General features: G+C 39.4%; 2 protein-coding genes across 7 annotated transcripts; both read left to right on the plus strand.

Annotated features, from left to right (window-relative positions):
- Window positions 1-10639: 10639 nt before the first annotated feature.
- LOC107838751 (protein indeterminate-domain 6, chloroplastic) lies at window positions 10640-21865 on the plus strand. Its single transcript, XM_016681937.2, has 5 exons — window positions 10640-11120; window positions 12245-12641; window positions 16734-17743; window positions 18003-18357; window positions 21584-21865. The coding sequence occupies exons 1-4, from the start codon at window positions 10922-10924 to the stop codon at window positions 18257-18259; spliced, it is 1863 nt and encodes a 620-aa protein (XP_016537423.1). The 5' UTR covers window positions 10640-10921; the 3' UTR covers window positions 18260-18357; window positions 21584-21865.
- Window positions 21866-25517: 3652 nt separating this feature from the next.
- Window positions 25518-50804, plus strand: LOC107838752 (protein ACCUMULATION AND REPLICATION OF CHLOROPLASTS 3, chloroplastic). Of its 6 annotated transcripts, none has more exons than XM_016681940.2 (16): window positions 25518-25903; window positions 37328-37386; window positions 37838-37902; window positions 39403-39537; window positions 40808-40856; window positions 41789-41901; window positions 42065-42136; window positions 42794-42904; window positions 43226-43404; window positions 45243-45500; window positions 45599-45663; window positions 45822-46228; window positions 47409-47513; window positions 47929-48066; window positions 49402-49568; window positions 50049-50305. In XM_016681940.2, exons 1-16 carry the CDS (start codon window positions 25548-25550, stop codon window positions 50104-50106), a joined length of 2337 nt encoding a protein of 778 aa, XP_016537426.1. In that variant the 5' UTR covers window positions 25518-25547; the 3' UTR covers window positions 50107-50305. The 6 variants fall into 6 exon arrangements, with proteins under 6 accessions (XP_016537426.1, XP_047250226.1, XP_016537424.1 ...); XM_047394270.1 differs by lacking the exon at window positions 50049-50305 and adding an exon at window positions 50437-50804 and having other exon boundaries at window positions 25519-25903; window positions 41834-41901; XM_016681938.2 differs by lacking the exon at window positions 50049-50305 and adding an exon at window positions 50437-50804 and having other exon boundaries at window positions 25520-25903.
- Window positions 50805-72089: the final 21285 nt, after the last annotated feature.

Consider the following 72089-nt stretch of genomic DNA (forward strand, 5'->3'; position numbering starts at 1 on the left):
CTGAGTTCTCACGCGAAATCATAATTTCTTCAAGTTTCTTCAATTTTTAACTCTCTTTCGTGGTCTTCAGCTAAATGTCTCATTAACGTACCCGTACCCCCTTGCTTGCCTCCTCTTTTATGTTTATATATTTTTTGACAAATATTGCATTGTACCTCAGTATCTGATATACGTTCAAAAAATTTTCATGCAACACTAGTTTGTTTACGAGCTCTTGGGGCACGGGGAGGACGGGGAGGGAGATTAACCAATTCGGATCTAACGTTAGCATTTCCTACTTCGGGTTCTCACCAATATTTTCATCATCTTCATCTAAATCAACCGCATCTACTTCACTTTCTTCTTCTGTACCGTAATTTTTCTGAACTTCTAAATAATCTATATCGTGAGCACCTACACCTATTTCTTCCTCAAAAGGTTGACTAAGTGGTACCGGAGGCGAAGACATACGGGTATATCTAGTACTTGAAGTACCTCTACCACTAGTATTTTGCTTTTTGCTACCACTTTCATTTCCGGGACAAAATTTTTTGACACTTTTACCGAGGTTTCTTAATTTATCCATAGTATAAATCAAACTAAAAAATATTCAAAATACACAAAAAGTAATAAAAATAAATATCCAACAATTAATACACTAATTATAAATTAAAAGTAAGAGATGGAACGACAATACCAAATTTTGAAAGTATCCGAAGGTTGCGACTTTAGAAATTTCCACTCGTAATTAGTAATCACAAAATTAAAAAAATTAAAGTGAGCACTTTAGAAATTAAATATCTAGAATATTTGAGAATTGAGAAATGAGATTTGAGAGAGAATAAGATTTGAGACTTGGGAGGATGAAAAATTGTGTGGAAAATGATTTGAAAGTGTAGGATATTTATAGAATTTTTTTTGGAATTAAAAAATAATTTTAAATAAAAATAAAACTTTTTTTTTTATATTTGGGCCCAAACTAGCCGTTATAGCCGTTGGGCCAACGGCTAGTTTGGCCCAATTTTCCAAAATCTTAAAAAAAAAATAAAAATTAAATGGGCTTATTCGGGTCGGTCCAAGTCAGTTAACCGGCGGGCTCTAACCGGGTTGAGTTCGGTCGGGGTTAACCGAGCCCAAATTCAAAACCCAACCAGACCGGGAACCGAGCCCTTAAAGCCCTTGGGCTTACCGGGTCGGGTCAAACCGGTTCGGTTTCCTTTAGATGGCCGGTTCGGGCCGGTTAAAATCGGTCCGTTTGACACCCTTATTTCATATTAATAACTAAAGTTTTAAAAACAACATTCAAGTTAATGTATTGCAAATGAATGCCTAACATTTTGTTCACTGGTATTAATCCTTACTTTTATTAATAATCGTATTAATATGGCAAGTTAAATGTCACGTATCTTTTAAAAATACTACATCAAAAATAATTAATATGCAAGAACAACCAAAAAGACAACTTTAAATTATTACGGTATTATTTTTACATGTATGTGTATACATTTAAGGTCTTTTATTAAAATTTGGCTCTTTGATTGATCTCCTTGGACGAGTCACTTAACACATTACCGGATCATTTCGTAGTTCGTTAGATTTGCGCAATAAGTTTCGTAAATATTAGTTATGGAGGGTTTAGCGATTCTTGTATTAGTAATTTCATCGATCTTCTTGGACAAGTCACTTAACACATTAAGGATTTAGTTGATAGTTGGTTAGAGTTACGTAAGAAGTTTTGTGGATATTAGTTTTGGAGGGATTAATGATTCGTTTATTAGTAATTTCATCAAATTTCTATCCTACATAAAATATTGCAGAAATTTACTCACAACTTGTATTAGTTATACAAGGTTTCTAAATTGCAAATCGAGCACTATATATATTTAATTTTATAAAGAAATAACTTACCTCTTAATCAACTATCCAAACGTGATTGCCTGTGCAAAATTTAATCCCTTATATTACTCGCCTTCAAACTAGCTACCAAATAAGAATTATACTAATTAACATGTTTAAAAAATTAAAATTATTTTCACAATATAAATTTAATTAGATTATTGTATAGTGTAAAAATTTCAATTAAAAACAAAAGTTTATTTATGTCATAATCCAAACAAAAGGATGATGGCTAGACAAGACAAGGAATATGTCATAGCAAAGATATTATGTATACATAATATTATTTTCACATGTACACTAAGGTTTAATTACAATGTGATTAATAAATAATATGTATAAAATCAATCATGTCTAAGTATCATCCATATGAATATATGTATAAATATATTAAAAGTGTAGATTATTTGATCAAACACATGATAAAAACAAAATTAATTATAGTCAATTGACAAGTCAGATAGTGTCGATTAAATCAAAGACTTCTTAATTCGAAAAACAACTCTAAAACACATTTTATTCACACATAATTTTTCGCGCTTGGATAAGAGATGACTCAAACACCGATCAAATTAATTACTATATAATATTAGTAATTTAATTTAATTCAATTTAATTTCCATGATATTCATCATGTAATAATTAACTACATGTCTATTGCATGACTTCTTTATGAGTGTATAATAATAACTAAACTAAATAATTTTCAAAAACTATTAATTTAAAATTTTCTATCAATATCAAAAATAAAATTCATATCTTTAATTTTATCTTCAATTAAATATCATTGCATAAAATCATACGTGGAGAATATTATTCTTTGAATTTTTTTATTTTTTTTATTTTCACTTGCGGATCGATATTCATGTTATAGTCAATCGATTAAATTTTATTTTTCTTAAAAAAAACTTAAGGTAAAAAATTGACTTCATAATATATTCACGTTTATATCATTTTTTTTATACTAAGATATAAGACAAAAAGTTGGTCACTTTAATAAAGTTAGATAAATAGGATATTAATTCCAGAAACTTCATTTCAGAATCTTTAAGTGGTCCTTGACAACTAATTACTTATTTGGGAAATTAAAATCTTTAACTCTTTATAGATTTTTTACTTATTATTAATGTATATTCAAATATTTTAAATTTCATTATTTTGTACATAGTGGTGGTGTAAATTAGTAAAAATATTCCTAGTCAAGACTCAAAAATATTTGAAGAAACTTTTATCAAAATCTGAAGATTTCTCAATTATATTTCAAATGGTGACTAAATATTAACAAACATTAGTTTAAAATCTGACCATCTCAACTGATATCTGAAATTTACTATCGACTAATATAAATTTACTCCTGTGAAATTTATAAAGAGAAAAGCGCTCTTTGCCAAAAATTTCACGGTACTTATATATGCTACAGAGCCACCTATATATATCAAAGGTTGGTCAGATGTATATTTTTCACCGAAAAATTATGTTGTGTATATTGGCTAAATGTTAGCTATTATGAGTGTGTTTATTTTTGCACGTCCTTAACGCAACTAAAAAGAAATTGTATACTCGTTAAATTTCTGACTCCGCTACTAGTGTGTTTGACAATAATAATAAAGCCTGGATGACAATTGAGGTGTCAATTATACTTTTTTTTCTTCAAATATATAACCAATGCAAAGTTTTTGTCTTAATAAAAGCTGGAACTCAATTTGTTTTTTTCACTTTTTTTAGAATGGAGAGTCACAATCATATAGATTCAATTAAATCATATAAAAACTAGTAGCATGTTACAATAATTTAATTTACCTTGATCAATAAATACATGTAGGTAGAATATATAAACCCAAAAAGAAACATTAGTAAATAATTCATAAATATAATTATGTTAAAATTCATGGGCGTTAGATAATTTCAACTTGTTTGAGATTGAGAAATTTAAAAAGCGAAATCGGGGGAGAAAGGGGTTCTCAATATCTTTCTCGCTTTATCCTGCTAACAACCTATGAAATGTGCGGTTATCGGAAATCATCTTCAGTCTTCGATTCTTAGTGAGCTCAGAGGCGGAGCCAGCCTAGTAATGGGGGTTCATCTGAACCCGCTTCGACGAAAAATTATACTATTAAGACATGATTAAAATAATTTTTATGTATATATTATAGATGTTGAACCTACTTCGGTGAGTTTTTTCTTCGGATTTTGAACTCCCTCAAAAGAAATTTTGGCTTCGCATTTGAGTACGCTGATTCGAAAACAAGCTCACTTTCGTTCCCTTGTTGTTCCTGCTAATGCTATTGCTGCCTCCTCCTTTGCTCCTTCGATACGTGTCTGATCGAAATCTTGCTTTATTTATATTCTTCATGCTCGTTATCCGGGAGTTGTATGAGCAACAACGTCCACGTATGGCTCGATGAGAAGGGCGGTGGACATTTCGAAACCTTTTCGATGAAAAAAATTACAACGTGTATTCAAAATTAAAATTATATCTGTGACTTTTAACGACAATAAATATGACATTTACTTGCACTTGTGTGAATGACAACTAGAGACCTTAGCAAGGCAATAAAAAAAAACATATACTCCTCTATCCTAAATTACTTATCATATTTTATTTTTCGAAAGTTAAACTCTATAAATATTGATTAATATCTTAAAATGAATATTTTTTTATCATATTAATATTTTAAAATTGCATCTTATAGTACTATTCAATAACATATTCAATTGTGGGTCTGGAATGCTAGAGTGTATGTATCCGATAAATCCTCGGTACAAGTAAATTTCGGATGTCTAAATTTTTTTAAAAGAATATTGAATTAAATTCAAATCATTTTAACTTCTATCAAAAGTGATCAAATTAAATTTTGAAAATCAAAATATATATGACAAATATTTTGAAACAGACAGAATATAAATTATGAGACAATTGATTATTCTAATTAATTAACTTTCTTGCATGTCTTGACCATGCATGATATGATGATGATTATTTAATTTAATTGTCTTTACATTAAAAATTCAACCTATTTTCTTGCTAACTTTTGGTAACTTTATAGTAGTACCAATTATTTAATTTTGTATAAGATAAAGTGTGATTGTTATATATATTAATATTTTTTTTTTTATTCCAAGTGGTTGGATTAGGTCTTCAAGTGGGTCTATATGTGATTGTGATATCCACTTTAATTTATTTATTTATAACATTCTTTCCCTTTTTTATTATTTTGATGTGACTCTCCCACCATAACACAAGGTGCATGTTGGTTAATTTATATACATGAACTATTTCAAAATTCTATTTAATTTTTCCCTCCTCAAACAACTAACATTATAATATAATCTCACAATTAAAGTCTGAAAATTAATGAATATTATATGCAGATTTTATCATTACCTTTTGTTGGGATATAATTAAGCTTATTTGCGGTGTATGTGAACCTATGATCTTTCTATTAAACTAAAAGCCCGTTTGGATAAGGTTAAAATCTGATTAAATCAACTTTTAATCTCTTTTTTAGCTTTTTAAAATATTTGATAAAATTAAAAAGTGCTTAAGAAAAGCTAAAAATTGATTAAAAGAATCAAAATAATTTATTATTTTGCTTTTTAGATTAAAATTCTTTTAAGTTTGACCAAAACATTAACTTTTTATCCCTTATATTTTCCTCTAATTCCAACAATATCCTAAACTTGTAGCCCTTAAATATATACTGATTTTTTTTTTCTCTTTGTCGCTTCGCTTCATCTCTTCCCTCCAATTTCCTCTTCATCTTTCTTCTTTGTTTTTATCGAATCCATATTACATCGGAGGTTTGCTCAAAAATTTTATTTTAGAATTAAAAATTATAAATAACTCATCTTATTTATGGTGTTAACAACTTTAAGGACATTTAAGTCATTTTAACCAAAAAAATTGCTTAACATCACTTGTTTACCAAACACATCAACAACTTATTTTCAGTTTCAATACTTTTATCCAAACACTTATCTGCTTAATTTTATAAGCATTTATTTTAAGTTTTTAATCACTTAAGCTACAAAGATATTTTTTTAATCCTATCCAAACGGGCTCTAAATAGTTTGTGTACATATTTCTAGAATTGATCTAATTTAACATTAGAGATAAATATTCAATATCCCAAACTATGGTCAAAGTTGTTACGACACACTCCAACTTCACAGGGGTCCTATTATCCCCTTGAACTTAATTTTAGCGTATTTTTGTCACCCTTTTGTGCTGACGTATGTGACACCTATATTACATAAAATGAGTCTACATCAAAGATGCCACGTCAGCTAAAAAGGTTAACAAAACATGTCGCGTCAGCTAAAAAGGTTGTCAAAAATATGCTAAAATTTAGTTCAGGAGAGGTAATAGGATCCTCGTGAAGTTGAAGTGTGTCATAGCAAATTTGGTCATAGTTCGATCAGTAAGTGCTTTACTCTTAATATTATCTGATCGATAGCACTCGTGCTTTCAAAAGGCTAAATGATATACTTGATTAAAACCAACAAGGATTGTGGTGCAGTAGATGGGGCTGCTCCACCCTTAATCAGAGGTCGAGGGCTCGATCCTGGGTACGAAGAAAACTCTGTTAGGGAGCGCTTCTCCCCAAATGGGGCCCTAAGCGGCGCTAATCCGAATTAGTCGGGCTTTAATTTAAAATAATTAAAATTGTAATTTGTATTTTGAACATTTATTTCACTTGAAGGAAAAAGTTAATTTTTATTATTCTAACATGTAACCAAGCAATACTTCGAGAATAATTTGATCAAAAAGAAAAAAATTGCATGTCCAAACGAGCTCTTAATTTTTTACGTGAATAACTAAATATTTGAGTGGTAATTTTTTTTTTTTTAAAGGAAATTATGTTTTAAAGAAATTAAACTACTAAAAAATATAAACCACAATTATATGGTTTAAAATATTTAAATATTTTTTAAAAAATATCATTCTCAATTATTATTTTTAATTTGGGGTATGGTGTGGGGACTAGGAACTTCAGTAGACCCATTCTTATCCAACAATGGGAATGTCTTATTTTATGTGAAGGATTAATTTACAAATTAACCATGACATTTTGTTTTCTATTTTTTTAAAATATATAATATGAATTAAAATTTAAATAATTGGTGATGGTAAAATTCAAACTCTCTCTCTCTTTTTTTTCTTTTTTTTTTTAAAATTGTATTTCACAGTGAATATGCGATTATCTCATCTAAAAGCTCAAGTTTCTATAAGGAGCACATGACTTTTATTATTTACTTCGTTATATCTCCAATAGTGAAGAGACGATTTTTTTTTTTATTTAGTCCATCATTATATGGGGGTCCTATGACCCCCTAGACTATTTATTAGCGTATTTTACTGATATTTATTTGCACGATTTTTTTTTAGCATTTTTTATTTTTTTATTAACTTATAAATGTCACTAAAATACACTAATAAATAATTTAAGAGGGTTATAGGATCCACACAAAATTCAGACGTGTTACAATAAATTTTGTCAAAATTTTGATATATTTGAGACTATTTTTCCATAAATAAAATACACAAAAAATCTTTGTTTGAACATTTTTTGTCAATTCAAATTATAACATCATGGAAGATCATTTTTTTTTTTTTTCAATTTATGTCTAGTTGTAATGGCATATATATTTGCAACAAAATTACAAAAAGGGAACTAATGAAAACCAAAAAGTCATCCTTCTATCTTGGAGAATGAAATGTAATTTTGTAACGTATGAGATGTGACTCACATGATTTGTCATTTTTTTTGTTTATCATATATTGTTTTGATATCTGTTTTAGTTTTACGGTTTGACTAATTCGTATTCACAGTATCAGAAGTTCACTTTAGGATGTGTTATGTATGACGCGAATCTGAAACACTTGATTATGGATTGAGATTATTTTATCACTCGATCGTTGCTTTTAGTAATAAACATAATTTATTTCTTGCATTATTCACTCATACATAAAAAGAATAATATTTGAAGAATTCATTAAATTATATTCTTAACATTAATCTTCAAGAAATTAGAATCATATATGAATCATTACTTATTATATATATATATATATATGCAATCATTCATATATATTGCAATAGAACCAGAATTTGGAGTTTATGAGTTCGATATTGGCCTTTTTAAGTTACTAAATAAAAAATTAATATTTTTGTTACAATTAAGTTTTATTATTAGAGTGGTTAATGAAATCCGCTGAGCATAAATAAAGTAAAATGAATTTATTTATTTTCAAATTCTCCTCGAAAATATTTTTTCTTTTCGAAAAATAAAAAAAAGGAAAAGAAACATAAAATAGACAAGAATATTTCTAAGGCTCCACAAGAACATACATAAAAATAAATAAATAAATAAATAAAACTCATGTATGTTCACTGTTTAGTGACACAAAGTGGAAAAATGAAAATGGACAAGGACTTCACATATAATATGCATTTGGAATATTTATTTTTGACTATTAGCTAAATTAAAATATTATTGCTAGTGTACATATATACAAAAAAAAAAAGATATTAGTTACTTGTATTTGTAATTGTGACGAATTATTGTATTATGTTTTCTATAATGTTTTATTTTTTTCGTTGTTATTATTTTTACTCTGTCAAAAATAGCTTCGATACGAGACAGAAGTAAGATCTGTGATTGTATTGATCTATGTTAGTATTATTTTTATTGTCTCGAGTTTGAACTATGAGTATGAAAAACTTTATTAGAGAGGTTTTTTCTTAAACGAAATTCACCTGAAACGAATTTAAATTAATCAAGATTTCAACAATGGTGAAGCCAATATAATTGAGATTTTCACGAAGGGTTTAAATTAAAGAAGAAAACATACGAAGAAGTCGAAGGGTGTTCAACGCCTTCGTATATAAATAACTGGTAAAGTTGTTGCGGTGTAATCAGGAGGTCACGGATGTTCAAGCGGTGGAAACAGTTTCTAGCAAAGTGCAAGGAAAAATTGCGTACAGTAAATCCTTGTGGTCCGACCCTCCTCCAATCCAACGCATAGCGAAAATTTTAGCGCATTGAGTCTCCATAAATAATGTAATATTTTGTCGAAACAAATTCAAATGAACCCTTGCAACTCTCTCAACCATGTATCCTCCCGATCATATAGATGGCTATACATACATAAAAAATAATGTATCCTCACAATCATACATGACTCTGTGCCTGAACTCAATACGAATATCAGATATCGAACGAAAATTCAAAAAAAAGAGTTGAATATAGCTCAACATTATCTATTATATATACATAAAAAATAATCTATCCTAACGATCATACATGACTTTGTGTCCGAACTCAATACGAATATCACATACCGAACGAAAATTGAAAAAAAAAAAAAAAAGAAGTGATGAGGGAAGGATTTTGGAAGTAAGTGATTAGAAGGATGTGAGACAAGTTGGTGGACCCAATACGACGTCGCATATGGACACGTTAAGGGTTGTGGGCTCCAATGACAATACCATCATCTCCCTCTCCTCACTCTTCTTTCATCATACCGTATTCAAAATTTACTGATCCGACTTATTCAAATCGACACACATTTTCATAAAATAGTTTTTGATTTCTTTAACTCTTTTACTACTTATAAATCTTTTTATCCCTTTATACAATCTTAAGATTCAATACGAGAGAACGTCAGAGGATAAGTTAAGTTTTTGTGAGTAATATTGAGAAATATACGAGCAAGCGTTAGAGCTTTGAGTTTAATGTTATTTGATAGGGTAATTTTTCAAAAGCCAATTTGCAAAACTTAAAATAGGAACGAAATTAGAATATATTATTTTATTTAAAATAAAATGCGGGATAGAAATACATACATGTTATAAGATAATTTAATAACAATAAAAAATAACATCCAATTAAGGCGATCTCTACTTAACAACCTCTAAATCAATATTATTCACCATGTAATAATATTTATTTTTGCATAATTATTATTCACTGAATAAATAATTTAAGTGAATAGTTTATTATTTGAAACCAAAAGTTGTATTACTCACTCTTAATCGATACAAGAATATATTATTTTATTTGAAAAAGAATGCAAGATAAGAATACATACATATGATAAGATCATTTAATAATAATTAAAAATAACATCCGATTAAGGCGATCTCTACAATAACAATCGCTAAATCTATATTATTCCCACCATAATTATTATTCACTTACTAAATAATTTATTACATTTTACTCTCTGTATAGTTAGATCGTAAATCATATGATCCTCGAACTTACTCTTTGAAAGTTTTGATCCCCTCTCTTTTAATAATTACTTATCTATGATTATTTTTGCAATATCTACATAATAATCTCTCAATCGTTATTCACCACATAAAAATTATATCTGAATTATTATTCAAAATATAAATGATTTATTTCATCATACTTTCGTATGGTTAGATCGTAAATCATCCGATTTCTAAACTTACTCTTTAAAAGTTTTGATCCCCTCTTTTGATAATTAGTTATTTCTGCCTATATAAATAGTTTATTTCGTTATATTTTCCATATATATCGTAAAGTAGACAGTCCTTAAATTTACATTTTGAAAGTTTTGGTTCCCTTTTTTGACATTTATGTTATCTTTTTTCATTTTTTTTTTGTAATTTTGAGAAAAATAAGAATGTAAACTAGTGATAGAAAGAGAAGAAATTTCAAATAAAAAAAAATATATATTTTTTAAAAATGTTATAGATATGTGTTTGTGTACATACATGACACCTAGTACACACATAGAAGAAAAATCTCATTTGCATTTTTTGTGAAAATTTCATTTATAGCAAATAACTCTCTTACTATGGGATGATTCATTGCTATTTATCTATTTTCTTCTCTCACTCTCACTCACTCACTCATTCAATCTTTTCATAAACTCAAAAGTTTCGTTAATTCGAATAAAACTTTTTTTTTCTTTTGAGAAGATAAGGTCTGTGAGGGAAAAAATAGATTTTTTTTCATTTTTTTTTTTTTGGTGAATTTTGAAGAAAAAGATAGAACAAATTCAAGAAAGATGTCAGCAGGGTCATCATCCGCCGTGTTTCTTGCAATGAGAGAAGAAGAACAGATGAAACAACAACAACAGCAACAACAACAACGCGAACTTCTTTTTCTCCAACAACAACAACAGCATGGCGTACCGCCATCCTCATCAACAATTCAATCTCAACAAGTACCAACAAAAAAAAGAAGAAATCAGCCAGGAACACCAAGCAAGTATCTTATATATATGCCAAAAGTTTTTTTTTATATATATAAAAAAAAAAGATTTGAAAAAAAAAAAGTAAAACTAAAAAGGGGGTTTGAGTTCTCCTTGTTTTCATCAAAAAAGTAAAAAGAAAAAAGGTGATTTGATTGTAAATTCAACTTTACTAGAAAAAAAAAAAGAAAAGAAAACCAAGTCAATCTTGAAAGTGAATTCATGAATTTTATGCAAATAAAAAAAAATAAATCATTTTATTCACTTTTTCATCAAATCTTTGCAAGTAAAATTTACTTATGTTTTGCTCATACTCTTCAAAAGTACTAAGAACTAGTTATTTATCGAATCTTTTAAAAGCTATGTATTTTTTTTGAAAATTTGTTATAGTTCTGATATCATTTTTCAAGAATTCGAGCAACATAGATTTTCTTGACATATTGTTTGGAATCTTTAAAAAAAAAACAAAAAACAGTTGAGTGCTTGTTGAGTCCTCCAAAAACTATACATTTCTGGATGATTCGATACGCGTACAACAACATTTTTTAAAAAGGTTTCAAACAACGTAACAACGTAGAATTTTCTTGATATGCTGCTTGGAATCTTCAAAAAAATAAAAACGGTTGAGTGCTTGTCGAGTCCTTCAAAAACTATACATTTCTGGAGGATTCGATACGCGTACAACAACATTTTTTTTTAAAATGATTCAAACAACATAACAACATAGATTTTCTTGATATGTTGCTCGGAATCTTCAAAAGAGCTATACACTTCTTTTAAGGATTTTTAAAGGGTTTGAACAACGTAACAACATGGATTTTCTTGATATGTTGCTCGGACTCTTCAAAAGAACTATATATTTTATTTTATTTTTACGTTTAGAACATCATTTTTGAAGTGTCTGAACAACCTAGATTAATTAATTAATCTCTCTCATGAATGTTTATTTTTTTATTTATTTGATACATTTCTTGATATTTCGCTCGGAATCTTCAAAAGAACTATACATTTTTTTAAAGATTTGATACGTTTATGACAACATTTTTGAAGTATCCGAACAACGTAGATTAATTAATTAATCTCTCTCTTGGATGTTTATTTATTTATTTATTTTTGTTATTTTTTTTTTTTTTACAGATCCAGATGCAGAAATAATAGCATTATCACCAAAGACCCTAATGGCAACAAATAGGTTTGTATGTGAGGTATGCAACAAAGGTTTTCAAAGGGAACAAAACCTCCAACTACACAGAAGAGGACACAATTTGCCTTGGAAATTAAAGCAGAAAAGTACAAAAGAGTGTAAAAGAAAAGTTTATTTATGTCCAGAGCCAAGTTGTGTACATCATGAACCATCAAGAGCACTTGGTGATCTTACTGGGATTAAGAAACATTATTCAAGAAAACATGGTGAGAAGAAGTATAAGTGTGAGAAGTGTTCAAAGAAGTATGCTGTACAGTCTGATTGGAAAGCTCATACTAAGACTTGCGGTACGCGCGAATATCGATGTGATTGTGGCACCCTTTTCTCCAGGTATGTATGCAGCGTTAACCGTCTCGTCTAAAAATTTAAGTGCTTGGCTAGGTATATGCAGCATTATATTAATCGTCTTGTCTAAAAGTTTGAGTGCTGATAAGATGAATGGATGAAAATAAGCGAATATTAATATCGATTTTGATTGTGGCACCCTTTTATCTAGGTATGCACCATTAACCGTCTCGTCTAACCAACATGGGTTGTGGTGCAGTGGATGGGGCTGCTTCACCCTTAACCAAAGGTCGAGGGTTCGACCCTGGGTATGGAGAAAACTCTGTTTGGGAGCGCTGTCACCTTAATGGGCCCTGCAACGCGCGATCCGGATTAGTCGGGGCTCCAATGCGGGCACCGAACACCGGACGGAAAACAAAAAAAAAGCGTCTCGTCTAAAAGTTTAAGTGGTTATAGAAAGAATGGATGAAAATGAGGTTTTTTGAAACCCCATTTTGATACTAATGATTAATCATGTGACTATGGTACTTTTTGTCTTTTTAAGGTTTGTGTTATTAATCGTCTTGTCTAAAAGTTTAAGTGCTAGCTAGGTATGCAACATTAATCGTCTCATTTAAAAGTTTAAGTGCTGGCTAGGTATGCAGCATTAATCGTCTTGTCTAAAAGTTTAAGTGCTGAATAAGGTGAATGGATGAAAATAAGCGAATAATAATATCAATGTGATTGTGGCACCCTTTTCTCTAGGTAAGCAGCATTAATCGTCTCGTCTAAAAATTTAAGTTGTTTTAGAAAGAATAGATGAAAATGAGGTTGTTTGAACCCCCATTTTGGTACTAATGATCAATCATGTGATTGTGGAACTCTTTGTTTTTTTAAGGTTTGTGTTATTAATCGGCTTGTTTAAAAGTTTAAGTGCTAGCTAGGTATGCAGCATTAATCGTCTCGTCTAAAAGTTTAAGCGAATGTAGAAAGAATGAATGAAAATGGGGTTATTTGGACCCCATTTTATGGTACTAATTAACAATCATGTGATTGTGGCACTTTTTTTTTTTTCTTTTAAGGTTTATAATCAGTCGTCTTATCTAAAAGTTTAAGTGCTGATAAGAATTAGAATTAGGACGAATGAATTAAAAAAGATGTTTAATTTCTTCATGTTTAAAAAAAGAAAAAAATTAATTGATTTGTTATTTGAAAATCTATTTTGGTTCTAATTAACAATCATGTGGTTGTAGCATCTTTTTTTTCTTTTCAAGGTCTATGTGTATATAAACATTTGTCTGTCTTATCTGAAAGCTTAATTAAATCTAGATAGAGTGTAAGAAAGCATTATTACTACAAACATATGTATTTTTCTCGTGAAAAATATGACATTGATAATGTTCCGATAAAACGTCTGTGAAAAAATTTGCGAATTTCTAATAATAAAAGAGGGTTTTTTTTTGTTTCGTCTAAAAATTTAAATCGTTAGAGAGACTATTAAGAAGAAAGTTGATTTATTTTTTTGTTTTTTTTTCTTTTGATTTATTATAAATACACAACCCAATTTGGTACTAACAATCATGAGGATTATTTATAGGTCAAGTGATAAATCAAAAATAGTTATGACTATATATCTTTTTTGATTTTAGGGCTTTTACATTCCCCATGTATGATGAAAATATTAAAGAAATTAAAAATAATGGAAAAAGTAATTTCCAGCTTTTCCAATAACAGTTACAGTTCTTTTTGGACTATATCAAATTTTTCTTCTTCTACTTTACTTCTTTAAAATAAATATTAATAAATTAACTCTTTTTGTCTGTTTCTTTGTAGGTTTTGTTTTTGTCTTTGGATCTTTTATTTGCTAGTACTACTAATTAGGACCAAAAATAAAAGTAAAAAATTAAATGTAATACCTATTTAATTATTTTTTTTTGTTCTAATTTGTCTGTCTTCTTGAATCGAGGTTTATTGAAAATAACTTCTTTATATTATCTCCGAGGTAGAAAAACGAATTACGTATATTTTATCCTCCCCGTATCTAACTTTATGGGAATACATTGGATATATGATTGTTGTGTTGTCGTTGTTTATTATCGGTTTGTTTCAAAAAGAATATTTTTCTTTTTAGAATTTCTTTATTTTAACTTTATTGTGATATGATTAATTTTCTATGTTTACGTATCTTTAATTTAAAATCACAAGGTTCAGGAGTATATTTTACTTTCTAAAACTTGTATTAAGTTAATTAAATTAAAACGGAGAAAGTAACTCTTTAAAATAAATTATTTAATTTTTATTGTTCATATGATATATTTAAAAAGCTATGATTAAGGAATATTTTGCTACATTTATATACCCTTAATTTAGATAACAATTCAAGACTCGAAGACTTCTTTTAAATTTTTTAAAAACTATGTGCTTTAAGTTAAAAATTAGATAAATAAATAAAAATTAGAAAAAAAAAATTATAAAAGAAATTAAAAAAATTGTCTTTTCTAGGAACCATCGTCCTTTTATCTGTTTCTTCTTATTCACGTGTTGCTATGCCATGTTGTAAAATATTTTGTATTTTTGTAAAATATTTCTATTTTTATTTTTGTATTTTACTGAATTGGAAAGATGCTCAAATGTTCAAATTTCTTTCATCTACCTTTTTTTTATGATAATGTTTTACATTTTTAGACCAAATTATATATATCTGAAATTTTCTCTTTATTCATATGTAATCACTGCTGTTTTCTGAATGAACTTTATCATATGTGATATTTGAACATCCACATATAGCTAATAACAGGAAGGCGTCTTGAAATAACTGGTAAAGTTATACGTTGTCATGTGATTAAGAAATCACGAGTTCAAGTTGTGGAAATAACTTCTTACAAAGGTTGCATAAAATAAACCCTTATGGTTAATTCGACCCTTCTCTAGACCCCACAGATAGCGAAAGCTTTATTAGTTCATCGGATGACATATATATATATATAGAGAGAGAGATAGAGAGGGGGGGGGGGGGGGGGGGGGGGGGCGGACCTACACATAAATTTTGGGTGCTTCGGCACCCACTAAAATCGACGCGGAATAGGTATAATTACATAAAAAATATACGAAAGTGGGTATAAATTATATAAAAGCACCCACTAAACAAGAAGTTGGTTAGGTGCACTGACATTTAGGTTGATCTTAAAGCTCTCCATTGGTAGGTGTGCTCGGGTAGTTCAAACTTGGTTACGTTGAGGTGATTTTTTTTATTTTTTTTTTATAGTAAGCACCCACTCTCCGTAAATCTTGGGTCCGCCGCTGGATAGATATATATATAGAGAGAAAATGGCTTCAAATATCAACTCTTATAAATGTTGAAATTTTTTTTTTTTTGGAGCCGAGGTTTATCGAGAACAACTCCTTTATCACACAAAAGTAGGAATAAGGTTTACTGTCCCAATCTCACTTGTGAAAGTATACTGAACATGTTACTGTCCTCGAACCCCATGCATAACGAAAGTTTTTGTGCACCAAACTGTCCTTGTTGTTGCGTATTCACTCAGCTCGTAATCTCACTTAATGAGAATATACTAAATATGTTATTATTTTTTATTCGTTGTTAAAGGCAGTATAAAACCTTTTCATGATTTTCCTCTGCTATATATATTCAACATTTTCATATGTATTGTAATCTATTAAATGGGAGATCATAATAATTACTTAAATGAATGAGTTTAAGTTCTGTGCATCGTCAGTGCACAAAATATTCTATACCATCAGTTAATTTGACCTGCTATTGCAGGTTACCCAGTTATTTACATAAAAATTTTAAAAGAAAAAATAAGGTAACCTGCAATAGCAAGTGAAGTTTACCTGATAGTGTAGAATATTTTGTACACTAACGGTGCACAAAACTTAAATCCTTAATGAATTAGTATCATCCACATATATATATATATATTTTCTAAAAAAATATTAGTATTTGATTCTTAATTGTCATTATCATCTCTATTCAACTCATGTTCAAGTCCATATGTTTATTGTTGACGTTTTAGGTAGTCTAAAAAAATTCTACTAATTGACTAAAAACATTCTAATTCTAAGTCTATTGATTATTTTTCTTGTTGACTTTATAGTATGTAAAATAATAAGTTATACATATAACTTAATATGCAGACGTGACAGCTTCATCACTCATAGAGCTTTTTGTGATGCATTGGCACAAGAAAGTGCTAGAAATCCACCAAGTTTGAGCACCATTGGGAGTCATTTGTATGGCAACAACATGAGCTTAGGTGGCGGCGGCAGCCTCGCGAAATTCAACTCCCAAATGCCAGATCATCAGGACATGCTGCATTTCGGGAGTAGTAATAACAGTAACAAGACTATCACAAGTGGTGGGTCTCACCACCTCCACCATCATAATCATCAGTTTGACCACAACAACAACAACAACAATCTCATGGGCCCATCATCCGCCTTTCGCCCTTCTACCGCCTTCTTTCAGCTTCCAGCTGATCAAACAAGTCATCAAGATTACGCGGGGGGTAATAAGCATCATACATCATCATCGTCTATCCAGGGCTTAATGCAACTACCCGATCTCCACAACAACGCGAATGTTGTTGCTCCTAGCTCTTCGAGTATGTTCAACCTGAATTTCTTCCAGAACAACAACAGCAACAACAATAACAACAACAACAACAACAACGACGACGTCGTTGTTGATAATGACAACAACAATATTTCTGGTGGTCTTGGTGGATTATTACTTCCTAGTCCTCATCAATTTAGCAACAACAATAGTGGTGAAGGTTCAAACAATTCATCAAACATTTTCTCACCTAGTACCCTTCTAGGTCATAACATGAGTTCATCATTTCCCTCTCTTTATGTCTCATCATCGATACCCGCGCCACCTATGTCCGCCACCGCCCTCCTCCAGAAGGCGGCTCAGATGGGTTCTACTACTAGTTGCAACAATAGTAGTACTAGTGCTTCATTGCTCAAAGTCTTTGGCTCCGCGCCTGGCGCTGGTGCTAGTGTTGGTCTTGGTGGTTCGTCATCCAGTGGCACGAAATCCGATCTTCACCCTCCACCACCTGTCAATTTCGCTGGTGTTTACGGCCACGAAAACCCTATGAACACTGGGAATCATCTTCATGACCTAGTTGTCAATGCTTATGGTAAGTACTAATGTTGCATGCATGTTGATATATATAATATTCTTTATCTAAAAATTTATACTGTTCGACCGAACACACTTTTATCTACTTAATAATGTTTGGCAGTATAATTCGAAATTAAAATAATTGCATCCATCGATGCATGCTGTCGATACCATGTTAAACATATCTTCTCGAACATCTCAATTAAAAGTGTAAACTATTAAAAAATACATTCGTATTTTTTTTTACTTATTTATGTCTTCAACATACATGACAGGTGCACAAGAACAACACCAAGAATATGGTGGAGTGATTGGAGGAGGGTACAACAACAACAACAAGATGAATGGTTACAATGAGCAGCCACCACAGAAGAAGCAAATGATTAATAACAATAATTTTTCAATGGAAATTGGGATGAGTGAAGAAGCTAATAGGTTAACAAGAGATTTTCTTGGAGTTGGTGAAATTGTAAGAAGTATGAATGGTGGAGGATCCAATAATAATCCTTTTGGAGGTGGCAATTTTCAGTGAAAATATATCAAAGAGTATTTATAGTGTATACTACTACTACAAAGTTTAGTGAAGAAGAAGAAGAAGAAAAAAAGGGATATATGCATCAAAAAGTACAGGTAACATTTAAATTATTATTCATTTTATGTGTCTTAGTATAACTGGTTGCGTACTATTTTCTGTATTTCATTTTATGTGTCTTAATTTTTACTGATTGCATACTACTTTCTGTGTGTTATTTTATGTGTTGGTTGCATATTTTAAATATACAAAAATAGATTTAAAAATAGAATAAGAGAGAGAGATATGTACCAAAAAGTAAAGGTAAAATTTAAAATATTATTAGATTTATATTGTGTATTTCATTTCATGTGTCTTTAGTAATCTGTCATGAGTCAGGGGTTTATAGAAAACATTCCCTCAACTTCATCTGAGGTAGTGGTATGAGTTGCGTACACTTTATCCTCCTCAGACCCCACTTTGTGGAAATACACTGAGCATGTTGTTGTATTTTATGTGTCTTATTTTGACTAATTGCGTAGTTTAAAAATATAAAAATAGATTTGAAAATAGAAGAAGAAAGAGATATATGCACCAAAAAGTAGAGGTAAAATTTAAAATATTATTAGTACTTTTTTGTGTTTCATTTTATGTGTTTTAGTTTGATTGATTTACTAGTTTAAAAATAAAAAAATAGATTTGAAAATAGAAGAAGAAAGAGATATATGCACCAAAAGTAAAGGTAAAGTTTAAGATATTACTGTTCTCTACGTTTCATTTTATGTATCTTAATTTGACTGATCGCGTTGTTTGAAAATATTGAAATTTTTTTTTGAATCTTGTGATAGTTATATACGTACCATACTAAAAATATTGAATAATATGCAAGAAAATTTTTGAATTCTGTGTTCGAAGATTAGATGGTTTAATAAAAAAAAAGAAGGGAAAATATATCTTACTAAATAATATATCAAAAAATAACATTCTTTTTTAAATGATTAATAAAGAGAAAGAAATAATATACTTAAAGGAAAATGAAGGCATTTGTTTGTTTAATTATTTATTTTTCATTATTATTATTATTATTATTATTATTATTATTATTTTTATTTTTTTTAAAAAAGAAAAGTTCTTTCCTTTGATAGAAACATGCCTGTCTGAATGTCAATTTTTATGTCTGTTATTTTCCTTTTGGCTGCAATCTATTGTTTTTTTGTTAAATAATTGCCCTTTGTCTTAGGATTCTGTACATACTTCATAACACACCATTTTCAAACTCTATTTTCATAAAAAAAATAAAATAAAATAAACTATAATACATGCAATTCATAAATTTTACATAAAGATTTCCACTCTGGATTAGGTCTTAGGTTGGAGCTTTGGGTATAGAATTATCTTCGAATATCGAATGCTTTACCCTTAAAATGAGATTTTTCAGTGCCAATATGGATTAGTTGGGTCCCACAAGAGATATCGGACACCGGAATGAGAAACCCTAAATAGAAAAAGATTCATATTGGAGTGATAAGACTCTTTTTTTTAATCGGAGGTCTCATGCTCGAGCTCTGAATATAAAATTACCTTTGGTAATTGGTATATGAAACCGGGGGCGGAGATGGTCCTTTTTCAGGGGTTCATCCGAATCTCCTTCGGTGGAAAAAAAATATCATTTATACATAATTAAAATTATTTTTATATATTTATAATAGTGTTGAACCTCCTCTGGCTAGGTTTTCTTCAAATATTGAACTCCCTATGTTGAAATTCTGGCTCCGCCTCTGTATGAAATAATGTTTTATTCTTAATGAAACTTTTTGTTGTGAATTTGGATTAGTTGGAAAATATCATTTATACAAAATTAAAATTATTTTTATATATTTATAATAGGTGTTGAACTTCCTTTGACTAGGTTTTCTTCAAATATTGAACTCTCTATATTGAAATCCTGGTTCCGCCTCTGTATGAAATAATGTTTTATTCTTAAGTGAAACTTTTCGGTGTGAATTTGGATTATTAGTTGGATACCAACAGGCAGATATCAGACATCGAGTGAGAAAATAATAATTGAAAAGTTGTGGGGAATGAAACTCACATGTACATGTATAGATAGTAATAATATTCCTTTGTTGTTTACATGTCTTGTCCCTCTCCAATTGCCATGTGAATGCATGTACTAAGTCACGGGTGTTGCCTAACCCTATTGGCACTTTGGATACTCCTCATATATACAATTCAAATACAATTGGATTATATATATGTTTCCCGATCCCAATATGCTGAATATATTGTTATGTGTTCTTAGTTTTGACCTAGGTTCTATCAAATACAGTCTCTCGATCTCATCTCTGAAGTAGTAGTACGGACAACATACACTTATCCTTCCCTGTCCGGTTGACCCTACTTTGTGGGAATACACTGGGTATGTTGTTGTTGTTGTTGTGTGCAGTGTGTTTTTAATTTTGAGTCAGGGTTTATCAAACTCTCTCGGCCTAACCTCTAAGGTAGTAGTACGGACTGCATATACTTACTCTTCTCTGACCGGTTGACCCTACTTTGTGGGAATACACTGGATATGTTGTTGTTATTGTTGTTGTTGTTGTGTGTTCTTAGTTTTGAGTTGGAGTCTATTGAAAATAGTCTCTTGACCTCACCTCGCTCTGAGATAGTAGTATGGACTGCATACACTTATCCTTCCCTGATCGGTTGACTCTGTTTTGTGGGAATACACTGAGTATGTTGTTGTTGTTGATGTTGTGTGTTCTTAGTTTTCAGCCGGAATCTATTGAAAACAGTCTCGCGACCTGATCTTTGAGGTAGTAGTATGAACTGCATAAATACACTTACCTTCCCCTGACTGGCTGACCCTACTTTGTGGGAATATAGTTGTATGTTATTGTTGTATATGTGTTCTTAGTTTGAATGGATGAGTTGAGCTAAATCTAAGCATAAAAAAAGTTCGAGCTAACAAATGAGTGGGTTAATGATTATTTGGGTTGGGAAAGTCGAGTCAAGATGAGCTGAATAATGAATCATAGCACAACTTGTTTAATTATAAATAGATCTTGGTTCTCAAACCATCACCATCGACAACGTTGACAACAACATATCAAGTAAAATTTCTCAAGCGGGGTCTAACGAGGGCGTGTGCATGTAGGCAGCCTTGACCCTACCTTATGAAGGTAGAATGAATGTTTCCAATTGATCCTCGACTCAAGTAAAACAAGATGTAGAACATTAAAATTAATTAGTTGAGATATTATTTATTTATGTCTCTTCATATACATTGTTAATTTTATCTATTTATTAATTTTTTAAAAATTATTTTTCATGAATATTTTTTTGCAGGGATATTCAAGAAAAGGTTTTACAATGGAGTAGGCAGCTGTAGAATGAAGAAGTTCTTGGAGATTTTAGCTGGAATTTAGAAATACCTTTATTTTAGAAAGTAAAAAAATAAAACTTTGTGAATTTTTTTTCTTTATTTTCTTTAGTTGTTTAATTACTTCTTGGGGGTATTAACTGCACAAAAATTTTAAAATTGCCTTTGGTTAAATTGAAAATTGGAAAATGTGCAAGTTTTTGGGCATTTGATGATGATAGATTTAAATATAATTGGTTGTTTAATTAGGTTTTTACATGTTTAATTATGTAACTATACTTATTAAGTATAGAGGAGGGGCACATTAGTATTATTATGTGTTGAGGTGGGGTTTACATAGTTTTGAGATTTTCTATTTCACTAATTAGCGTTTGGGGTGTGATTCTTTTCTGATTGTAATAATAGTATCAGAGTCACATGCCACCTTTCGTGATCGTTGTATCTTGGATGGTGATGATTGTATGAAAGTATTCGCCCGAGACTAGTAATGTGTAATGTACAACAGTTGAAGGACGACGAATGTGCTAGTCTGGCGAAAATAAGTTTTATAATAAGTGTCATTCTAAGTTTACTGTCTTCTCGCTGCTCATCCATTGCCCTGCCCCAACCCCTTACTATCCCACTCCCCGAACCTCACTCCTCACTGCATGTCACCTCTATAGTATTTTGTTAATGTAGTAGAAGAGTCAAAATTTTCATAGAGTATCAAAATAAAAAAAAGTAAATCTACGAAGAAATATAATCAAGGAGTGTCAATATTATAAGTGTCATTCTAGGTTTACTGTCTCGATCCTTACTGCTCATCCATTGCTCGACCCCAACCCTAGCTCCTTGACCATCCCACTCCGAACCTCACTCCTCACCGCATCTCACCTCTATAGTGTTTTTTTTTTTTCAAGATATCCCCACAGCCGGCAGTCGTGAGACTAATCCTCCGTTCCTCTATCAGCGCACTAAGCGGTAGGAACTGGCCACAGAGTTCTATAGTATTTTGCTAATGCAGTAGAAGAGTCGGAGTTTTCATTAAGGAGTATCAAAGTAAAAAAGAAATAAATTCACGAAGAAATCAAGAAGTGTTAATATATAATATGTATATATAATTAAAAAAATATTTTAGCTGAATATGTATTGAGTCCCCTCAAATACATGTCAATCTGACGCTACATTACATACAAGTGTTCTAAGCACATATTTTCTAGCTTAGTTATCTAACTCTAAAAATAAGTAATAAAGTAAATTTATTTATCAAGAAAACATTCTCCTATGTACCCAACACACCCATAGTCAAGTTTTTTTTCCACGAGATTTAATTCATTTTTATCATTATAAACAAGTGATAACCATCCAGTACCTTCCGAACTATGGTCAAAGTTGCTACGACACACTTCAACTTCACAGGAATCATATTACCCCCTGAACTCAATTTTAGCGTATTTTATCACCTTTTTGTGCTGACGTGGTACCTTGTGTGGAGCTAAACACCTGAGGCTCGGAAGAACTGTTATGTACCACGTTAATTAAAAAGGTTGACAAAAGTAAGCTAAAATTTAGTTCGAAGGTAATAGGACCCCCGTAAAGTTAAAGTGTGTTGTAGCAACTTTGATCATAATTAAAGAATACTAGATGCCTATCTCTTATAAACAACTTGGCAAATCCACAATATTTGGTTGATTAGCTATATCCAACCAAATACAAGTAGCTTGCATGCATGGCTCATACAAAAAGCCATATATACATCAAGCTGACCTCTCACATTACACAATATAATATAATAAATATACCAATTGATATATGTCAAGTGGACCTTCTATTTGTCTAGGGCTTCCTATCATACTCATATATAGTACTATAATATATATGTTTGAGTTATCAAATGAATTAATGGAGTAATAATTGGCAATTATCATTGAGGATTAATGGTGGATATAGAGGGTCTTTATCCACACATGATATCTTGAGTTTAAATTAGCCAAAAAATAAAATAGAAATTTACATGTACAATACAATAACTAAAATGGAAGAATTACCAAGTTTTAATTGGAAAAAGTTATGAATAAATAAAGGGAAAAGATAAGAAATATACCTAAACTTTGGTAAAATTCGTTGTAACACGTACGCCTCAATTTTGGGGGGTCCTGTGACCCCCCTCGACTATTTATAACCATATTTTTGTGGCATATATTTGTCCAGTTGGACCACTTCAGATCCTTATGCGCCAGTGCGCGTGTATTCACTCAGTGGTTCAGTTGCGCAAATATATGCTACAAAAATACGGTAATAGATAGTCGTGGGGGTGATAGGACTCCTACAAAGTTGAGGCATGTCACAATAAATTTCGCCAAAGTTTAGATATATTTCGAACCTTTTTCCCAAATAATAACTAAAATGGAAGAATTACCAAGTTTTAATTGGAAAAAGTTATGAATAAATAAAGGGAAAAGATAAGAAATATACCTAAACTTTGGTAAAATTCGTTGTAACACGTACGCCTCAATTTTGGGGGGTCCTGTGACCCCCCTCGACTATTTATAACCATATTTTTGTGGCATATATTTGTCCAGTTGGACCACTTCAGACCCTTATGCGCCAGTGCGTGTGTATTCACTCAGTGGTTCAGTTGCGCAAATATATGCTACAAAAATACGGTAATAGATAGTCGTGGGGGTGATAGGACTCCTACAAAGTTGAGGCGTGTCACAATAAATTTCGCCAAAGTTTAGATATATTTCGAACCTTTTTCCCAAATAATAACTAAAATGGAAGAATTACCAAGTTTTTAATTAGGAAAAGTATGAATATATATAGTTCGGCCAACTAGTTATCAACTAATATGGCCAAAATATACACAGCATATACACTATATAAATATGTATATTATACACTTTGGGATGATCATATTGTACCAAAATTCATCAAGAAGAAAAAAAACTTTAGTACAAGAGTCCCTTCTTTTATATTACTCATGTATAATATATATATGCATATTTAGCAAGATTATACATAACTTATACATTTTGTATATGATTTTCTAACTAATTGGCCGAAATATTTAGGACCGTAATTACTTACTTATTTGTTTATTTTCTGAAGAGAATTAGAGTGGGGAGGACGCGTGTTAGAGTAAAGTGTTACTCGGGTAGGAGTGTTGTCTTGCTTTTCGAGGATTTAGACTTGTTGATGTTTATCGTTGTACTAGCTGCAGTATTTTTTCGACTATCATACTATTTTATTGTTACGTTGTTCTTTTTTATTTTTTTTTGACTTTACATTGTTCCTTGTTAGTTGCTATATTTTGTTCGTTGTTTTCTTCTTCTTAGTAACTGAATTTGCTGTACTTCACTCGAGGGACTTTTGAAAATAGTTCCTCTACCTCCTCGAGTTAGTGGTAAGATTTGTATTCATTATACCCTTCCCAGGCCTTATTTGTGGGATTTCACTGGTTATGTTGTTGCTAAAAAAAGAAAGGGGCAAATATCAAAAATCCAGACAATTTGGAGCTTGATTACAAATTCTTTTGATATTTCATATAATTACTGAAAATCTCAATTTTGAGTCTGTCGAGATACATAAATAGCCATCGATACATCCAACAAAGATACATTTTTTTCGTTGTAAAGATACATAATTATCTCCCGATACATTTTTTCTGATCATGAATCTGTCGAGATGCATTATTAGCTTTTGATACATCCAACAAAGATACATAATTAGTTGAAATTCTTATAATTATTTTTGTACAAGTAGAGATTTGTGTAAATACAGTAAGTTAAGAATATGTTTATGTTATTTTTCCAAAAAGAAAAGAGTAGGACCAAATGAGTTATGAATAAGAGTTTTAAGTGACCAAATTGAATTTATTAATACTTTGGGGATCTCACTGGTATTTATAACTAACTTTTACCATTTCCATTTCTCCTTCCAATCACTACAATGGACCTTCTCCTTCCAATTCCGGCGAAACTCTCTACATTCTCACGCGCCGGAGCGTGCACTATTTCTCCATCAATTTCCTTTAAAATTTTCACGCGCTTCCGTGTGAATCGGCGCGTGAATTACAGTATGAAGCATGTGCGATTGGAATCGAACTTGAATTTCAACAGCAGAAACAGTAGTAGCAGTAATAATAATTGTGAAGTGAATTGCGAAGACGATGATAATGTGGAAGGTGTGAAGAATGTGTGGGAAGATAATGACTTTGTTGAAGTATTCGGAATTGGAAGTAGAAAAGATGCGTTGCTTGATTTTTGCTTGGCTTCGCCTTCACTTTCTACCGCTTTGCGATTTTGGTATGAGTTCTGAATTGCTTTTCTATTGATGAAATTTTAGTACTTCGAGTCATAATTATTAGTTATAGTGATAGTTTGGATAATTATGAATAGTAGCAATAGTTTACTATTGAGATTAAAATCGAATTTCAACAGTAGTAGTAGTAGTAGTAGTAATTATGAAGGAGATAGTGAGGAGGAAGAAAGTGTGAAGAATGTGTGTGAGGAGAATGATTTTGTTGAGGTGTTTGGAATTGGAAGTAGGAAAGATGCTCTGCTTGATTTTTGCTTGGCTTCGCCTTGCTTTCTACCACATTGCGATTTTGGTATGCGTTCCGAATTGCTTTTTTTTTTTTAATTGAGGAAATTCAATACTTTGAGTCATAATTATTAGTTATAGTGATAGTTTGGATAATAATGAATAGTAGCAATAGTTTACTAAAGTGTTTCAATTTGCTCTGTATCAGAGTGAACAGATATAGAGTGAATTGATACGCGATTGAGATTAAAATCGAATTTCAACAGTAATAGTAGTAATTGTGAAGGAGATAGTGTGGAGGAAGAAAGTGTGAAGAATGTGTGGGAAGTGAATGAGTTTGTTGAGGTGTTTGGAATTGGAAGTAGGAAAGTGCGTGGCTTTGCATTCGTTTTCGACCGCTTTGCGATTATGGTATGCGTTCCAAATGCTTTTCTATTGATGAAATTTTAGTACTTTGAGTCATAATTATTAGTTACAGTGATAGTTCGAATAATTATGAATAGTAGCAATAGTTTACTAAAGTGTCTCAATTGATACGCGATTGAGATTGAACTCGAATTTGAACAGCAGAAACAGTAGTAGTAGTTGTAAGAATTGTGAAGGAGACAGTGAGGAGGAAGGATGTGAGAAGAATGTGTGTGAGGAGAATGAGTTTATTGAGGTGTTTGGAATTGGAAGTAGGAATGATGCTTTGCTTCGCCTTCGCTTTCTACCGCTTTGCGATTTTGGTATGCGTTTTGAATTGCTTTTCTATTGAGGAAACTTCAGTACTTTGAGTCATAATTATTAGTTATAGTGATAGTTTGGATAATTATGAAGAGTAGCAATCATTTACCGAAGTGTCTCAATTCGCTAGTAGTAGTAGTAATTATGAATAGTGAGGAGGAAGAAGGTGAGAAGAATTTGTGTGAGGAGAATGAGTTTGTTGAGGTGTTTGGAATTGGAAGTAGGAAAGATGCTTTGCTTGACTTTACCTTCGCTTTCTCCGGCTTTGCGATTTTGGTTTGCGTTAGGAATTGTTTTTTGTAGGAAATTTCCGTGCTTTGAGTCATAATTATTCGTTATAGTAATAGTTTGGATAATTATGAATAGTAGCAATAGTTAACTAAGTGTCTCAATTGATACGCGATTGAGATTGAACTTGAATTTTAACAGCAGAAACTGTAGTAGTTGTAATAATTGTGACGGAGATAGTTAGGAGGAAGAAGGTGTGTAAGGAGAATGAGTTTGTTGAGGTGTTTGGGATTGGAAGTAGGAAAGATGCTTTGCTTGATTTTTGCCTGGCTTTGCATTCGTTTTCTACCAATTTGCGTGTGTTCAAGAGACCAAGTGGGTAGGGTCTAAGGCTAGGGATGTGGATGGTTACAAGCTTTGGTACTCTGGGAGCGAGAGGCGTAGGAATAGAGTTGGCATCTTAGTAGATGAAGAGCTTAGAGGTCAGGTAGTAGAGGTAAAGAGGATCAGCGATAGGTTGATGACTATTAAGTGGGTCATTGGGGGGTTTACCTTGAACGTGTGTAGTGCTTATGCGCCGCAAGTGGGCCTGGATGGGGAGGAGAAGATGCGGTTTTGGGAGGCTTTGGATGATGTGGTGAGAGGCGTGCCTAGCTCGGAGAAGATTGTTGTAGCAGGAGATTTCAATGGGCACATCGGGGCGTTACCGGGAGGCTTTGTTGATGTGCATGGTGGTTTTGGTTTTGGGGAAAGAAATGAAGAGGGGGCTACTCTATTGGATTTTGTGAGGTCCTTTGGGCTGGTGGTGGTGAACTCGGGCTTCCCGAAGAAGGACGATCACCTGATCACCTTCCGAAGCGCGATAGCCAAGACCCAGATTGACTTTTTGTTGCTTAGGGAAGGGGATAGGGTGTTGTGTAAGGACTGTAAGGTCATCCCGAGTGAGAATCTTTCGACCCAGCATAGACTCTTGGTTATGGATTTGGGTATAAAGAAGGATAGGAAGAGAAGGGGTGAGGAGTGTAAACCTAGAATTAAGTGGGGCGGCTTGACGCCAGTGAATGCGTGGGAGATAGGGGAGAAGTTGGCGGGAATGAGGGTGTGGGAGTATAGGTGGGACGTGGATAGTATGTGGAATAGGGTGGCTAGGTGCATCAGGGAGAATGCTAGTGAGGTGTTGGGTGTTTCTAGGGGTCGGGCCGGGCATCATCGGGGGATTAGTGGTGGAATAAAGAGGTTAAGAAGAAAGTAGAGACCAAGAAAGGGGCGTATGCTAAGTTGGTTGAGAGTAAGGACGAAGAAGAGAAACGGGTAAACAGGAAAGAGTACAAGTCAGCTAGGAAGGAGTCTAAGTTAGCAGTTACGGCGGCTAAGACGGCAACATTTGAGAGCTTGTATGCGGGGTTACAGGAGAAAGAAGGGGAAAAAAAGTTGTTTAGACTCGCTAAGGCTAGGGAGAGGAAGAGTCGTGACCTCAATCAAGTGAAGTGCATTAAGGGGGAGGACGGTACAGTGTTGGTGGAGGACGGCCACATTAAGAATAGATGGCAGTTGTATTTTCATAGGCTCTTGAATGACGAAGGGGATAGAGCTATTGGGTTAGGGGAGCTGGAGCACTCAGAGGAGTGTCGGGATTTTAGTTATTGTAGACATTTTAAGGTAGAGGATGTTAGAGAGGCTGTTCGCAGGATGCGAAGGGGTAGGGTGACGGGGCCTGATGAGATACCTGTGGATTTTTGGAAGTTTTCTGGCGAGGCTGGTTTAAGGTGGTTGACTGGATTGTTTAACGGAATTTTTAAGACGGTGAAAATGCTGGAGGCTTGGAGGTAGAGTACTATGATCCCTCTTTACAAGAACAAGGGTGACATTCAGATTTGCAATAACTGGAGGGGTATTAAGTTATTGAGTCACTCTATGAAGATTTGGGAGAGAGTGGTCGAGGTGAGGCTGAGACGGATAGTGTCTATTTCGGAGAACCAGTTTGGATTTATGCCTGGCCGCTCGACGACGGAGGCAATTCACCTGGTACGGAGGCTGGTGGAATAGTATAGGGAAAGGAAAAAGGACCTGCATATGGTGTTTATCGACTTGGAGAAGGCATACAACAAAGTCCCCAAAAAGGTGCTTTGGAGATGCTTGGAGGTGAGTGGAGTCCCGGTGGCATATATCAGAGCAATTAAGGACATGTATGATGGAGCTAAAACTCAGGTGAGGATGGCGGGAGGAGACTCAGAGCATTTCACTGTCTTGACAGGATTGCATCAGGGATCTACTCTTAGTCCCTTTTTGTTTGCTTTGGTGATGGATGTGTTGACGTGGCGTATTCAAGGAGAGGTGCCTTGGTGTATGCTTTTTGCAGATGATGTAGTTTTGATTGATGAGACGCGGGGGAGTGTGAATGACAAATTAGAGGTGTGGAGACAAACTCTTGAGTCTAAAGGGTTCAGGCTGAGTAGGAGCAAGACAGAGTATTTGAAATGCAAGTTTAATGATGTGAGGCTGGAGAATGAGGTGGTAGTGAAGTTGGAATCACAGGTGGTATGTAAGAGGGACAGTTTCAAGTATCTCGGGTCCGTGATTCAGGGTAACGGTGAGATTGACGAGGATGTCTCGCACCGTATTGGAGCAGGATGGATGAAGTGGTAGCTCGCCTCAGGGATGTTGTGTGATAAGAAGGTGCCGCCCAATCTTAAAGGCAAATTTTACAGGGTGGCAGTTCGTCCGGCCATATTGTATGGAGCAGAGTGCTGGCCAGTTAAGAACTCCCATATTCAAAAAATGAAGGTGGCGGAAATGCGGATGTTGCGTTGGATGTGTGGGTTGACTAGGGGGGATAGAGTTCGGAATGAGATTATCAGGGAGAAGGTTGGTGTGACTCCAGTGGAGAATAAGATGCGGAAAGTCCGATTGAGATGGTTCGGACACGTGATGAGGAGGGGCATGGATGCCTCGGTTCGTAGGTGTGAGAGACTAGCTTTGGATGGTTTTAGGCGGGGTAGGGGTAGGCCGAAGAAGTACTGGGGAGAGGTGATTAGGCGGGACATGGAGCAGTTACAGTCCACTGTGGACATGACCCTAGATAGGAAGATCTGGAAGACGCGAATTAGGGCAGAAGGCTAGGGTCAGTTTGGGTCGCTAGTGTAGGGAATTACTTGGTGGGGGTATTATTCTTGTTATGATACCTTGTTTATGCTTTATTACGAATCTATTTACTTTTCTCTATTTACTATTACTTGTGGGTGTCGTATTTATGTTATGCCATCTTGTTCTATGCTTTACTATGAATTTGTTTAGTATTCCGTGTCTCGAGCCGGGGGTCTATCAGAAACAGCCTTTCTACTTCTTTAGAGGTAGAGGTATGGACTGCGTACATCTTACCCTCCCTAGACCTCATTATGTGGGAATACACTGGGTTTGTTGTTGTTGAGTCATAATTATTAGTCATAGTGATAGTTTGGATAATTATTGATAACGGAATCAACCCACAACACGGAAACAAGACACAAACTCAAGAGAAATCGAGAGCTCAACAAGAACACTCTCTCGACAATAGCTAAAACACAAGAGAACCGAGAACACCAAGGGGATAACAAGGTGTATTTCTTCACCAAAACAGTAGCTACAACACGTGATAAACCCAATATAACAAGAACAACAACAAGAGATAACAACAACCCACGGTTTTCACTAGAACAAGAGACAAACACTACAAACGATTACAAGAAGATAAAGATAGGTAGTGAGACATTAACCCTCACAAGAACTAAGAACCTAAGTGTATGTTAAACACTAAGACCCATAATACATGTAAAAGCAACACCTTCACTCTTACAATGACACAAGAGAGGAGTCCACCACTCAAGCACCAATGTTTCCAAGCAAAATGCAGACACAAGTGATTCCATACTTGTATAAGCCCTAGTTTTGGGTGGTCACTCTTCTCTACTAGAGAGAGCTTGTTACAAGACTCATAAGACTTTAAACATCATCAAAAACTAAGTAATGAAACCCTACATTGTTCTTTATATAGTGTATTACATAATAGAAACTAAAATGACCAGAAGACCCTTAGGTGTGAGGCGCCTATCAAGTGTAGTCCAAGTGTAGTGTATGGACGGTTTTAGTGCATCATTAGGTCCTCTTTGGCTCTTCAATTGCACACATCAAGTCTCGGGTCCAACACGCACTCTCATAGGTCCATATCCGTGATTATTCTTGTATCAGTTATGGACAGTAGCAATAGTTTACTAAAGTGTCTCAATTGATATGCGATTGAGATTGAACTCGAATTTCAACAGTAGAAACAGTAGTAGTTGTAATAATTGTGAAGGAGATGGTGAGGAGGAAGAAGGTGTGTTAGGAGAATGAGTTTGTTGAGGTGTTTGGGATTGGAAGTAGGAAAAATGCTTTGCTTGATTTTTGCGTGGCTTTGTGTTCGTTTTCTACCGCTTTGCGATTTTGGTATGCATTCTGAATTGCTTTTCTATTGATAAAATTTTCAGAACTTTGAGTCATAATTATTAGTTATAGTGATAGTTTGGATAATAATGAATAGTAGCAATAGTTTACTAAAGTGTCTCAATTCGCTCTGTATCAAAGCGAACAAACAAATATAGAGTGAATTGATACGCGATTGAGATTAAAATCGGATTTCAACAGTAGTAGTAGTAATTGTGACGGAGATAGTGAGGAGGAAGAAAGTGTGAAGAATGTGTGTGAGGAGAATGAGTTTGTTGAGGTGTTTGGAATTGGAAGTAGGAAAGATGCTTTGCTTGATTTTTGTTTTGCTTTGCTTTCGCTTTCTACTGCTTTGCGATTTTGGTATGTGTTCTGAATTGCTTTTCTATTGATGAAATTTCATTACTTTGAGATTATTAGTTATAGTGATAGTTTGTATAATACTGAATGGTAACAATAGTTTACTAAAGTGGCTCAATTTGCTCTATATCTATTCTCTCTGATATAGAGCGAACCGATATAAGTGAATTGATACGCGATTGAGATTAAACTTGAATTTCAACAGTAGTAGTAATTGTCAAAGAGATAGTGAGGAGGAAGAAGCTGAGAAGAATGTGTGTGAGGAGAGTGAGTTTGTTGAGATGTTTGGGATTGGAAGTAGGAAAGATGCTTTGCTTGATTTTTGCGTGGCTTTGCGTTCGTTTTCTACCACTTTGTGATTTTGGTATGCGTTCTGAATTGCTTTTCTATTGATGAAATTTCAGTTATTTGAGTCATAATTGCGTTCGCCAGAGAGGCCGTTCGCAGGATGCGTAGGGGTAGGGCGATGGGGCCCGATAAGATTTCTGTGGATTTCTGGAAGTTTTCTGGCGAGGCTGGCTTAAGGTGGTTGACTGGATTGTTTAACGACATTTTCAAGTCGGCAAAAATGCCCGAGGCTTGGAGATAGAGTACTATGATCCCTCTATATAAGAACATGGGTGACATTCAGAGTTGCAACAATTATAGGGGTATTAAGTAATTGAGCCACACTATGAAGATTTGGGAGAGAGTGGTCGAGTTGAGGTTGAGGAGGATAATGTCTATCTCGGAGAACCAGTTTGGATTTATGCCCGGGCGCTCGACAACGGAGGAAATTCACCTGGTGCGGAGACTGGTGGAACAGTATAGGGAAAGGAAGAAGGACCTGCACATGGTGTTTATCGACTTAGAGAAGGCGTACGACAAAGTCCCTAAGGAGGTTCTTTGGAGATGCTTGGAGGCGAGTGGGGTCCCGGTGGCGTATAGCAGAGCAATCAAGGATATGTATGATGGAGCTAAAACCCGAGGATGGCGGGAGGAGATTCAGAGCATTTCTCTGTCTTGACAGGGTTGCACCAGGGATCTACTCTTAGCCTGTTTTTGTTTGCTTTGGTGATGGATGTGTTGACGCGGCGTATTCAAGGAGAGGTGCCTTGGTGTATGCTTTTTGCAGATGATGTAGTTTTGATCGATGAGACGCGGGGAGGTGTGAATGATAAATTAGAGGTGTGGAGACAGACCCTTGAGTCTAAAGGGTTCAGGTTGAGTAGAAGCAAGACAAAATATTTGGAATGCAAGTTTAATGACTTGAGGCATAAAAATGAGGTGGTTGTAAGGTTGGATTCCCAGGTGGTTTGTAAGAGTGATAGTTTCAAGTATCTTGGGTCCATGATTTAGGGGAATGGTGAGATTGACGAGGACGTCTCCCACCGTATTAGCGCGGGATGGATGAAGTGGAAGCTTGCCTCGGGAGTGTTGTATGATAAGAAGGTGCCGCCCAAGCTTAAAGGCAAATTCTACAGGGTGGCAGTCCGTCCGGCCATGTTGTATAAAGTGGAGTGTTGGCCAGTCAAGAACTCTTACATTCAAAAATTGAGGATGGCGGAAACGCGGATGTTGCGTTGGATGTGTGCGCTTACTAAGGGTGATAGAGTTCGGAATAAGACTATTCGGGAAAAGGTTGGAGTGGCTTCGGTGGAGGACAAGATGCGGGAAGTTCGATTGAGATGGTTCGGTCACGTGATGAGAAGAGAAACGGATTCCCCGGTTCGTAGGTGTGAGAGGCTAGCTTTTGATGGTTTCAGGCGGGGTAGGGGTAGGCCGAAGAAATATTGAAGAGAGGTGATCAAGCAGGACATGGAGCAGTTACAGCTCACTGAGGACATGATCCTAGATAGGAAGATCTGGAGGACGCGAATTAGGATAGAAGGCTAGTGCCAGTTTGGGTCGTTGGGATAGGGCATTACTTGGTAGGTGTATTATTCTTGTTATGCCACCTTGTTGCATGCTTTATTACGAATTTGTTTACTACTACTTATTTTTTTTCATTGTGGATGACGTTTGTTCCATGCTTTATTACAGATTTGCTTATTATTCCTTGTCTTGAGCCGGGGGTCTATTGGAAACAATCTTTCTACTTCTCCGGAGGTAGTGGTATGGACTGCATACATCTTACCCTCCCCAGACCCCACTATGTGGGAATACACTGGGTGTGTTGTTGTTGTTGTTGAGTCATAATTATTAGTTATAGTGATAGCTTAGATAATTATGAATAGTAGCAATAGTTTACAAAAGTGTCTCAATTTGCGTTGTATCTGTTCACTCTAATACAAAGCGAATAGATATAGAGTGAATTGATATGCGATCGAGATTGAACTCGAATTTCAACAACAGAAACAGTAGTAGTAATAATTGTGAAGGAGATTGTGAGGAGGAAAAAGGTGAGAAGAATGCGTGTGAGGAGAATGAGTTTGTTGAGGTGTTTGGAATTGAAGTAGGAAAGACACGCTGCTTGATTTTTGCTTGGCTTTGCGTTTGCTTTCTCCGACTTTGCGATTTTGGTATGCGTTTCGAATTGCTTTTTTTTTTTTTAGGAAATTTCGGTCCTTTGAGTCCTAATTATTAGTTATAGTGATAGTTTGGATAATTATGAACAGTAGCAATAGTTTACTAAAGTGTCTCAATTCGCTGTGGAGAGTGAATTGATACGCGATTGAGATTGAACTCGAATTTCGACAACAGAAACAATAGTAGTAATAATAATTGTGAAGGAGATAGTAAGGAGGAAGAAGGTAAGAAGATTGTGTGTGAGGAGAGTAAGTATGTTGAGGTGTTCGGAATTGGAAGTAGGAAAGATGCTTTGCTTGATTTCTGTTTTGCTTCACCTTTGATTGCTACCGCTTTGCGATTTTGGTATGTGTTCTGAATTGCTCTTTTTTTTTAGGAAATTTTCGGCACTTTTGAGTCTTAAGTGTTAGTTATAGTGATAATTTGGTTAATTATGAATAGTAGTAATAGTTTACTAAGTGTCTCAATTTGCTTTGTATCTGCTCGCTCTGATACAGACCAAAAAAATATAGAGTGAATTGATATGCGATGAGATTGAACTCGAATTTTGACAACAGATACAATTGTAGTAGTAATTGTGAAGGAGATAGTGAGGAGGAAAAAGGTGTGAAGAAAAAGAGAATGAGTTTGTTGAAGCATTTGTTATTGGAAGTAGGAAAGATGCTTTGGTTGATTTTTGTTTGGCTTTATGTTCGCTTTCTCCGGCTTTACGATTTTGGTATGCTTTCACTGGTGTTTTGTGTGTCGATTATTGCATTATTTTATTTCTCGTAATTGTCTTTTCTATTGCTTGTTGTGTAGTGCGCTTTTCCATTTGGATTAAGTTGTATTATAATTGTTTCCATACGTGTATGTCTTTTTTCGGACTGTTTGATAGGTACCTGTCAAGGTTAAAGTGTTTCGAGTGAAAACCTCCATTTTTTAGCGTATGATAAAACAACTTCTGCAGCTTCCGAAAATCACTTACTTTTTTGCTAAAAGCATTGGCAAGCGTCTCAACTTTAGAAAATAAGAATTTTTGAATTAATCTTGTCCTAAAAGGCTAATAATTTGACACCCAAGGGTCTGGCCTAGTGGTTCAGTGAAATTGGGTTGAGCATCATGAGGTCTTAGGTTCAATTTCTAATAGAGACAAACACTAGGATTTTTTTTCCTTGACCCAACAAGAAGGTATTTTTTTCTTGACCTTAATATACAAGAAGGATCTTTTAATGCTTCAGTCAAGAGTAATATTATTGAAGCTTCGGAGACAGCTAATATATGGATAAGTGGAAAGCCTAGAAAATTTGGGAACTTCAGGAGTCTTCTGAAAGAGGACAGAGGAAAAAAGTTTAGAGAGGTTGTAGAGACTTTCTTTGAGATGGGTGGATGGCACCAAGAAATTTCAATTGGTGCAATTGAAGACCGTCACATCTCCTAAATAATGGGATGGCCTCAAAATTAAAGATTTGGCAGTTTTTAACAAATCTTTGTTGGACAAATGGCTTTGGCGTTTTGGGATGGAGGTACAAGCCTTTTGGAAAGGGGTTATAGTTGATAAATATGGGGTAATGGAAAGGGGATGGAGAGCTAGAGATGTCACTATGCCTTTTGGGTATGGTTTGTGGAGGATCATAATGAAGGATAAGATGATTTCAATAGAAATATCTTATTCAAGGTTGGAAATGGGAGGAGAGTTATTTTTTTGGGACATAGGTGGTGTGGGAATGACTTATTGAAAGATGATTTAGAAGGTAAGTGAGATTCATGGTGGAGAGACTTTTTGGGACTTGAGATTTAGAAGGAATTTCCACAATTGGGAGGTGACTGTGCTCCAAAGCATGATGACCATTCTTCACGAGCAAGTCATTTCGGTGGATAAACCTGATGCTTTGTGGTGGGGTTTGGGGAACAAAAGAGTTTTCTCTGTTAAATTTTTCAATGTGAAATTCCTAATGATGGAGGAGCCTGTCTGTCCATGTGATGCAATTTGGACAGCGTTGGTGCGGAGGAAGGTGTGTTTTTCTCTTGCCTAGCATCTAGAGTGGTGATTTTGATGGCGGAAAATCTTATAAAGCGAAAGGTTGGTTGTGTCAGTAGGTGTTACATGTGTAAGGAGATAGGGGAAGAAGTGGATCATCTTCTCATTCATTGTCTTTACCATGAGATTAAGGTTGTCTTTACCATGAGATTAAGGTGGCATATGCTTTGATGGTTCAGAGTTTCTTGGGTAATGCCAAAAGCTGTGAAAGATTTAATGTTTCATTGGAGAAGTGTGAATAGGAGGAGAAGACATAAGGCATGGAATTTGGTCCCTCTTGCGTGGGTTATTTGGAAAGAAAGAAATATGAGAGCTTTCGAGGGGGTACAGTTGTGTTTTTCTCAGTTGAGGAATAACCTCCGTCACTTATTTTTGAATTGTTGCACTCATAAAATTCCTTGTTGTATAGAAGTGTGAGTGGAATTCGTATAGAATCAGATTTTGTAGATTCTTTACCTTTTGGTTTATCCATCATATATGACCTACTCAGCCTTGTTAGTGAATGAAATACATTTACCTTATTAAAAAAAGGGAAAAAAGTTGTGTAGACCATTGATGAAATTTTTTGTTTTTTTAAACGAAGGTAACAAGGCCATTGATGAAAATTCACTACAACTTACTATGAAGCTATTAAGCGAGTGGAAAAAGGGGACTTAAAATAAGGAGCTGGAAATGAAATGTGGGAATGACTTGATTTATCAACTTGTTTCTTTTCAAAAGAAAAAAAAATGTATTTAGAGGATTCATTTTGATGCTTCAATTATCTGGTTTTGGGCTTCATTTTGTCCTAGAACGTAATGCTTTCTCTAAGCTACTCGCATGAAACCTAAGCATGCAGTATTAATTTTTGAAAATGTTGCTGATGTTCTTGTGATGGTATGTGCAGGAATATCCTCGTGAAAGACTCAGAGAAGGTGCTATTACAAGAGAAAGTGTCTGCAGAAGGTGAAATGTTTTAATATTGTCTCGTTTTTCCTTTTTGTTCTCCTCCTTTCATCTCCTTGCTCAAAATAGTATTCTTCATTTTTCTTGGTATGGAAGTTGGGGATTAGGTGGTTGTTCTCTAGCACTTAATGAGAAGAAAAGTACAAGTTGCTGCCCAGTTGCTTCCATCGTATTTAATTAGTTGTCTCACATGGGTTATGTAAGAGTTCTCAAAGAAGCTTATAAATATCTTGAGTGATTCCACCAAATGCCTTTATGGTGGTGGGTTGAATGTTTAGATTCTTCCCCATGATGAGAGGTCCTTATGCAGCTTTAAATTTTTTGATACCTTTTAAGATGAGTCAAGCTCTTAGATTGTCCAATTACTATTCTGTCAATCTTATTTTTTGCTGCCTCCTCCCATTCTATCTGTTATGAACTTAAGCTTTTCTTATAACGTCTTCTTTTGCAGATGTTTCTTCAAGAATTGTGGAAGTTCCATCAGCAATAAATTCATGTTCCAAAGCAGTTATACTTGTTTGTACATTCCTCAACTCTTATGCCTAAGATCTTTTTTTATTTCCAGTGATTATTGAGTAAAAGTTACTTGCTAATGTGAATCTAATGAAAACATTCACTTGGATGGATAAGAAAGGGCTGTGTTCCCTTGTTTCTGCCAAGGCAGTCATGAGTAGAGGACAAGAGCCAGGGAATGCTTAGACGGTCATGAATAAGAACACGGACCAAGGATTTGTTCTGTTCTTGAACAAAGTTATGTGTCTATATCTTCAGCTTAGTATCTAGTACTTTCCTGGTTCTTTGAAAGTAATTTCAGCATCCATATATATATGTGTGTGTGTGTATATGTGTATATATAAATATATATAAAGTAATAATAACAATAGTAATATTAAAAGTTCCATGTATTCTTATTGGTATATAAATCTATAGTAAAGTCAAGATACTTCTTGACTAAAATCTATTCCCAACTAGTAGATATCACCTAAGTGGATCTTTTTCTTCCATTGTGCCCTATCTTTACATAAGTCTTAAGAAATTATTTATCTTTCGAGACAACTTCCTTTCATGTGATTTTAGGCCTACCTGTCTCCTTTTAACATCTTCACTCACCAAAGTTTCACACCTACGGACCGGATATCTGTAGGATGACAAAGTATGACTAAATCATCTCAAACGACCTTCTCTCATTTTATCCATAATGCATGCTACTAGCACCTCCTAGCAAACATGGTCATTCTTAATTCTATCTTATAGTATATGATCCCACATCCATTTTAGTATCCGCATCTCTGTGACACTCATGTTATGGATATGTTGAACTTTAGTGGCTCTACATTTTCTTCCATATGATATTGTCGGTCTTATGACCGTGATGTAGACCTTACCTTTTATTTTGGTAGGCACCCTCTATCCCAAAGCACCCCGATAATACTTCTCCATCAACCATTCTTTTTTAATTCTCCATCAACCATTCTGTTTTAATTCCATGAGTAACATACCATCTTGTCTCACCACAATATTGTATGTTTTTCATTAATTTGTAATATTTTGCTAAAGGTGCAAAAAGTACCTCTAAAGAAGCAACAACAACAACATACCCAGTGTATTCCCACATAGTGGGGTCCGGGAAGGGTAAAGTGTTCACAAACCATATCACTACTACCTCAGGTGAAGTAGGTGAAGTAGAGAGACTGTTTCCGATAGACCCCCGGCTTAGAACAGATAACATTATAACAAACACAAAACATAAAAGCATATAAGCTTATACAGTGCGCCAAATCACAAGATAATACTATACACTATCTATCCGAAATCATAGACATCACTCAAACACCACGAATAGGGAACTCCAGACGCAAACAAAGTACTCTTCCCTACTGTTACACAGACGCATTCCTACCCCTAACCCTCTACCTCTCTAAAGAAGCATCTCTTTTTTTGACCATCTCAATTTCAGCTGCTTTAATTGTATGTTGTAGTTGCTGAAAATGTTATTTTCCTTGTTTGCTTCTTTAGGTGGCTAGTGCAGCTTATGGCACCGATCATGTCCCAGCTCTTGATATTATAAGGAAATTAAAGTCCAGAAATGGACTAGCCATCGGCATCATCCTGAAACCTTTCAGCTTTGAAGGACGAAGGCGCTATGATGAGGTATTATATACTTTTATTTCGGGAAATGATGATGCTGAATAAATCTTTTTTTCTTCTTTTGAAGATATTAGGGCGAAAAAAGAGAAACAACAAAATTGATTCACGAAGGAAGCAATTCTTTCTTAATTTCCTTATTGGTTGTAAAGAATACTAGTCATTTGAAAATTTTGCATGGACTAGGCAATTTATTGTTCTACTTTAAAGTAATGAAGATAGCGGAAATACACATATTGTAAATGTAACACCTGTCAATACATTGATAAACCTATAGCAATGGTGGTTATTTAATATGGTCATGCATAAACAACTTGAAGCCATAAACATGGTGTACTATATTGTAGGTCATATGATATGGTGGTATAGGTAGGCAAGAGCATCTAAGGATACCAACCAATTCCCCTCTCTGGGCTCTAATACAAAATAAATTTAAGCATGTTTTGGATGACAAGAAGATACTTCTGATCAATTTTTAAGCTTATATCGTAAACTAAGAAAAACCTTTAATAGGGGATGCTTTAATAATTCTGTAGCCAAAGCAAAGATGTAATTACTAATAAAAGTTTCTTGTATAACAGTGTTATAGCACCTAGTTTTCTAGGATGTCGGGATTCTAAACTCTAATCCTAATCTACCTGGACTGTGCTGCCAAAAAGGAAAAAATCGAAAGAATAAAATAAAAGAAGTCCTCAACTAACAAAGAAGATAAGAAAGAATTAATAGGTTTATGTAGCATGACTTGAAATAGATGTAATTAAGGAAACCTTATTTTTTGTTGAAGTCCTCTGGCAGCGAATAAAACTTACTATAGTAACTTCATGAAGAGTAGCTGATTCTATCTTTGTTTTTTTTCCTTGGACCACCTCTGGGTGTAGTGCATCATTTGTTATGTTATCTAATGTGGAGAACTGATCGATGCTTTCTTACTTTTTTACTAAAACAAAGATCAAAAAATCATAGGCATGCCCATCTTTATCAATAATAGTTTTCAAGGTAGACCAACTGATTCACAGAAAAAATAAAAATGGTACGCCTACAAATGGATTTTAGGCCTAGTTTTATTTCATTTAACCTCTATCTTCTATCTTTGATGGACAATGGAGGAAATTTTTTACGTTCAACAGTGGGGGTTTATGAGATCACATTGGAGGCTATAGATTTTTGTTTTTGGAATTTGATTTTCTTTAATTTGAATTTTAATTTGGAACCTTTTTCACAATATTATCAGCCTTCTCTTCGACCAACAGTTTTGATGGTTCACCCTACTTTACAGGTCACGGATTTGATTGACAAACTTCAAAAGCATGCAACTGTTTGTATAGGTCAGTTGAACTTTGCATATTATTGTATAAGCTTATCTGTTGTTCGTTCCAATTTGATGATTCTAATAGCATAGGAGGTCCTTGCTTCTACACTGTTCATTTACTGCAAACTCTTCCATTAGAATTCTTAACAAGCACATAGCTACTTCAACATCTCTTTAACTACATGCTATTAAAAGCTTTGCATGGATACTAGTGTCATTACGATCAATTGAATTGATTGTTTGTGAAGATTATCAGCTTTCCCATTAATGGTTCAGCTATCCTGGAATTGACCTTTAATTCCTGAATGCATGATATGACTTTTTTGAAGTTTGGTTGTCGTTTGTAGAGAATCATATCTTTTATAGGTTTTCTACTATTTGTGGTATACTAGCGTTGGATGGTTTTAGGCGGGGTAGGGGTAGGCCGAAGAAGCACTGGGGAGAGGTGATTAGGCGGGACATGGAGCAGTTACAGCTCACTGAGGACATGACCCTAGATAGGAAGATCTGGAGGACGCGAATTAGGGCAAAGGCTAGGGTCAGTTTGGGTCGCTAGTGTAGGGAATTACATGGTGGGGGTATTATTCTTGTTATGATACCTTGTTTCATGCTTTATTACGAATCTGTTTACTTTTCTCTGTTTTCTATTACTTGTGGGTGTCGTATTTATGTTATGCCATCTTGTTCCATGCTTTACTATGAATTTGTTTAGTATTCCGTGTCTCGAGCCGGGGGTCTATCGGAAACAGCCTTTCTACTTCTTTAGAGGTAGAGGTATGGACTGCGTACATCTTACCCTCCCCAGACCTCACTATGTGGGAATACACTGGGTTTGTTGTTGTTGTGTGCCTAAACTTTTAACAAAATTTATACTTAATAGAAAGAAGAGTTTGTTAGCAACTATGCCATAGTTCCAAAATTGTGATGTTTGTTTATTTGGGTTTGCAGTTATTGACACTGATGCTCTCCTAAAAAAAGATCTTTTAACTCTAGATGAAGCTTTGAAGACTTCATATAATGCTGTTCTGATGGCTGTTAATGCCATTTCAATTCTTATGTCTGTAAGTTGTTTTTTCCTCGGATAAGTTTCTTGAGTTCTTTTTCCACTCTTTTCCTTTTCTTCTTTTTACTGCTCTCTGGCTATTGTTTTCTTCGTCCTTTTACAACTTTTGATTGATGAATTTATCTAATATCTGTCTGTTTGTAAACTTGCAACAATAACAGGAGGACCACATAAAGCTTCTAGATGCGACTGATTGTGGTACTAAAGAACTGAGTGGTCCAGAGCTAATAAAAGTAAGAAATGTAGTCTTATTTTACATCATTTAGTTGAATTGCTGATAAAATAGATTTTGTTTTGGAATTTGGAGTGTGTTACCTCTAGTAGTGCATGATATGTTTAATAAGTTCTCATCCTTGAAAATTGCGATTATGTACAAATTAGTAAATTTCTCTGCTCTGGAAGCCACTACAATTGTTACATATTTGTTAACTTGCAGATCGAAATATTTTTGGTCGTCTTTCAACTTTTGTAAAGGTTGAAAGTTGCACCTTCTGTTAGTTCTTAGAAAAGGAGTCACTTAATAGGAGTTTATCAAAAAAATAGGAGTTAAGATGAATATTTTTTGGAAGAATGGAAAGGAAGCCAAGAAATTAAGAACGGAGAAGAAGATGCATGAGGAGGAGAAGAAACAGAAAGTAAATTCCTTCACCTTGTATTCAGATGTTGAATTAAATCTTATTGGTGAGCGGAGGAAGAAATTAATGGATGTAGAGCAATATACTCTATATAAAAGAAATGGATCACTTCAATCCAAAAGTTCTTTAAATTGGATCTCTCTCTCTTTCTTGGTGCATTGAACCAAATGAATTTTGAAGATTCTGTTGCGGAACTTTATACATTTTTTCTAGTTTTTGTCTGCTCAAATTGAATGCTAAATTGATTTTTTTTAGATTCTTGAAAGCTACAAAGAGGCAAAGACTGGATTTGGAGCTGGATACAATGTCGAAACTTCAATTCTGCGAGCTGTATATGACTGCCCATTCCTTGGTTTGGGAGTAAAGGTCAGGAGTAATTCAACTTGTTAGAGTATATGCTTTCGTTTCATATCCACATACTTGACAGCTAGTAATTCCTGCTTCAAACTTATGACTTCAATCAAGTTTATTTTATCCAATTTAATCGCCTTTTAACAAGTTTTACAACAACATATCCAGTGCAATCCCATTAATGGGGTTTGCGGAGGGTAGAGTATACACAAACATTACCCGTACCTCGTAGAGCTATTATGATTTCTCTCTCTATCTCTGTCTCTCTCTCAACCTTGCGGTCTTTTGACCTCCTTTTTGATGCCTTTTATCATTTTTGCTTATGTTCTTTCTCAGGGGTCAAATGGTGTTGTTATATGCATTATTGCAAGTTCAGGTGTAAGTTCCAGTGATGTGCGTAGCATCTTGCGCACGTTTCGCCAAACTACTGGATGTAATGGAGACATTGTGATATCCATTGTCCAGGAACCCAATATGGAGCCAAATTTAGTAGTTACTACTGTAGTTACATGTGGGTAAGTTGTCTTGACAAATGTGAGCCAAATTCTGTGCTCATCTTTTTGTTAGAGCAGTTATACTTTGCTTCTGGTTCTTGATGAATGAGCATTTTATGAACCGATCTCATTAAAGGTAGGGGTGCAATCACCTGGGATGCATTGGTGGTGGGATGATGTTGGCGATTGTGGATTAAGCTGTAGTTGTTTTGTACAGGATGGTTAACAGGACTAACTTATCAAAGGGACAACAACAACATATTAAGTGTAATTTCATAGGGGTGGGTCTTGAGAGGGTAGAGTGCATGCAGATCTTACCCTTACATCATGGAGGCCGAGAGGCTGTTTCCATAAGACCCTCGGCTCAAGTAACGCATATAAAGAAGTTTGAAAAGAAAAACGTAGAAGTAAAGAGGACATAGCAAATAATAGGGAAAACATTACATAGAATTCAGAAAACAAGGAACAGTAACAATAGCCAAATAATGCGATAACCGAAGCACAGGAAACAACGAGTAGCAACAGAAATCTTAGGACAACAAACTACAAGAATAATGCTACTATTACTGGTATGAACACGGAAATAAGTACAATGTACCAAACTACCACCAAGCTTATCCCACAGGAAAGCGAGACAATGCTCAACTACCTACCAACCTTTTACCGAATCCGCGACCTTCATAGCCTCCTATCTAAGGTCATGTCTTTGGTAAGCTGAAGATACACCATCTCCTTTCTAATCACCTCTCCCCAATACTTCTTCGGCCGGCCTTTGCTTCTCCTTAAACCCACCATAGCCAACCTCTTGCACCTCCTTACCAGGGCGTCTGCACATCTCCTCTTCACATCCCTGAACCATCTCAGCCTTGCTTCCCTCATCTTGTCCACCACGGAGGTCACTCCTGCCATGTCTTGGATATCATCATTCCTAATCTTATCTCTTTTAGTATCCTCATTTTTGCAACTCTCATCGTTTGAACATGAGAGTTTTTAACTGGTCAACACTCTGTCACATACAACATAGTCGGTCTAACTATCACTCCGGAGAATTTACCTTTAAGTTTTGGTGGTACATTCTTATCTCATAGGATTCCGAGGGGAACCTCCATTTCGTCCAACCCGCACCAGTACGACATGTGACATTATAAACTTATCAAAGGGACAAACTATGAAAATTGCTTTGTGAAATAGTCATATTGTCTTTTATGGTTCAGTATATTTTTCTTCAACTGTAATACCAGGATTCGGTACTCTTGCACTATAGATTATTGTAGTGTACAGTCTTTTATTTAGCGACAAATGCATGCTGATACTGTAATTCTTAAAATAAGATATCCTAACTTGACTTTCTTTAGAAAAAAATTGGGGAAGGGTAAAAGGGAGAGGGGATTACAAGGTGGGGAATCGAACTCTCATCAACAAGGTGAAAGTTTAGGTACCGAATCAATTGAGCTACTAAGATTCCCCTCCTAACATGGGTCAAATATACATTAAGCTTGATTTCCTTATTATAGAATGAGATCAACTGATCAAGGAAGAATATGTATTTTGAATTTTCCTGCTAGGTGCAATTTTTTCTCCTTTATTGTGAAGATGTCTTCCTTTAATTTATGTGATTTAGAGACCAAGCAGTGAATGTCTAGTGCCTCTACTTGTTCATATCAGATGATGGACTTCTATCCTCTTGCCTTTCGTCTGCCTATATACTGTTTTTTCTTTCCTTCGGGTTCCTTTTTTTGTTGCCACATTATTCACTTCAGATGTTATATCAAATGATTTGCTAGAGAATTCAACCTGTTCTTTTAGCGAATTTGTACAACTATCTAAAATCCTAATTTTTGAGTATTTATGATTCTTAGGTACGCTACACAGGAATCATCTGAAAAAAGTAGCTTATTGTCTAGACTAGCGCAACATATTCCTTTCATATTTAATATCCTTAAGAAGCCAGATCCACCACTTCAAATTGCCAAAGAAAGTGAAATTGATGAGAGTCCAGAAACTTCTGATATGGCAGAATTTGTTTCTGTGGATAATGCACCTGAGGACATACCTGTCTATTCTGGGGAACTGCAGGCATTATTTCCTACCAGTGGTGAAGAAACATCCTTTTTGAGGTCTTCCACTACTCTTTTAAAATGAAGTTCACCTTTGCTGAAATCATTCTTGGACGACTTCTTGTACTCTCACATATAGAAATTTTATTGTTATGCAGAGATTATAATAATGTCTCTGATGAAAGGAAGATTGAACTGTCAAATTCTGACGTTGCTACTGAAGGTACATATTATTTTTGTTTAAGGTTGACTCAGTTTTTATGCACTGGTATCTTGACGTGAATGCAATCAAGGCTATTCAACAGTTGCGATAAGATTTATTAGATAAGCAATTCAAAGTTATGAGCTTATAATGGAATAGTGATATCCTGACCGGACTAGATTTTGCAGCACCTCTTGTTTTCAGAAGAGAGATGCTCACAAGATGGAATCTGGGGCCAGGAAAAGACACTTCAGAAGCCGTAGCTACAGAAGGGACTGAGACCTTGGAAGCCAAAAATATGGTTGACAATATCAGCACCTACAAACTTCCAGTTGGTGTAAAGCATAAAGAACAGTTGCAAACTACTCCGGGTTCCTCAAACTCAAGAAATTCAGCGAGGAAATCTGAAGAAAGTAAAGGTGCAAAGACTAGAGATATATCAAGTCTATCTCAGGATGCAGTGGATGAAGAATACAACGAAATTATTGCAGATGTTTACAACATTAACCTTTCCTTAGCTGAAAGAAACTATGCCAGTGTACCAAAAAGGAAAGGAGTTCTCTCTACTCGGGCAGCCTCTATGCTGGTAATTTTTTGGTAACTAGCATTTTATTAATCACCAAGTGTAACAACTTTACAAAGCCATCTACCACCGTCACAGCTGCTGTCAACAGTATCTATGGTCTAATAGTCTATAACTTTACTACAAATAACTAGAAAAGGAAAGACTGTACAATATGTCTATTTCTAATTGTAATTTGTAGTGCTCACTTTACTTACACTCTTGCTATTACATCTGGATTCCTACTCTTTTTCTTAAAAATTCTTTGGTTCCTCTCAATCAAATGGTATGACTTCAGAGCTAATAATATTGAATAACTGGGCCTCTTTGGATTTTTCCCTTTGTACTTAGTCTTGGTGGTGATCCCAGTTGGTAGCAGTAAAGGTGTTTCCTTTCATCCATCTCATCACCTCAGCCCACAGTTGCTTAGTGAATTGACAGTGAACAAAATAGGTGCTCCATGGTTTCCTCAAAAGCTTGACAATGTGGTATCCACAGTCATACCCCATTTTAGTAGTCCTATCTGCCGTGAGTAATCTCCCATGAACCTGCATCCACAGTGTGAACCTAGCCTTTGATCTGGCATTGTTGCCAAACACCAGGAATTTCCATGTTGCTCTAGGACTATAATCTAGTATATGAGGATACACCTGTTTTGTTAAGCTGCCAGTCTTGGAGATCCTCTGAGCACAGTGCATGTATTGCTTCATTTCCACAATTGCCCTTACCAACCAGCTTGCTTCAGCTGGAATTCTTAGGTCTTTCCATTGTTGTCCTTTGATGTAGTAAGAATTTATCCATTTTATCCTCATCTTGTCTGCCTTATGGGCCAGGTCTCAGCAAGCTTTGATTAGTGCAGCCTTATTCCACCCCAAACCCCCGGCAGAGTTAGGAATACAGATTTTGTCCCAGGATACCAAAACCCTCTTAGTGTCGACATTAGTTCCAGACCAAAGATAACTCTTACAATAGGATTCAATAGCCTAATTTCAGAGCTGCACATAATCAAATTTAACTTTATCATAAAAGAACTTATTAATATATTTATTAGTTGCTTAGAAATAGTTCAGTAGATAATTGCACAAACTTCTTTCTGCATTATAGTTTATAGAAGAAGCTAGACGTCTTAGTGTCTTGGGTCGTTATATGACAACATCAGAGAGTTTTGATGGAAAGTTAAATATATTTTTATCATCATACACAGGAAGCTGAACGGGATTCAAAAAAGAAGTGGATTCCTGTAGTTGAGATGAATTACAGGGGAGGTATATACAGAGGTCGCATTGAAGGAGGACTTCCAGAAGGAAAGGTACTTTGATGTAGCTATACAGAATCAAAAGACATGTTTTTGGGTTATTTTTGTTTTTCCAAAAATAAATCTTTTACTCAGTCCCAAACAGAAGAAACTGTTAACTACTTGTGAATGCAAAACAGTTTTTTTTTTCTTTTGCCAAGTATTATGAAATATCTTTTTGAATCTTTTTAACTTAGAACGTGCGACTTCTAGTACTTGTAATTTACTTCATCAGCATGTTAAAAAAGAATTTAAAAAAAATCATTATCTTAATTCAAGGTTTAATCCCTTCTCAAAAAAGATTTTACGCTGTAAATTAGATGCATTGACCCTCGTGTGCCAAAACCTTGCCACTCAACTTTGGAATGATGAGTACTTTTTTTTATCATGTGTGTGTTTGTCCGGATGAAGTGAATTTTGAATTCTATAGGGCTGCCTGTCTCTTGAAGATGGAAGCAAATACGATGGTATGTGGCGCTACGGGAAGAAGTCAGGGTTGGGTACATTGTACTTCAATAATGGTGATACTTATCGGGGTTCATGGAGAGATGATCTTATGCATGGAAAGGTAATAATAATCCTCAAAGTGTTTTTCAGAGTTTGATAGTTCTTTATTAATTTACTATACAAAAACTATTGTGTGCGTACTTCTGCTGCACAATCAGCTTCTCACTCTACACTTCCTGATGTTTCGGAAAGTTATAACATTTCAATACTTCACGGATGCAAGTGTGACATCTTTTTGAAATATACCAACCAACACGCAAAGCGGCTTCCTTGGTACTCACGTTCACTATAGAAGAAAAAGTTGGTTTTGGTGAAAAATCGTTTGTGCATTTAGAAGAACAAGTTGGTTTTGGTGAATGCTTTACCTACTAGATCCTATGCTATCTTTTAAGGACTATGTTTGGGATTCTCCACTTTAGCCGTACTGGTTGTATATGGGATTACTCCCATTTACGTCAATAAATATTTACTTCGTCGAAAAACAAACCAGCCTCTATCCAAATTATTCCCATTTCTTGCTTTTCAAGCATCAATTGAGTTGAATTGATAACATTTGTTTTCAAGAATTCCGAAGTACTTTGGAGAAATACTTTGAATTTGTGGTATCGTTCGTGTAACTTCTGTATCTGTATATAAGTTTCAAGTGACCAATTCATTCATGTTTGGTCCACCATGTGCATGTAGGAATTATTCTTCATCTTCTCTTCTGGCTGATACATCTGTCCAAACTGTTCCAATATGCCAACAGCTCACTAGTTGATCCTGGCATCATCCATTTAATTCCTATAAATCAAGGAAGATCGCCGCAGCTGATCAGTGATGACATCTTCATCTATCATTCCATTCTCTTGAAATAACGAGCCTAGATATCTAAATTGTTTGCATCTTGGCACCGCAATTCTATCTAGTCTCTGTCACCTCAACTTCGCTCTTCTCATGCTTACTAAACTTGTAGTGCATGTTTTCAGTCTTACATTTCTTGTCCTAAAATGTTTACTTTCAAAGATGATTCTCTATAGTTCAATTTGACAACCTGGTTGATTTCGTCAACCAACACAATATGGTCAGCAAATAGTATGCATCATGAAACCTCATGTTGTATTGTGTGTGTTAGCTCATTTATAAATAGGGCAAACAAGGGTTCAAGCCGATTCCTAGTGTAGATCAGTTTTATGGAAACTCCTTTGTATCCTCCTACTAATGTTCTCATGCTAGTGAGGACTCCTTTGCATTTTGGACTATGATGGTTTATTTACTAATTTCAAATCAAAATTTGTAGATGCCGTCGGTATCACTTGACAAGCAGATTTTGCAGTCCTTCCTTTCCTGGGAAAAAGTTTGGATTGTCCTAACTGTCATTATCTATAAACGAATAACAGTCTTTAACTATATATAGGGATGGTTTTACTTCCATACTGGGGATCGATGGTTTGTGAACTTTTGGAAGGGAAAGGCTAATGGAGAAGGCCGTTTCTATTCAAAACTTGGTGATGTTTTCTTTGGCCACTTTAAAGATGGATGGCGCCATGGTCATTTTCTTTGTATCAACATTGATGGGACGAGGTATGATTGTTTAGTTCTACACTTTTCTAATACAGGTATCACATTTACACCTTAAAACACAAATGTTGAACTGGATTTAAAGTTGGCTTAACGCTGAAATCATGTTCGTTTCATACTTGAAATAGGTGACATTGCCAAAAATGATGAATTGGCAAAGCAATGTGTGCGACTTACAATCTTAAATCATATATCTTTTGAAGTTCCTAGGCTTGCATAGTTGCATATGACTTAAATCTCTGCTGTACATCTGTCCCCGTTAAAAACATAGTTCTTCCAATTATAAACCTAGGATACAAGGCGAAGAGGTCCATACTAATGCCAGAGGATTGCAGAAATTTGTCTCATCCTTCACTCCTTGAACTCCTGTCTGTGACAAATGCACTACGTTATGTTTTTTTCTTTTGTTGGGGGTCTGGAGTTTGATGCACATTTCATGTTCTCTGATATCTGCATATTAATTTCATTTAAAATTGGTAATAGTGCAATGCTTAGACACTCAATATTGATGTGCAATGGCTGCGGGTTTTGGAGAAGCTAATGAAGGGGCGGACACGTACTACTCTCCTATAGATACATATATGACATATGTTTCATGAATATATAATGCCGTTCTAGCGGCCTGTTAGGTTACTTTCATTACATGCTTGGCACCAGAAGAAACAAGTTCATTGTACATCTGTATGGGGTTTAAATTTGTCCTTACCGGTAGTGCTAGCTGAATTTTGATGATGTTTCTATTTGCCGTCTACTTCTTGTGAGTTGTGACTAAGAAACTGTGGACTGATTTGACTAATTTTTCTCGATCTTCATGATTTCTGCGCTCTTCTATGCATGCTTACACTAGTACCTTAATCCTCATGTTCCGTAGGAGTATCGAGGTATGGGATGAAGGCCTTCTTCAAATCCGAGAGAATTTGGATTCCGACACAGAAACCGGGTAGACTATCTAGTGTATCTGTAAAATTATGCTATCCTTTCGACATTCCTGGTGTCCCCGAGAAACAAATCCAGAAGAATAGCAACCGAGGGCCGGTGCCTCTAAGAATGAGTTTTCTTCAACCAGATTCAATGATCATAGCATCTATGTGTTAGCAGGAGCAGCAGCTCAACATGGGAGGCTCCAAAAATTTCTAACCCTGAATTTAATGATTTTGTTCACTTAAAACAATAAAGATTGTAAAAAAGGTTCAAAAATCTTTATATATATAAAAAGTCCAAAAACACCTTTAGTTTTTACATAATCTTTTAATGTATTTTATTAATATATTTTTATTAAACATTTTAATAACCTTTTAATTTTATTATTTAAACACCCAATGTGGTCCGTTTAATTTTTCGTGGCCATTTGGGTGGGCAAACGGGGGAAACGGCGCAAATGGGGCATTTTCAGGCCAAATTGGTGTGCTATAGCCTACGGTTTTGGGGGTGGGCTGGGGGTCCGGGTGTGTTGTGGGTCGAAGATCGACCGGGGCGTGCCAAGGAGGTTGGGGATAGTCGCAGCGTGGTTCGTTTATTTTTTTGTGGCTATTTGGATGGACAAACGGACTAAACGGCGCGAATGGGGCATTTTTGGGCCAAATTTGTTATAGCCCACGGTTTTGCGGGTGGGCTCGGGTTCGGGTATGTTGTGGGCCAAATAATTGACCGGGGTGTGCCAGGGAGGTTGGGGATCGTTCCAGTGGTTCGTTTATTTTTTTATGGCCATTTGGGTGGACAAACGGGTGAAACGGTGCGAACCGGGCATTTTCGGGCCAAATCGGTGTGCTGTAGCCCACGGTTTCGGGGGTGGGCTTGCGTTTCGGGCGTGCTGTGGGACGAAAATTGATTGGGGTTTGCCAGGGAGGTTGGGGACCGTCCCAGTGTGGTCCGTTTAATTTTTCGTGGCCATTTGGGTGGACAAATGAGTAAAACGGTGTGAACGGGGCATTTTCAGGTCAAATCGGTGTGCTATAGAACACGATTTCGGAGGTGGGCCCGGGGTTCGAGCGTGTTGTTGGCCAAAAAATTGATCGGGGCGTGCCAGGGAGGTTGGGGATCGTCCCAGTGTGGTTCGTTTAATTTTTTGTGGCCATTTGGGTGGACAAATGGGAGAAAGGCGCGAATGGGGCATTTTCGGGCCAAATCGGTGTGCCATAGCCCACTGTTTTGTGGGTGGGCTTGGGGTCCGAGCATGCTGTGGGCCGAAAATCGATCGGGGCGTGCCAGGGAGGTTGGGGATCGTCCCAGTATAGTTCGTTTAATTTTTCGTAGCCATTTGAATGGACAAACAGGCAAAACAGCACAAACAGGGTATTTTCGGGCCAAATTGGTGTGCTATAGCCCGCGGTTTTTGGGGTAGGTGCGGGGTCTGGCTGTGCTGTGGGCCAAAAATCAACTGGGGCGTGCCAGGGAGGTTGGGAATCGTCCTAGTATGGTCCGTTTAATTTTTCGTGGCCATTTGGGTGGACAAACGAACGAAATGGCGCGAATGGAGCATTTTTGGGCCAAATTCGGGTGCTATAGCCCACGGTTTCGGGGGTGGATCCGGGGTCTGGGCGTGCTGTGGGACGAAAATCGTTCGGGGCGTTCCAGGGAGGTTGGGGATCGTCTCGGTGTGGTTTGTTTAATTTTTCGTGGCCATTTGGGTGGACAAACAGGCAAAACGACATGAACGGGGCATTTTTGGACCAAATTGGTGTGCTATAACCCACGATTTTGGGGGTGGGCCCAGGGTCCGGGCGTGCTGTGGGACAAAAATCGACTGGGGCATTCCAGGGAGGTTGGGGATCATCCCAGTATGGTCCGTTTAATTTTTCACGGCCATTTGGGTGGACAAACGGGCGAAACGGCACGAACGAGGCATTTTCGGGCCAAATCGGTGTGCTATAGCCCACGGCTTCGAGGGTGGGCCAAACGTCCGGGCGTGCTGTGGGAAAAAAATTGATCGAGGCGTGCCAGGGAGGTTGGGGATCGTCCTAGTATGGTCCGTTTAATTTTTCGTGGCCATTTGGGTGAACAAACGGGCTAAACGACGCGAACGGGGCATTTTTGAGCCAAATTGGTGTGCTATAGCCAACGGTTTAGGGGGTGGGCTCGGGGTCCGAGCGTGCTGTGGGACAAAAATCGATCGGGGCATGCCAAGGAGGTTGGAGATCGTCCCAGTATGGCCCGTTTATTTTTTTCATGGCCATTTGGGTGAACAAACAGGCGAAACGGCACAGACTGGGCGTTTTCAAACCAAATCGGTGTGCTATAGCCCATGGTTTCGGGGGTGGGCCCGGGGTCCAGTCGCGCTGTGGGCCAAAAATCGACTAGAGCATGCCGGAGGTTGGGGATCGTCCCAGTGTGGTCCGTTTAATTTTTCGTGGTCATTTGGGTGGTCAAGCGAGTGAAACGGTGCGAACGAGGAATTTTCGGGCCAAATCAGTGTGCTATAGCCCACGGTTTCGAGGGTGGGCCGGGGTCCGGGCGTGCTGTGGGCCAAAAATAGATCGGGGCGTTCCAGGGAGGTTGGTGTCGTCCCCGTGTGGTTCATTTGATTTTTTGTGGCCATTTGGGTGGACAAACGAGCGAAACGGCACGAACAGGGCATTTTCGAGCCAAATCGGAGTGCTATAGCGCACATTTTTGGGGGTGGGCCCGAGGTCCGGCGTGCTGTGGGCCAAAATCTATCGGGGCATGCCAGGGAGGTTGGGGATCGTCCCAGTGTGGTCCGTTTAATTTTTCATGGCCAATTGGTTTGACAAACGGGAGAAACGACGCGAATGGAGCATTTTTGAATAAATCGTTGTGCTATAGCCCACGATTTTAGGGGTGGACCTGGGCGTGCTGTGGGCCAAAAATCGACCGGGGCGTGCCAGGGAGGTTGGGGATCATCCCAGTGTGGTCCGTTTAATTTTTCTTGGCCATGTGGGTGGACAAACGGGCGAAATGGTGTGAACGGGGCATTTTCGGGCCAAATTGGTGTGCTAAAGCCCACAGTTTTGGGGGTGGTCCTGGGGTCCGAGCGTGATGTGGGCCGAAAGTCGACTCGGGCGTGCTAGATAGGTTGGGGGTCGTCCTAGTAGTGTTCGTTTAATTTTTCGTGGTCATTTGGGTAGACAAACGAGCGTAACGGCGCAAACGGGGCCTTTTCGGGTCAAATCGGAGTGCTATTGCCCACAGTTTGGGGGTGGGCCTGAGGTCCGGGCGTGCTGTGGGCCAAAAATTGATCGGGGCTTGCCAGCGAGTTTGGGATCATCCCAGTATGGTGCGTTTAATTTTTTATCGACATTTGGGAGGATAAACGGGCAAAACGGCGCGAACGGGGCATTTATGGCCAAATTGGTGTGCTATAGCCCACGGTTTTGGGGGTAGGCCCGAGGTTCGGGCGTGCTGTGGGCAGAAAATCGATCAGGGCGTCCCAAGGAGGTTGGGGATCGTCCCAATATGGCCTGTTTAATTATTCGTGGCCATTTGGATGGACAAACGGGCGCAACGGCGCGAACGAGGCAATTTTAGGCCAAATCGGTGTGCTATAACCCACAGTTTTGGGGTGGGCCCGGCGTTCGTGCGTGTTGTGGATCGAAAATCGACTGGGGCATGCCAGGGAGGTTAGGTGCGTTTAATTTTATGTGGCCATTTGGGTGGACAAACAGGCGAAACGGTGCGAACGGGGCATTTTCGGGCCAAATCGGTGTGTTGTATCCAACGGTTTTGGGGGTGGTGCTGGGGTTCGGGTATGCTGTGGATCGAAAATCGATCGGGGCATGCCAGGGAGGTTGGCGATAGTCCTAGTATGGTCCGTTTAATTTTTCGTGGCCATTTGGGTGGAAAAATGGGAGAAATGGCGCGAACGGGGCGTTTCGGGCCAAATCGGTATGCTATAGCCCACAATTTTGGGGATGGACCCAGGGTTCGGGCGTCCTGTAGGCCAAAAATCGACCGGGGCATGACAGGGAGGTAGGGGATCGTCACAGTATGGTCCGTTAAATTTTTCGTGGCCATTTGGGTGGACAAACGGGTGAAACGGCGTGAATGGGGCTTTTTTAGGCTAAATCGGTGTACTATAGCCCACGATTTCGGGGGTGGGCCCGGTGTCCGGGTGTGCTGTGAGCCGAAAATCGATCGAGGCGTGCCAAGGAGGTTGGGGATCATCCCAGTGTGGACTGTTTAAATTTTCGTGATCATTTGGGTGGACAAATGGTTGGAAAAATGTGAATGGGACGTTTTCGGGCCAAATCAGTGTGCTATAGCCCACGGTTTTGGGGGTGGGATCGGGGTCCAGGTGTGTTGTGGGGCGAAAATTGATCGGGGCATGCCAGGGAGATTAGGGATCATCTTAGTGTGGTCTGTTTAATTTTTCGTGGCTATTTGGTTGGACAAACGGGCGAAACGACACAAATGGAGCATTTTCGGGCCAAATCGGTTTGCGATATCCCATGGTTTGGAGGGTGGGCTCGGGGTTCTGGGCGTGCTATTGGCCAAAAATCGACCGGGGCGTGCTAGGGAGGTTGGGGATCGTTCAGTGTGGTCCGTTTAATTTTTCGTGGCTATTTGGGTGGACAAACGGGCAAAACGACGCGAACAGGGTATTTTTGGGCCAAATCAGTGTGCAATAGCCCACGTTTTCGGGGTTGAGCCCGGGGTTCGGGTGTGCTGTGGGCCAAAAATCTATCGGGGCATGTCAGGGAGGTTAGGGATCGTCCCAGTGTGATCTGTTTAATTTTTTGTGGCCATTTAGGTGGACAAACGGATGAAACGACGTGAACGAGGCATTTTCGAAATAAATCAATGTGCTATAGCTCACGATTTCGAGTGTGGACCCGACGTTCAAACATTTTGTCGACCGAAAATCGATTGAGGCTTGCCAGGGACGTTGGGGATCATCCCAGTGTGGTCCGTTTAATTTTTTGTGGCCATTTGGGTGAACAAACGGGCGAAACGGGGCATTTTTTGGTCAAATCGGTGTGCTATAGCCCACGATTTTGGGGGTAGGCCCAGGGTCCGGGCGTGCTGTGGGCAAAAATCGACCGAGATCAGCCAGGAAGGTTGAGAATCGTCCCAGTGTGGCCCCTTTAATTTTTTGTGGCTATTTGGGTGGACAAACGGGCGAAACGGCGCGGACGGGGTATTTTAGGACCAAATTGGTGTGCTATAGCCTACATTTTTGGGGGTGGACCCGGGGTTCGGGCGTGCTGTGGTCCAAAAATAGACCGGGGCGTGTCAGGGAGGGTGGGGATCGTCCTAGTGTGGTCTGTTTATTTTTTTGTGGCCATTTAGGTTGACAAACAGACGAAACCGCGCGAATGGGGAATTTTATGGCTAAATCGGTGTGCTATAGCCCACGATTTTGGTGGTGTGCCTGGGGTCCGAACGTGCTGTGTGTCGAAAATCGATCGGCGCATGCGAGGGAGGTTAGGGATCATCCCAGTGTGGTCCGTTTAGTTTTTTGTGGCCATTTGTGTGGACAAACAGGCGAAATGGCACAAACGGGGCATTTTTGGGCTAAATTAGTGTGCTATAGCCCATGGTTTCCGGTTTGGGCCCGGGGTCTGGGCATGCTGTGAGCTGAAAATTGACTGGGGCGTGCCAGGGAGGTTAGGGAGCGTCCCATGTGGTCCGTTTAATTTTTTGTGGCCATTTGGGTGGACAAACAGGCAAAACAGCGTGAACGGGGCATTTTTGGGCCAAATCGGTGTGCTATAGCCTATGGTTTTGGGGTGGGCCCAGGGTTCGGGCGTGCTGTGAGTCAAAAATTGACCGGGGCATGCCAGGGAGGTTGGGGATCGTCTTATTATGGTCCATTTAATTTTACGTGGTCATTTGGGTGAACAAACAGGCGAAACAGCGCTAATGGGGCATTTTTAGGGAAAATCGGTGTGCTATAGCCTACGATTTCGGGGGTGGGCCTGGGTTTCGGGCGTGCTGTGGGTTGAAAATCAACCGGGGCTTGTCAGGGAGGTTGTGGATCATCCCAGTGTGGTTTGTTTAATTTTTTGTGGCTATTTAGGTGGACAAACGGGTTAAACGGTGCGAGCGGCGCATTTTTGGGCCAAATCGATGTGCTATAGCCCACAGTTTCAGGGGTAGGGTTGGCGTCCGAGCGTGCTGTCAGCCAATAATCGACTGAGGCGTGCCAGAGAGGTTGGGGATCATCCCAGTGTGGTCCATTTGATTTTTTGTGGCCATTTGGGCGGATAAAAGGGCAAAACAGGATATTTTTGGGCCAAATCGGTGTGATATAGTCCACAGTTTCGGGGGTTGGCCCAGGGTCCGGGCGTGCTGTGGGCAAAAAATTGATCGAGAGCTGCCAGTGAGGTTAGGGATCATCCTAGTGTGGTCCGTTTAATTTTTTGTGGCTATTTGGGTGGACAAACAGGCAAAACGGTGCTAACGGGTTATTTTCGAGCCAAATCGGTGTGCTATAACTCACAATTTTGAGGGTGGGCCTAGGGTCTGGGTATAGTGTGGGTCGAAAATCGACTGGGGCATGTCAGGGAGGGTGAGGATCATCCTAATATGGTTCGTTTAATTTCTTGTGGCCATTTGGGTGGACAAACGGGCGAAACGGCGTAAACGGGGCATTTTTGTGTCAAATCGATGTGCTATTGCCTACGATTTCGAGGGTAGGCTTAGGGTTCGGGCGTACTGTGGGCCAAAAATTGATCAGGGCATACCAGGGGGTTGAGGATCGTCCCAAAGTGGTCCGTATAATTTTTCATGGCCATTTGGGGGGACAAACAGGCGAAATAGTGCAAACGGGGTATTTTTGGACCAAATCGGTGTGCTATAGCCCACAGTTTGGGGGGGGGGGGGTCCGGGATCTAGGCGTGCTGTGTGTCGAAAATCGACTAGGGCATACCAGGGATGCGGTGGATCATCCTAGTGTGGTTCGTATAATTTTTTATGGCCATTTGGGTGGACAAACGGGCCAAATGGCCCGAATGAGGCATTTTCTGGCCAAATTTGTGTGCTATAGTTTACGGTTTTGGGGGTAGGCCCAGGGTCCGGGTGTGTTGTGGGTCAAAAATCGAGCGGGGCATGCCAGGGAGGTTGGGGATCGTTCCAGTATAGTCCGTTTAATTTTTCGTGGACATTTGGGTGGACAAACGGGCGAAACGACACGAACGGGGCATTTTCGGGCCAAATCGGTGTGCTATAGCCCATGATTTTGGGGGTGGGCCCAGGGTCTGAGCGTGTTGTTGGCCAAAAATTGACCGGGGCATGCCAGGGAGTTTGGGGATCATCCCAGTGTTATCCGTTTTATTTTTCATGACCATTTGGGTGAACAAACGGGCGAAACGGCACGAACGGGGTATTTTTGGGCCAAATCGGTGTGCTATAGCCCATGATTTTGGGGGTGGGCTCGGGGTCCGAGCGTGCTGTGGTTCAAAAATTGACCGGGGCGTGCCAGGGAGGTTGGGGATCGTCCTAGTGTAGTCCGTTTAATTTTTTGTGGCCATTTGATGGACAAACGGGCGAAATAGCGTGAACGGAGCATTTTCGGACCAAATCGGTGTGCTAGCCCACGGTTTTGGGGGTAGGCTCCGGGTCCAAGCATGCTGTGGGCTAAAAATCGACCGGGGCATGCCAAGGAGGTTGATGATCGTCCCAGTGTGGTCTGTTCAATTTTTTGTGGCCATTTAGGTGGACAAACAGGCGAAACCGCGCGAATAGGGCATTTTCGGGCCAAATCGATGTGCTAAGCCCACGGTTTTGGGGGTGTGCCCGGGGTCCGAACGTGCAGTGGGTCAAAAATTGATCGGGGCATGCCAAGTAGGTTAGGGATTATTTCAATGTGGTCCGTTTAATTTTTTGTGGCCATTTGGGTGGACAAACGGGTATAACGACACAAATAGGGCATTTTCGAGCTAAATCAGTGTGCTATAGCTCATGTTTTGGGGGTTGGCCCAGGGTCTGGGCGTGCTGTCAGTCGAAAATCAATTGGGGCGTGCCAGGGAGGTTGGGGAGCGTCCAGTGTGGTCTGTTTAATCTTTTGTGGCTATTTGTGTAGACAAACGGGTGAAACGGCGCGAACGGAGCATTTTTGGGCCAAATCAATGTTCTACAGCCCACGGTTTTTGGGGTGGGGGTGGGCCTGGGCTCTGGGCATGTTGTGGGCCAAAAATTGACCTGAGCATGCCAGGTAGGTTGGGGTGCATCTCAGAATGATCGGTTTAATTTCTCATGGCCATTTGGGTGGACAAATGGGCGAAACGGCGCAAACGGGGTCTTTTCAGGCCAAATCTGTGTGCTATAGCCTACGATTTTGGGGGTAGGCCTGGGGTTCTGGCGTGCTACGAGACGAATATCGATCGGGGTGTGCCAGGGAGGTTGGGGATCGTCTTAGTGTGTTCCGTTTAATATTTCGTGGCCATTTGGGTGGATAAACGAGTAAAACAGCACGAACGGACCATTTTTGGGCCAAATCGATGTGCTATAGAACACAGTTTTATGGGTGGGCACGGGGTTCGGGCGTGCTGGGGCCAAGAAATCAATCGGGGCATGCCAGGTAGGTTGGGGATCGTCCCAATGTGGTCCATTTAATTTTTTGTGGTTATTTGGGTGGACAAACATGCGAAAGAGCACTAACGGGGCATTTTTGGTCCAAATCGATGTGCAATAGCCAGTGGTTTTGGGGGTGGCCCCAGGGTCCGGGCGTGCTGTGGGCCAAAAATTGAACGGGACATGCCAGGGTGGTTGAGGATCTTTCCAGTGTGGTACATTTAATTTTTCTTGGCCATTTGGGTGGACAAACGGGCTAAACGATGCGAATGGGACGTTTTCGGGCCAAATCGGTGAGTTATAGCCTACGGTTTTAGGGGTGGACCCTGGGTCTGGGCGTACTGTGGGTCGAAAATCGACCGAGGCATGTCAGTGAGGTTGGGGATCATCCCAGTGTGGTCCATTTAACTTTTTGGGTCTATTTGATTGGACAAATGGGTGAAATGGTGCGAATGGGGCATTTGCGGTCTAAATCGGTGTGCTATAGCCCACAATTTTAGGGATGGGCCCGGGGTCCGGGCGTGATGTGGGTCAAAAAATGACAGAGGCGTGCCGGGGAGGTTGGGGATCCTGCCAATATTGTCCGTTTAATTTTTTGTGGCCATTCGGGTGGACAAACTGGCGAAACGATGCAAACAGGGCATTTTCGAGATAAATCGGTGTGCTATAGCCCACGGCTTCGAGGGTGGGCTCGTGGTCCGGGCGTGCTGCAGGGCAAAAAATGACCGGGGCATGCCAGGGAGGTTGGGGATCATCCCAGTGTACTCCGTTTAATTTATCGTGGCCATTTGGGTAGACAACGGGCGAAACAATGCGGACGGGCAAAACGGCACGAATGGGGCATTTTCGAGCCAAATCGGTGTGCTATAGCCCACGGTTTTGGGAGTGAGCCCAAGGTCTGGGTGCACTGTGGGTTGAAAATTGATCGAGGCGTGCCAGGGATGTTGGGAATCATCCTAGTGTAGTTCATTTAATTTTTCGTGGCTATTTGGATGGACAATCGGGTAAAATGATGTGAATGGAGCATTTTTGGGCAAACTCGGTGTACCATAGCCCACGATTTTGGGGGTGGGCCTGAGTTTCGGGCATACTATGGGCTAAAAATTGATCGGGACGTTCCAGAAAGGTTGGGGATCGACCGAATATGGTCCATTTAATTTTTCGTGGCCATTTGGATGGATAAATGGGTGAAATGGTGTGGACGAGGCATTTTTGGGCTAAATCAGTGTACTATAGCCCACGGTTTCGGGGATGGACCCAGGGTCCGGGCGTGATGTGGGCTGAAAAATGACCGAGGCATGCCAGGGAGGTTAGGGATCATCCCAATGTGGTCCGTTTTGTTTTTCATGGCCATTTGGGTAGACAAACGGGAGAAATAGCGTAGATAGAGCATTTTCGAGCCAAATTGGTGTGCTATAGCCCACGGTTTCGAGGGTGGGCCCCGGATTCGAGCGTACTGTTGGTCGAAAATCGACCGGGGCATTCCAGAAAGGTTGGGGATCATCACAGTGTGGTCCGTTTAATTTTTGGTGGCCATTTGGGTGGATTAGTGGGCGAAATGGCGCGAATAGGGCATTTTCGAGCCAAATCGGTGTGCTATAGTCCACGGTTTCTAGGGTGGACCTGGTGTCTGGGCGTGCATTGGGCCAAAAATCGACTAGGGCATGCTAGGGATGTTGGGGTTCGTCCCAGTATGGTATGTTTAATTTTTCATGGCCATTTGGGTGGAAAAACGGGCAAAACGACGCGAATGAGGCATTTTCGAGGAAAATGTACGTGCTGTAATCCACCGTTTTGGGGGTTGGCCTGGGGTCCGGGCGTGATGTGGGTTGAAAATTGATCGGGGCTAGAGAGGTTGGGGATCGTCCTAGCGTGGTCCGTTTAAATTTTTGTGGCCATTTAGGTGGACAAACGGGTGAAATGGCCCGAATGGGGAATTTTTGGGCCAAATCAATGTGCCATAATGCACAGTTTTGAGGGTGGGCCAGACGTTCGGATGTGGTGTCGGCGAAAAATCGATCTAGGCGGGCCAGGGTGGTTGAGGATTGTCCCAGTGTGGTTCGTTTAATTTTTCGTGGCCATTTCGGTGGACAAACTAGCAAAATAGCACGAACGGGGCATTTTTGGCCTAAATCGGTGAGCTATAGCCTACGGTTTGAGGGGTGGACCGGGGATCTGGGTGTACTGTGGGTCAAAAATTGACCGAGGCATGCAGTGAGGTTGGGGATCATCCCAGTGTGGTCCGTTTAATATTTTGGGGCCATTTTGGTGGAGAAATGGGCAAACAGCGCGAATGGGGCATTTGCGGTCTAAATCGGTGTGCTATAGACCGCAGTTTTGGGGATGGGACCGGGGTACGGGTGTGATGTGGGCCGAATAATGATCGAGGCATGCCAGGAAGGTTGGGGATCATCCCAATATTTTCCGTTTAATTTTTCGTGGCTATTTGGGTGGACAAACGGGAGAAACAACGCGAACAGGGCATTTTCGAGACAAATCAGTGTGCTATAGCCCTCGGTTTCGAGGGTGGGATCGTGGTTCGGGCGTGTTACACGGAAAAAAATGACTGGGGCATGCCAGGGAGGTTGGGGATCATCCCAGTGTGCTTCGTTTAATTTTTTGTGGCCATTTGGGTAGACAACGGGTGAAACAGCGTAAACGGGGCATTTTCGGGCAAAATCGATGTTTTATAGCCCACAGTTTCGAGGGTGGGCCTAGGTTCTGGGCATTTTGTGGGCCAAAAATAGATCAGGGCATGCCAGGAAGGTTCAAGATCGTACCAGTGTGGTCCGTTTAATTTTTCTTGGCCATTTGGGTGGACTAACGAGCAGAACAACGCGAACAGGGCATTTTCGGTCCCAATCGGTGTGCATAGGCCACGGTTTTGGGGGTGGACCCAAGATTTGGGAGTGTTGTGGGTCGAAAATTGATCGGGGCATTCCAGGGATGTTGGGGGTTGTCCCAATGTGGTTCCTTTAATTTTACATGGCCATTTGGGTGGTCAAAAAAGCAAAACGACGCTAATGGGGTATTTTTGGGCCAAATCTATGTGCTATAGCCCACGATTTTGGGGGTAGGTCCGGGGTGTGGGCATGCTATGGGTCGAAAATCGATCGGGGCATGTCAGGGAGGTAGGCGATCATCCTAGTATGGTTTGTTTAATTTTTGGTGGCCATTTGGGTGGACAAACGGGCGAAATTGTGCGAACGGGGCATTTCGGGCTAAATAGGTAGGCTATAGCCTACGGTTTTAGGGGTTGGCCTGGGGTTCGGATGCGCTATGGGCCAAAAATTGACCGGGGCGTGCCAGGGAGGTTAGGGATCATCTCAGTGTAGTCCATTTAATTTTTCGTGGCCATTTGAGTGGATAAACGAGCAAAAAGATACGAACAGAGCATTTTAGGATCAATCGGTGTGCAATAGCCCACGACTTCAGGCGTGGGCTCAGGGTTTGGGCGTGCTGTGGGCCGAAAATCAACTGGGGGATGCCAGGGATGTTGGAGCTCATCCCTGTGTGGTCCGTTTAGATTTTTTTGGCCATTTAGGTGGAAAAACAGGCGGAACAACACAAATAGGGCATTTTTAGGCTAGATCGGTGTGCTATAGCTCGGGGTTTCTAGGGTGGGCCTAGGGTCCGTGTGTGCTGTAGGATGAAAATCGATCGAGGCGTGCTAGGGAGGTTGGAGATCATCCCAGTGTTGTTCATTTAATATTTTGAGGCCATTTGGGTGGACAAACAGGCGAAACAACGCGAATAGGGCATTTTTAGGCCAAATAGATGTGCTATAGCCAACGATTTTGGGGCTAGGCCCAAGGTTCTGGAATACTTTGGGCAAAAAATTTACCGGGACGTGCCAGGGAGGTTTGTGATCATCCCAGTATAGTCTGTTTACTTTTTCGTGGCCATTTGGATGGACAAACGGGTGTAATGGCGCGAACAGGGCGTTTTGAGCCAAATCGGTGTGCTACAGCCCACGGTTTTGGGGGTGGGCCTAGGGTCCAGTCGTGTTGTGGGCCAAAATCGACCAGGGCGTGCTAGGGAGGTTGGGGATCATCTCAGTGTGGTTCGTTTAATTTTTTGTGGCCATTTGGGTGGACAAATGGGCAAAACTACGTGAATAGAGCATTTTCAGGCTAAATTGGTGCACTATAGCCCATGGTTTCAGGGATGGGCCCAGGGTTCGGGCATGATGTGGGCCAAAAATGACCAAGGGATGCTAGGGAGGTTGGGGATCGACTCTATTTGGTCCGTTTAATTTTTCGTGGCCATTTGGATAGACAAACGGGCGAAACTACGCGAACAAAGCATTTTTGGGCCAAATCGGTGTGCTATAGCTCATGGTTTCGATGGTGGGCCCCGGGTCCGAGCATGCTGTGGCTGAAAATCAACTGGGGCATTCTAGGGAGGTTGGGGATCATCCCAGTGTGGTTCGTTTATTTTTTCGTGGCCATTTGGGTGGATAAACGAGCAAAATAGTACGAACGGGGCATTTTCGAGCCAAATCGGTGTGCTATATCCCACGATTTCGAGGGTGGTCCTGGGATCTGGGTGTGCTGTGGGCCAAAAATTGACCAGGACATGCCAGGGAGGTTGGGGATCGTCCCAGTGTGGTTCGTTTAATTTATCGTGGCCATTTGAATAGACAAACGGACAGAACGACGCGAACGGGGCATTTTTGGGGAAAATCTGTGCGCTGTAGTCCACGGTTTTGGGGGTGGGCCTGAGATCCGGGCGTGATGTGGGCTGAAAATTGATTGGGTCCAGGAAGGTTGGGGATCATCCCAGTGTTGCCCGTTTAATTTCTTGTGGCCATTTGGGTGGACAAACGAGCGAAACGGCGTGAACGGGACATTTTCAGGGAAAATCTGCGTGCTGTAGTCTACAATTTCGGCAGTGGACCTAGGATCCGAACACAGTTTTGAGGGTGGGTCCTGCATTCGGACGTGCTATTGGCCGAAAATCGACCGAGGCGGTCCAGGGAGGTTGGGGATCATCCTAGTGTGGTTCGTTTAACTTTTTGTGGCCATTTGGGTGGACAAACGGGCAAAACAGCACGAATGGGGCATTTTTAGGCAAAATCGATGTGCAATAGATCATGGTTTTGGGGGTTGGCCTAGGGTCTAGGCGTGCTGTGGGATAAAAATCAACCGGGGCATGCCAGGGTGGTTGGGGATCGTTCCAGTGTGGTACATTTAACTTTTTGTGGCCATTTGGGTGGATAAATGGGCAAAACGATGCGAATGGGGTATTTTTGGGCCTAATCGGTGAGCTACAGCCTACGGTTTTAGGGGTGGGCTTGGGGTCCGGGCGTGCTGTTGTCCAAAAATCAATCGAGGCGTGCCAGGAAGGTTGAGGATCATTCCAGTATGGTTCGTTTAATTTTTTGTTGCCATTTGGGTGGACAAATGGGCGAAACGGCGTGAATGGGGCATTTGCGATCTAAATCGGTGTGCTATATAGTCCACGGTTTCTGGGATAGGCATGGGGTCCGGGCGTGATGTGGTCTGAAAAATGACCAAGGCATGCCAGGGAGGTTGGGGATCATCCTGAAGTTGTTCATTTAAGTTTTCGTGGCCATTTAGGAGTACAAACAGGAGGGCATGAATAGGGCATTTTAAGACAAATCGATGTGCTATAGCCTACAGTTTTGAGGGTGGGCCCGGGGTCCAGCCGTGCTGTGGGCCAAAAATTGATCGGGGCATGCCAGGGAGGTTGGGGTTCATCCTCGTATGGTCCGTTTAATTTTTCATGGTATTTGGGTAGAAAACAGGCAAAACAGTACGAATAAGGCATTTTCGGGCCAAATCGGTGTGCTATAGCCCACAGTTTCGAGAGTGGACCTAGGGTCCGGGCGTGTTGTTGGCTAAAAATTGACCGGGGCATGCCAGGAAGGTTGGGGATCATACCAGTGAGGTTCGTTTAGTTTTTCTTGGCCATTTGGGTGAAAAATGGGCGAAACAGCTTGAGCAGGGTATTTTTGGGTAAAACATGCATGCTGTAGACCACGGTTTGGGGGTGGGCCTGGGGTTCGGTTTTGATGTGGGCCCAAAATCGATTAGGGCATGCCAGGGAGGTTGGGGCTCATTCCAGTATGGTCCGTTTAATTTTTTGTGTCCATTTAGGTGGATAAACGGGCGAGACAACGTGAATAGGGCATTTTTAGGATAAACCAGTGTGCTATAGCACACGGTTTTAGGGGTGGGCTCGGGTTCTGGGAAGGCTGTCCGCCAAAAATTAATTGGGGTATGCTAGGGTGGCTGAAAATTATCCCAGCGTAGTTCGTTTATTTTTTTATGGCTATTTGGGTGGACAAAAGGGAGAAATGGCGCGAACGCGACATTTTTGTGCCAATCGGTGTGCTATAGCCCATGGTTTTTGAGGTGGGACGGGCTCCGATCGTGCTCTGGGGAAAAAATCAATCGGAGCATGCCAGGGAGGTTGGGGATCGTCCTAATGTGGTCCTTTTAATTTTTCGTGGCCATTTGGATAAACAAACGAGCGAAATGGCACGAACGGGGCATTATCAAGCGTAATCATAGTGCTATAGCCCACAATTTTAGGGGTGGGCCCGTTGTTCGAGGGTGCTGTGGGCCGAAAATTGACCGGGGCATGCCAGGGATATTGGGTATCATCCCAGTGTGGTCCGTTTAATTTTTCGTGGCTATTTGGGTGGACAACCGAGCAAACCAGCACGAACGAGGCATTTTCAAGGCAGAATCGGTGTGCTATAGCACACGGTTTTGGGGTTGCGCACGGGGTCCGAGCATGCTATGGTCCTAAAATTGACCGAGGTATGCCCGGGAGGTTGGGGATCATCCCAGCGTAGTCCTTTTAATTTTATGGGCATTTGGGTGGACAAAAGGGCAAAATGGCGTGAATGGGGTAATTTTTTCGTCAAATTGGTGTGCTATAGCCCATAATTTTGGGGGTGGTCCCAGTGTTCGAGCGTCCTGTGGGCCAAAAATTAACCGTGGCATGCCAGGGAGGTTGGGGATCATCCCAGTGGGATCTGTTTAAGTTTTTGTGGCCATGTAGGTGGAAAAATAGGTGAAATGGCGCGGACAGGTCATTTTTGAGCCAATTTGGTGTGTTATTACCCACAGTTTTGAGGGTAGTACTGGGGTTCGGGCGTACTGTAAGCCAAAAATCAATGCATTTATGCCAGGGAGGTCGGGGATTATCCCAATATAGTCTGTTTAATTTTTTTGTGGCCATTTGGATGGACAAACAAGCGACCATTTCGAGGGTGGGTCCGAGGTTCGGGTGTGGTGTGGGTCTAAAATTGATCGGGGCATGCCAGGGAGGATGTGGATCATCCCAGTGTGGTCCGTTTAATTTTTCAATGTCATTTGGGTGGACAAACGTGTGAAACGGCGCAAATAATGCATTTTTGAGCCAAATCGGTGTGCTATATAGCCCACATTTTCGAGGGTGGGCTCGAGATCCGGGCGTGCCAGGGAGGTTGAGGATTCTCCAAGTATGGTCCGTTTAATTTTTTGTGGCCATTTGGGTGGACAAACTAGCGAAATGGTTCGAATGAAGCATTTTTGGGCCAAATCGGTGTGCGATAGCCCACGGTTTTAGGGGTGGGCCCAGGCGTGCTGTGGGTCAAAAATAGATCGGGGTGTGCCAGAGAAGTTGGGAGCGTCCAAGTATGGTCCGCCATGAAGGTTGGGGATTATCCCAGTGTGGTCCGTTTAATTTTTAGTAGCCATTTAGGTTGACAAACCGGCAAAACGGCACGAACGGAGCATTTTTGAATAAATTGGTGTGCTACAGCCCACTGTTTTGGGGGTAAACCCGGCGTGCTGTGGGCAAAAAATTGATCGGGGCATGCCAAAGAGGTTGGGGATCATCCTTGTATGGTCCGTTTAATTTTTTGTGGCCATTTGAGTGGACAAACGGGCAAAACGGCATGAACGGGGCATTTTCGGGCCAAATTGGTGTGCTATAGCCTAGGGTTTTGGGGGTGGTCCAAGGGTTCGGGCATGCTGTGTGCTGAAAATCGACTGGGGGTGCCAGGGAGGTTGGAGATTGTTTTAGTGTGGTCCGTTTAAATTTTTGAGGCCATTTGGGTGGATAAACGGGCGAAACGACACAAATGGAGCATTTTCAAGCCAAATTAATTTGCTATAGCCCACGATTTTTAGGGTGGGCCCCTGGTTCGAGCGTGCTGTTGGCCAAAAATCTATCGGGGCATGCTAGGGATGTTGGGGATCGTCCCGTGTGGTTCGTGTAATTTTTTTTGGCCATTTGGGTAGAGAAATAGGCGAAATGGCACAAACGGAGCATTTTAAGGCTAAACTTGTGTGCTATTAACCCGTAGTTTTAGGGGTGGGCCCGAGGTTAGGGCGTGATGTGAGCCAAAAATTGATCGGGGCATGCTAGTGAGGTTGGGGATCATTCTAGTATGGTCTGTTTAATTTTTCGTGGCCATTTGGGTGGACAAACGAATAAATAGGCGTGAACAGAGCATTTTCGGGCCAAATCGGTGTGCTAAAGCCTACGATTTTGAGGATGGCCCCGGGGTTCGAGCGTGCTGTTGGCCAAAAATCAATCGACGCGTGCCAGGAAGTTTGGGATCATCCTAGTGTGGTCCGTTTAATTTTTTGTGGCCATTTGGGTGGACAAATTGGCGAAATAGCATGAACAGGGTATTTTCGAGCAAAATCGGTGTGCTATAGCCCACAGGTTTGGGGTTGGGCCTGGGGTCCGAGCGTGTTACAGGCCAAAAGTGGATCGGGGCTTTCAAGGGTGGTTGGGGATCATCCCAGTGTAGTCCGTTTAATTGTTCGTGGCCATTTGGGTGGATAAACAGGCAAAACGGAGCAAACGGGGTATTTTTGGGCCAAATTAGTTTGCTATAACCCACGGTTTTGGGGTGGGCACAGGGTCCGGGTGTGCTGTAGGCCAAAAATCGACCGGGGTATGCCAGGGAGGTTGGGGATCATCCCAGTATGGTCCGTTTAAATTTTTTGTGGTCATTTGGGTAGATAAACAGGCAAAACGGGGCATTTTTTTCTAAATTGGTATGTTATAGCCCACTGTTTTGGGGGTGGGCCTGAGGTTTGGGCTTGCTGTGGGCCCCAAAATCAATCAGGGCATCCCAAGGAAGTTGGGGATCGTCCCAATATGGCCTTTTTAATCGATGTGCTATAGCCCATGGTTTCAGGGGTGAGACTGGGGTCCAGGCGTGTTGTGGGTTGAAAATTGATCGGGGCGTGCCAGGGAGGTTGGGGATCATCCTAGTGTGGTCTGTTTAATTTTTTGTGGCTATTTGGGTAGACAAATAGGTGAAACGGCGTGAATGGGGCATTTTCGGGCTAAATCGGTGTTCTGTAGCCCACGATTTTGGGGGTGGGCCTAGGGTCTGGGCATGTTGTGGGCCAAAAATCAACCGGGGCATGCCAGGGAGGTTAATGAGCGTCCTAGAGTGATCCGTTTAATTTTCATGGCCATTTCGATGGACAAACAGGCTAAACGGTGCGAATGGGGCATATTTGAGCCAAATCGGTGTGCTATAACCCACTGTTTAGGAGGTGGGCCCGGGATCCGAGCATGTTGTGGGCCAAAAATTGACTGGGGCATGCCAGGGAGGTTAGGTCCATTTAATTTTACGTGGTCATTTGGGTGGACAAACAGGCGAAACGGCGTGAACGGGGCATTTTCGGGCCTAATTGGTGTGCTGTAGCCCACGACTTTGAGGATGGGCCCGGGGTTCGGGTATGCTGTGGGTCAAAAATTGATCGGGGCATGCCAGGGAGGTTTGCAATCATCCTAGTATGGTCCGTTTAATTTTGTGTCTATTTGGGTGGACAAACGGGGGAAATGGCACGAACGGGGCATTTCGGGCCTAATTGATATGTTATAGCCTATGGTTTTGGTGGTGGGCCCGTGGTACGGGTGTTCTATAGGCCAAAAATTGTTCGGGGCGTGCCAGGAAGGTAGGGGATCGTGCCAGTATGACCTTTTTAATTTTTCATGGCAATTTGGGTGTACAAACGGGCAAAACAATGCTAATTAGGCATTTTCCGGCTAAATCGGTGTGTTATAGCCCACGATTTTGGTGTGGACCCAGGGTTCGAGCGTGTTGTGGGTCAAAAATCGATCGGGGCATGCTAGGGAGGTTGGGGATCATCCCAGTGTGGTCCTTTTAATTTTAAGTGGCCATTTGGGTGGACAAATAGGTGAACCGGCGCTAACGGGATATTTTCAGGCCAAATCGGTATGCTATAGCCCACGGTTTCAAGGGTGGACCCAGGACTCGGGCATGCTGTGGGCGAAAAATCAACCGTGGCATGCTAGGGAGGTTAGCGATCGTCGTAGTATGCTCTGTTTAAATTTTCGTGGCTATTTGGCTGGACAAACGGGCGAAATAGCGTGAACGGGGCATTTTGGGCCAAATTAGTATGTTATAGCCCACGATTTTAAGGGTGGGCCCAGGGTTCGAATGTGCTGAGGGCCAAAAATTGACCGGGACGTGCTAGGGAGGTGGAGGATCGTCCTATTGTGGTCCGTTAAATTTTTCGTGGCCATTTGAGTGGACAAACGGGGAAAACGATGCAAACGGGGTATTTTCGGGCTAAATTGATGTGTTATAACCCACGCTTTTAGGGGTGGGCTCGGGGTCCAGGCATTCTGTAGGATAAAAATTTACCGGGGCATGCCAGAGAGGTAAGGGATCCTCTCAGTGTGATCCGTTTAATTTTTCATGGCCATTTGGATGGACAAACGGGTAAAACAACGTGAACAGAGCATTTTTGGGCCAAATCGTTGTGCAATAGCCCACGGATTTTGGGTTGGGCCCGGGGTTTGGGCGTGTTGTAGGCCAAAAATCGATCGGGGTATGTCAGGGAGGTTGTGGATCATCCCAGTGTGGTCTATTTAATTTTTTGTGGCCATTTAGGTGGACAAATGGGTGAAACGGCGCAAACGGGGCATATTCGGGCCAAATTGATGTGCTATAGCCCACGTTTTTGGGGGTGGGCCCGGCATCCAAACATTTTGTCAGTCGAAAATTAATTGAGGCATGCCAGAGAGGTTGGGGAGAATCTAAGTATGATCCGTTTAATTTTTTGTGGCCATTTGGGAGGACAAACCGGCGAAACAGGGAATTTTTGGGAAAATCGATGTGCTATAGCCCACAGTTTTGAGGGTGGGCCCAGGATCTGGGTGTGCTGTGGGCCAAAATTTAATCGGGTGCTGCCAGGGAGGTTGGGGATCATTCCAGTGGGGTCCGTTTAATTTTTTGTGGCTATTTAGGTGGACAAACGGGCGAAACGGCGCGAACGGGGTATTTTTGGGTCAAATCGGTTTGCTATTGCCCAGGATTTTGAGGGTAGGCCCGGGGTTCTGGTGTACTGTGGGCCAAAAATCGACCGAGGCATGCCAGGGAGGTTGGGATGCATCTCAGAGAGATCGATTTAATTTTTTGTGGCCATTTGGGTGGACAAATGGGCAAAACGGCGTGAACGGGGCCCTTTCGGGCTAAATCGGTGTGCGATAGCCCATGGTTTTAGCTGTGGGCTTGAGGTTTGGGTATGCTATAGGCCGAAAACTAACCAGGGTATGCTAGGGAGGTTAGCAATCGCCCCAGTGTGGTTTGTTTAATTTTTTGTGGCCATTTGGGTTTACAAACTAGCGAAAAAGCGTGAACGGGACATTTTTAGGCTAAATCGGTGTTTAATAGCCCATGGTTTTGGGGATGGGCCTGGATTTCGGGGGTGATGTAGGCCGAAAAATGACCGAGGCATTCCAGGAAGGTTGGGGATCTTCCCAATGTGGTCCATTTAATTTTTCGTGGCTATTTGGGTGGACAAACGAGCAAATGACGCAAATAGAGCATTTTCGGGCCAATTAGGTGTGCTATTGCCCACGGTTTTGGGGTGGGCCAAGGGCCCGGGCATGCTGTAGGTTGAAAGATGACCGAGGCGTGCCAGGGAGGTTGGGGATCATCCCAGTGTGGTCTGTTTAATTTTACGTGGCCATTTGGGGGGACAAATAGGTGAAACGGCGCTAACGGGATGTTTTTGGGCCAAATCGGTATGCTATATAGCCCATGTTTTCGGTGGTGGGCCCAGTGTTCGGGCATGCTGTGGGCAAAAAATCAACCGTGGCATGCCAAGGAGGTTAACGATCATCCTAGTACGGTCCGTTTAATTTTTAGTGGCTATTTGGCTAGACAAACGGGCGAAATAGCATGAACAGGGCATTTCGAGCCAAATAGGTATGCTACAGCCCATGATTTCAAGGATGGGCCCAGGGTTCGGATGTGCTGAGGGCCAAAAATTGATCGGGGTATGCTAGGGTTGTTGGGGATCGTCTTACTGTGGTTCGTTTAATTTTTTATGGCTATTTAGATGGACAAACGGGAAAAACGAGGCAACGGGGTGTTTTTGAGAAAAATCGATGTGTTATAATGCACAATTTTGGGTGTGGGCTCAGGGTCTGGGAGTGCTGTGGGCGAAAAATAGACTGGGGCATGCCAGGGAGGTTGGGGATTGTCCCAGTGTGATCCGTTTAATTTTTCATTGCCATTTGGGTGGACAAACGGGTAAAACGATGCGAACGAAACATTTTTTGGCCAAATCGTTATGTAATAGCCCTCGATTTTAGGGGTGGGCCCGGGGTTCGGGCGAGCTGTAGGACAAAAATTGACCGGGGTATGTCAGGGAGGTTGTGGATCATCCTAGTGTGGTCTGTTTAAATTTTCATGGCCGTTTAAGTGGACAAATGGGTGAAATGGCACGAATGGGGCTTATTCGGGCCAAATTGATGTGCTATGGTCCATGGATTTCAGGGTGGGCCCGACGTCTAAGTGTGCTGTCGGTCAAAAATTGACCGAGGCATACCAGGGAGGTTGGGGAGCATCCAAGTGTGATCCGTTAAATTTTTTGTGGCCAATTAGGAGGACAAACGGGCGAAACAGGGAATTTTTGAGCTAAATCGGTGTGCTATAGCCCACGGTTTTGAGGGTGGGCCCAGGTTCTGGGCGTGCTGTGGGCCAAAATTTGATCGGGAGCTGCCAGGAAGATTGGGGATCATCACAGTGTGGTC

This window comes from Capsicum annuum, chromosome 8 (assembly GCF_002878395.1).
Source record: "Capsicum annuum cultivar UCD-10X-F1 chromosome 8, UCD10Xv1.1, whole genome shotgun sequence".
Classification (NCBI taxonomy): Eukaryota; Viridiplantae; Streptophyta; class Magnoliopsida; order Solanales; family Solanaceae; genus Capsicum; species Capsicum annuum.

Bases quoted from the DNA above. Each gene is read 5' to 3' on its own strand.
- LOC107838751 (XM_016681937.2), top strand. From the start codon at position 10,922: ATGTCAGCAGGGTCATCATCCGCCGTGTTTCTTGCAATGAGAGAAGAA. The intron at 12,642-16,733 runs GTATGTATGCAG...CTTAATATGCAG, and splicing joins TGTGGCACCCTTTTCTCCAG to ACGTGACAGCTTCATCACTC. The intron at 17,744-18,002 runs GTAAGTACTAAT...CATACATGACAG, and splicing joins CCTAGTTGTCAATGCTTATG to GTGCACAAGAACAACACCAA.
- LOC107838752 (XM_016681938.2), top strand. From the start codon at position 25,548: ATGGACCTTCTCCTTCCAATTCCGGCGAAACTCTCTACATTCTCACGC. The intron at 43,405-45,242 runs GTAAGTTGTCTT...TATGATTCTTAG, and splicing joins ACTACTGTAGTTACATGTGG to GTACGCTACACAGGAATCAT. The intron at 48,067-49,401 runs GTAATAATAATC...AACTATATATAG, and splicing joins ATGATCTTATGCATGGAAAG to GGATGGTTTTACTTCCATAC.